Source organism: Primulina eburnea, chromosome 12 (assembly GCF_022965805.1).
Source record: "Primulina eburnea isolate SZY01 chromosome 12, ASM2296580v1, whole genome shotgun sequence".
NCBI lineage: Eukaryota > Viridiplantae > Streptophyta > Magnoliopsida > Lamiales > Gesneriaceae > Primulina > Primulina eburnea.
In genome coordinates, this window is record NC_133112.1 from 2,052,131 (window position 1) to 2,118,851 (window position 66,721).

The window sequence follows — 66,721 nt, forward strand, 5'->3', positions numbered from 1 at the left end:
AAACATCTAGCCGGTCCTAACAACATATGAGATTGAGTACATGCTGATAGTCATAGCCTAAAAAACGAAAGCTAGAGAAATCCATCATTCATTGTTGCAATTGCAATTATTAAATAACAAAAGGACACTTGGTTATTGTATGTTGTTGAATTAGTTAAATATAATTTGACATAACATATTGATAAAATAATGAATTCCTTCAAAATCATTGCTTAAGAATTGATATGTGCATTAATCGATATTTGAACAGTCGTTTATTAATTATTTTAATTTAAATTATTTAAATTGTGTTTGTTTTCTTTTATTTTAATTTCAATTTAGTTTATTAATTTATTCAAGTTTTTGTTCAAGTTAATTAAAGAATTGTTTTTAATGTAGATTTGTAATATATCAAGTTTTTTCGGACGATATCTGTTCTTGTTATTAAAACTTGACATGTACACAGAAATAACAAACAAAATTACATAACGAAAAGTAAATTATTTAAAATAAACATGTGAAAACATGTAAATTTCATATATGTAATTAATATGAATTTATAAAAAATATAATTTTCAATTTTATTTATTATATCAACTAATTTTATCTCAAATAAAATCGTTTCCACGTGCAACGCACGTGCACTGTTCTAGTATATATATATATATATATATATATATATATATATATATATATATATATATATATATATATATATATATAGTTGATCATTTGGTTCAATTCAGAAACACATAATTCGCGCAAATTAATAGATAAAATTATTATTATATGAAATAAGACTAGTTTACATAGTTGATCATCAGAGATAATCCGAAGGAAGACGGTTGACGGTATTGAATCCAACTTCTCCAATCAGAACGAGAAAGTCATTCCCTCTCGAAATCGCATAATCTCTAACGTTCTTGGAACTCAGAGCATTTTGACATTCATCTATGTTATCTGTATACCCAACTTTAATGTCATAGGTTGCTGTGTCGTACTCCCCTTCTTTAACTTCACCCAGAGCACTTACGAATGACCAACCAAAGTTTTCGTATCCACCGTCACACTGTTGCAATACATATTTGTAATCTGGTTTTAATCCGCGCCTTTTGAGCAACTTTTGCACATAAGACCGTGTCTTCGTTGCATTTGAGATCCCGGCCTCGAGTAGAGCGATCGACATACTCACCAGATTTGATGCAGCTACAACACGAGGTTCGGATACAAGAGTTTCGGCGCAGATCTTAGGGTCAAGTGCTTTAATCTCCTTGGCGGTACTACCGCACACATCTTTGATAAGGGGCGACGGAGAAGTGCTAGCAACTTCGGGAATCGAGGAAAGAACAAGGGCCGACGCGAGAAAGGTGATCATAGCTATGGAAACAGCCCCACCAGCCATTCTTTTTCTCTCTTCAAACTGATGATACGAGGGTATTGGTTTTGATGGGGCTCTACAATGTGTGAAAATAAATATATATACTGGAAAATTAAATATTTAAAATGAGTTTATAATAAGTGATAATGGACTTCTATAGCAATTTAGGTTAATCATTTTTGTAAAGTAAAGACGAATACGAAGTAGTTGGTACAAGAGCTCATTGTGCAGTCACGCAGACGCGGACCCGGACTCGGAATTTGACAGAATGGTATCAGAGCCGGTCACCGGCATGGAACACCGGGAAATAAGTGCTATGCGGGGTAAAGTGCTACGTGCATGGGAACCACCTCTTGAACCTGCGGGGCAAAGTGCTACATGACGGGAGCCACCTCTTGAACCTGTAGGAGCCACCTCTAGATTCTCGGCGCTGGTGGATCGAGTGGTCAGGCCGCGACGAGGACGTCGCGCTCTGAAGGAGGGGTTATTGTGATACCCTTGTCCCACATCTGAAATTTTTTTTAAAATGAATTTATAATAGGCTACAATGGACTTCTATAGCAACTTGGGTTTATCATTTTCGTAATGCGAGGACGAATACAAAATAGTTGCTATAGGGGCCTATTGTGCAGTCACTCAGTCGCGGGCCCGGGCTCGGGGCATATATATATATATATATATATATATATATATATATATATATATATATATATATAATCGTGTGGGATTATGTGCGCCAGATAAGATAAAATGGGATTATCTATTTTGGAATACGTTATTAATTGTAATATTCATCAATTAATTAAGTGCAATTTTAAGAAATCCGTGAATCCAGATATTGGATGGTTAAAAAAGAATGCAGATATATGAGATATTATAAGATTTGATATCAAATTTACATCATATTTGGTTAATTATACATGCAAAATAAAATGAGTAACTTCATATTACCATAACCTTGGTTACAGTTTTGAATAACACAAAAATTCTCGTGAAATCGTCTCACAAATCAATTTTATGAGACAAATCTCAGACTCAATCTAACTCATGAAAAAATTTCACTTTTTATATCGAAAACATTTTTTTATAGTACATTTGTATCGAGTCCACTTATAATCTCACATATATAAATCTGCCACCGTCTCAAAAAAAACTTATTCATTGAAATACTTATGTTTCTATGTTTTTTCTTTCATTTTTATTGAGCCACAAATTTCACCCAGAAACGTTTTAACATAGTAGGCAGTAGCTATTGATTGCGATATTTTATTAAAATAAAAATGTGAATTAACTGATGATATTGACCAAATTCTACTGTGTGATTTGTTTAAACTGAAGGGGGAATTAGGAACTCAGTTAAAACAGAGGACTACCAGTAAAATCTTTGGATATGGAAATTAAATATATTTTAGGATTTACTACTTGAGGTTTATATTATTAAGAAAATATGATTACATTGCTTTAAGTAATAAAAAGATACTAAAAATATGATTAACATTGCTTTAAGTAATAAAAAGATACTAAAAATATGAAAAAAAAATGAAAATTAAAAATAGTTAAAATTACTATGGTATATTTGATTAACATTGCTTTAAGTAATAAAAAGATACTTAAAATAGAAAAAAAAATAACGAAAACTATAAATAGTTAAAATTACTATGGTATATTTGATTTGTAATATGTAAAATTGTCATATTTTTTTTAATTTTTAATCGATTATACATAATTTAATCGATATTATTATCACACGATTAAAATTTACTTAAAATGCATTCTCACTTAATAGTAATTTGAAATCAAATTTGTCAAATATAAAATTTTTCTATTTTTAATATGTAAAATTGTCATATTTTTTAAATTTTTAATCGCTTATACAAAATTCAATCGATATTATTATCACACGATTAAACTTTACTTAAAATGCATTATCATTTAATAGTAATTTGAAATCAAATTTGTCAAAATATAAAAAATTTCTATTTTTGCTTAAAAAAATATCAATTCAAATCTAAATAATTACTAAAACTTTTAAAATAATCATGAAACATTGAAATCGTTTTTCGTTTACCTTCCTTTATGTATCCCTAATTCGGAACTACTCCAAAAATAATCATGAAACATTTTGAAGGAAAGACTAATATCTGAATATATATCAAAGTTATTATTAATTGAACTTAAAATTAATTTTTCATTATATTTAACAATAAATCAAAACTGCAACTTGTAACTAGCCTCATCTAGTGAGTCTCATGTGAGACCGTCTCACAGGTCATAATCCGTGAGACGGGTCAACCCTACCCATATTCACAATAAAAAATAATACTCTTAGCATAAAATGTAATACTTTTTCATGGGTGACCCAAATAAGAGATCCATCTCACAAAGACAACCTGTAAGACCGTCTCACACAAGTTTTTGCCTTAGCAATATACTATTCTAAACTTTGCTCTCGGTTTTTATATTAATATTCCAACCGATTTTAGCTTAAAATGTTACGAGTGCTGCAATTTAATTGTATTCACCCTCATTTGTCTTATTAAAATTTAATAAAAATAAACATTATTTTACATCTTCAAATAGTAGGTTTAGTCCTGAAAGTTGGTATATTTTGGTCTAGTCATATATATATTTTCCCAAAATTTGGTTTTCATACAAAAATTTGTAATTTTTTGTCTTTTTTTTCGAAACCATTAAATTCATTGGATATGGTTCAGTTAGCACTGATTATATCTTACGCGACATATGATGAGAGAATAAAGCTCATGTTATTCAAATTAAATTAAAATTAATTTGATTAAAATACATGAAAAAATAAAGCAATACGATCTCAAAATAGAATGAATAAATTTGTTCGTTACCATTTACTTGTGTTTACATAGAGCTGGTGCATTACTCCACCAGAAGTTTTCCCAAATTTTATATGTATATATATATATATATATATATATATATATATATATATATATATATAATCTACGAATGGAATTCAATGATCAGGTTATCAGACGATCAACGGTCTGGAATGCAACATCTGCAAACATGAGCATAAGCTCATTCCCTTTCGAAATCACGGCATCTTTAACTTTCCTGGAACTCTGAGCATTTCGACACTCGTTTATATCATCTTTGTACCCAGCTTTCAGATTATAAGCCGCTGAGAGGTAGTCTTCATATTTTATTGTATCCAAAGCATTTCGAAAATGAACAAGATAAAGTCCATATGCAGCGTCACACTGTTGCAAAACGTAATCATAATCAGGTGTTCTCCCGGGCTGTTTCAGCAACTTTCGCACGTACCACTGTGTTTTCTTTGCTTTGAAATCCCGGCCTCGGTTATAGCAATCGCTATACTCGTCAGATCGGAAGCTGATACGACACGAGGTTCAGAGTTGAGAATTTCGACGCAGAGATTGAAGTCAATGGGCAATTCTCTACCGACACACACATCTTTAATAAGGGACGATGCGGGAGAGATGCTAGCAACTTTTGGCACCGAGGAGGAAATAACAAGTGCCCATGCGAGAAAGGTCATGCCTACTGAACCAACCAAAGAAGCCATTTTTTGTTTCAGTGTTGATATTGACTGAACTGTACGATATGCATGGGATTACATTATATATTGCAAAGAACAAATTATGCACAAAATAAGATGGAGTATATATATAAATTTTGTTAATTTTGAAATGTTTTAATACATCCATGAATGATTCGAAAAAGAAAGTAAATATTGAAATAATTATTAGATTGGATGTCGAATTTACATGACTTCATACTTGGTTATAATTTCATTAATTTGTTATAATAAAACGGGATTATCAATTTTGGTATAGCATCATGTTATATTTAGTACTTAATAATTGACTGTAATATTGAAATGATTTGGGGAATCCACGATTCCAGGATATCGGATGGTTGAAAAAGGGTTCGGTTTCCGAGTCAATTTTTTTTTTTTACAGGGAGATGGGCTCGGATCACTCATGTGAAGTGATCCGGACCGTTCATTGCCCAATGCAGGCACTGCCTGCACGGACATGTGAAACAAACCTTGAAAAAGAATGTAGATATAGGGGATATTGTCAGATTTGTTGTCAAACTTGCATCATATTTGGTTCGACTTTGGCAAAATAAGTAAGGCGGATTATTATTTCCCTGATTAGAAAATTGGATTATGCATGTTTCTAAATTTTTATTTCAACTTTATAATAGTTCCTTTTATGGTAACTAACCTGATATTTTTAAATAAACAATTTAGTTGTTTATGAAAAATTATAATTTTGATCATATATATATGATTTCAGTCTAATATATCGTCAATTTTCAATATTAGACTCGTACGTTTCAATTTTTGATATTCTAGTTATTGTTTTTACTGAATTGTTGACGTGAGATTGAATATGTCAATACTATATCAATATTACATCCACGTCATATTGGTACCGCATCAACTTTACGTTTGAAAAATAAATAGAATTGCAAAAAATAACATAAAGTTTAAAAAAAATCTAGAATTGCAAAAAATAACATAAAGTTTAAAAAAAATCTAGAATTGCAAAAAAATAATAAAGATTAATTAACCCCAAACAATAATTTAAAATATATTATATTTTTTGTGTTCTATAATATGGTCATCTATTTCAAATATCTAATAATAGGTTAGATTCGGTTATGAGTTTCAATATTTGAGTATGTCTATTGTGAGACGGTTTCACGAATTTTTATATGTGAGACGGGTCAACCCTACCGATATTCATAATAAAAAATAATACTCTCAGCATAAAAAGTAATACTTGTTCATGGTTGACCCAATAAGATATATGCCTCACAAATATTACTCGTGAGAGTGTCTCACACAAATCTTTGCCTCAATATTTTTGTCAATTTTGAAGAGAAATTTATATTATTTTCATGTTTTTGCATATTTTTCATTTGTCTAATCTCAAACAATTGCTGCAAGCTTCACCTGAGTTTGATTTTTTTTTTTTTTTTTTTTTAACTTCTAGCTCACATTTTGAAATAATAATATGTATCCATCTAATTATATTGCCTAAAAATATAATTTTTTTTTAATTTAATGTATCTATTTGAAATGAAAAAATTTTAAAACATAGATTTTAATTTTTTATTTTAAATGAAATTTAATTTAAACAAATAAAGTAGATAAATAAATAGTTAATGTGGTGGGACAATTACGATAGACCATGAGGCCACATCTAGCTATCAATCAAGGCAAAAATTTGTGTGAGATGGTCTCATGGGTCGTATTTGTGAGACAGATCTCTTATTTGGGTTATCCATGAAAAAGTTTTATTTTTTATGCTAAGAGTATTAATTTTTATTGTGAATATGGGTAAGATTGACCCGTCTCACAGATTAAGATCCGTGAGACGGTCTCACATGATACTCACTCATCAATCAATATATTAAGAAAAACTGTTACAAACACTAATTATGCTCCTACAATTAGGGACTCCCTCGCGAGAGGCCACAGGTTCCAAACCCATATTATTGAACTCTCTTAGAATTAAAAATCGAGGTACTATTATACGGTATCATCGACCGACGATGTATATTTGATCGTACATAATTCGCGTAATTTAAAGGTCTCCATTAAATTTCTATTCTTCATCAAATTTTTCATTCAATGAAATATTTAAAAGACTTTACATAGTTGATTTGATTCGAAATTGCATATTATTTGAATTAAATTAATATAAGTCCGTGACTGACAAGTTACAATATTGAAAACAAATAAAAACGAATGTTAATGTAGTGTTGGTTTTATTATGAAGGTATCCAAAGAAGAATTTACAGGCCAGCCCAAGTGAAAGTAGTTTCAGGGAGCCCGATAGGTTTCATATTGGGCCTCATTTTCAATTAATGATCCAGTAAAGGCGAAAATTAAATAGAAAATGAGGCCATGAAATATAATCCGAAGCCTGAATTTATCATACGATGATATGAAGACTTTTTGGTGATTGTTCGTTCGTTCATCTTCTCCATTCCTCACATTTTCCCAATCTTCACTACAAACCTCGCAGCCTGCTGTGGTTTTGCTCTCCTCAATTTCTGAAATCCTAATTTCTCAGTCAGTTTGTGCGACCAAATTTCTGGGTTGTATGTAAATGTGCATTTTCTATACCTAATCAGGAGGATGAAGACTTTTTTCAAAAAAATGATTTTTGGCTCTGGAAAAGACGAGGAACAACATCACAGGGCCGTTTCTGACGCAAGCTTTGCATCGGGATCTTCACCGGTGGCTTCTGAATTTCCAGCAGCTCATCATCTTCCCCGTAAAGGCTTCGGTGTACCAGTTCAATTCCCCGTGGAGCGGACTCCACTGCCTCCCCTTCTTGTACCTTGCCCCGAAGGAGACGGTGGACTTCAGGTTTTTTTGTTTGTTTTTTTCCCCTATTTATGAATATGATTTGTGATAATGTGTTTGTGTCAAAGTTCGTCCAAGTTGAATCGGTTGGATTGTATCCTGTATTTTTATCATTGGAGATTTGATAGCAAGTCTGCTCTTAAAGGTCTGATTTTCCTGTGTATGTAATCTTATGTTCTTTAAGACAATGTGCACATCGTGTGATTCGATGTATACGAGATATTCATATGATGATTTTCTGGTTGCGAATTGTTTACGATTCTGAAAATCCATTAGCTTCTGTGAGTTTCATATTGCATAATGTCATGTTCCAGAGATAAATAATCACATGCGGAGTTGGCTGGTTTAAAAAGTATATACCTTGCCGAATAACTTGTGCTTTTTTTTTACTTGGTACGGTTCCAGCAGGGCTTGTCATGTTGGGACATGACTTAAATTTCCTGTTTGATTTCTGAAAACGCTTTGATTTATTTCTCATTTATCCACTAAATAGAGTTGTTTTTTTTTAATCTTCGGCAGTGTTGATGACTTTAAATAATTGGCAGTTGCAGACTGTAGATAATTTTTGGAAGAGGGTGTAGGTGCTTTATAAGATATATATATGAAATATAGGAAATCATTATTCTCCCGAATCTTAAGACAAAGGCCAGAACTACAGTTTGCTTTGCATGTGTAGACCAAAGGAAAAGGGTGCTAATTTAAGGAGAGCCAGAAATTTCGAATAACAAATATGAATAAAATTGAAATTACTAGAAAATAACTTGTATTCTTCTGTCAACCAGCTTTGTCATGTGAAAGTTGTCTTAAGAAAGTTTTTTTGTGGTTCAGAAGCTGAACAGTAATATTCATTTCACTGTTTATATTCTGAGATGTCGACTTTCATTCTATGTTATGTAATGGTCATTTTAGAATAGAGACAATATGTGGATTTGCATTTCTTAAAAAATAGTATGGTTTCTCAACAATTAAGATTAAAGTGTAGGACAGCTTGAAAAGGGTTGATTTAAAGGAATGCTGGCCAAGAGGCCAAGGCTCTTATTATATTCACAGCTAGCCTGCTGTATTATTTTCGCGGTAACACATTTTTGTATGTTAACTTCAATTTCTTGGTAGCAATAGCAAAAATTTAGTTTCTTCAGTCACTCTTGATTGGATTGTATCCTCGAATTAATCTAGAGGTTAATTTTTAATGAGTGCTACACATGACAGGCTGCATGCTAATGTTAACTTTTAGTGTGTGGATGTCATTCTGCTTAATATGTATTTCACACCTGGACTACCTAGGAAATGTATGATATCAAGCCTTTAGACCTTTTTGAGCTAGAAAATCTAGGGTGCCATCAGAATGCGCAGACAGAAATGTGTTAATCTGCATATTGGTCTTCAAATTATGTTGCAAAAGCATTAACCTGGATATGTAGATCACGGAGATTTTATATTTTTTGTTCATTTGTTTTTATTTTTTGCTAAATAAAATCTCCATTAACGTGAAGAGCTACCTATATTGTCCTGTATCCCACAACAAGTCTTTTAATAGAATATACTGCTGGTTAGAGGTGTATGACCAAAGTTCATATCCAAATTTTCTTATTTATATCCAAGGTTCTAAAATTCGTTAGGAGCTAGTCGAGCGCCAGACCAGCACCTAGCGCCCAGGCGGGAACTAAGAGCCGCTAGGCAATTCCATGGTAACTACATAAGAAGATGAAGTTTGGTGTGTTAGGGCAAGCCAACAAATCATATTTTTGTTGGACTTTGGTTTATGGTTACTTTTCATTTTTTTTAAAATTGGGTTTTTAATTTAAATTAAAGGCCCAAAAATCTTTTAAAAAGAAGCCCAAAAAAATTATAATTTTCGTCAGCCTAAGATGTTTTGGCTGGCACTAGCACTTTTTCGGTGCAGTCGGCTAGCACCGCGCCTAGGCTGATTTTTAGAACAGTGTTTATATGGATGCACAAATTGTTTGCCTTATCTAGTTTTCGTCTAATTTATTTATTTTAATTCCTCTGGATTGATTATGCTTATGGTTTGTGACTTGTTTAATACGTGCGTTTTATATTGGTCTGTAATCCTAATTGCTCAGGGCTTGAATTGGTATGCAAAGCACCTGAGAATAGACGAAGATGGAGATGTCGCCGATGAGTTTCTTGATGAGGACTCACCAGATATTTCAACTAGCATGGAAGAGCAAAATAGGCCATTGCCAAGATTTAAAGTGAAGCATAGCACAAAACGTGCAGAGGTTAAGAAACAAGAACTCTTACCAAATGGTAGGATTCGGCATCTCGTTGAACACCATGGCAGGCAGGAGTGGGTGTAAATGACCTTTATGAAGCAATCAAACCAATCTATGGCAGCGGCCCAACTAATTTAAGGGATCTCCAATATAGTAATTTTTCTTGAATATTGTGTTGTCTGATTATGTTCATTTTCAACGCAAAAAAGGATAAAGAACATCGATATTCCTCTATGGATAACGGCCTGTGCATCATCTGAAGTGTTTTTTCACCATCCTGCTATTGAACTCTTTTGTGCGGTGTTTTGTTGAGCAACGGAAGGACGACTACTTCTATTTAAAACAAACAAGGGTAAATTACACCGGTTACTGCTTTAGTTTGATTAGACTTGTGCAGTCCTCCTTTAGTATCCTTGTTATTTACCTATACGATTATGAGTGTGTTATTTTATATGTAATTACTGAATTTTATTGGGAAAATTTGGAAATGGGTGGTTAAAATAAGCGCAATTCGAGAAGGCCGTGGTTGTTTGTAACCAATTCACACACTTCGAACATGAATAAACTCTTCGAACATGTATACTTTAATGATAAAAATAAGAGTGTGTATCTCACTAACTAGATCATAAACATCCGTTTTTCTATGGGATATTAATTACTCTAAACTCGTAAACTTGCCCATGAATTCTCATCATCATGTCTCTTATTCAATTTTCCCCCCTTCAGGGATTATCGGCAATGTCACCCAGGAGTGTAGCATAATTCCTAGCAATCTTATTCATTTCGCCAATCTCTGTATTTTTGCTCTTTGGCATGGCCATAACACAACGATTTATATCTTGTACGATCACTTGACCATCTAATCCTGCAATAGCCGATTCTTGGCTCGCGTCTGCTAACACAAGTTTGATGTATTCTGCTATTTCTTGATAAGCTATCACACATTCTTTAATGGATGGTTTCACAGCCGGATCCGCCTTCTTGTCTTTATAAAGTGTGATGAGGTATTTTAAGGTTTTGATAATATGGCGCGTTGTTGCTTGTATAGCTACTTGTAACAGGGGAGTATAGTCATCCGCAGTTGCATTGGCAGCTTTCGGTTTCTTGAGCACCTTGAGACAGAATATCCGATTCACACTGAGTCGTTTGTAGAGACAGAAATTGTTGACGGTTTGATATGGAAATGCCGATTTCGTAGCTGGTTCGGAGGGTGTTGGCTGAGGGGGTGATTTTGAGCCTTGTTTGGGATTGGGGGCTGGGTCTGTTGTTGGTTTTGGTTCAGGGGCTGGTCCTGTGGTTGAATTCGGATCATTGTCTGATTCAGTAGGTGCAGAACTTGGTTCATGGGCTGGTTTTGGTTTAGAGCTAGGTGCAGAGGATGAGTCTGGTTCAGAGCTTGGTGCAAGGCCATCATCTGGTTCTGTGGGCGGTTCTGCTTTCGAGTTTGGTGCAGGGGATGGTTTTGGTTTAGAGCTTGGTGCAACACCATCGTCTGGTTCTGTGGACTGTTCTGTTTCAGAGTCTGGTTCAGAGCTTGGTGTAGGGGATGGTTTTGGTTTAGAACTTGGTGCAAGACCATCATCTGGTTCTATGGACGGTTCTGATTCAGAGTCTGGTTCAGATGATGGTTTTGGTTTAGAACTTGGTGCAAGTCCATTGTCTGATTCAGAGCTTGGTGATGGTGACATTGATGCTTTTGAATGAGTGGTTGATTGTGGAGCCGAGGCTGATCCAGAACTTGGTGGCATGGACGATTCTGAATCCGATGGTGGAATGGGATCAAAGTCCGATTCTGATTCTGATTCCGACTCTGAGCCCAACTCTGTATCAATGTACATCTCTATAGACGATTTTGGAAGCGTGGGTGGTTTCAATGCAGGGATGGAATCTTTGCTTGGCTTTGTTTTTTGTCCATCGGTTTGTGAAAGCAAAAGGGTGGAGAAAGAAAGAACAACTACAAGGCAAAATAGTACCTTTCTCGAAGAAACCATTTTAGTTCTCCTGGAAGAATTTGGTTTTCGACATTTGAGGTGAAATAGATCGTTATATATAGTGTAATTCAATTAATGCGGCTGTTACATTACATAGTATAGTAAAGTAAATCAATCTTTATTGCATTCATTAAATAACTTGCCCTTAATTTATCTCATTTGAATACGTGACAAGTGTGTGTGTGTGTGTGTTTAAGTCACGATAAATTTAAAAAGAAAAAAAAAGAACTATGATGTCTATTCAGGTGTTGGAATTGGACTTTTGGGCTCACTTGTTTTGGGACAATTCTATCATACTCCGGGAGATTTACTTTCTGTCACTAAATAATATAAATATGTATAGCATTTAAAAATATTTACAAAATTTTATTAGCGTTTATAAATGGTACAACATAGAATTTCTTATAATAATTAAATTTTAAAATATTGATTTTTTACATTTCATATGATTCTACCACAAAAATAAGAATAATAGAAATGAAAATCTCAAACCTCAAACGTAAAATTTTTACTGTAAGAAAAAAATTTCACGTAATTTTTAAATATAAAATATTAAGTTTTAAATTTTGAGAATAATAATAATAATATAATGATATAACACATGTTATATACATTAAACAAAATTAATTTGATGATTAGTTTAGTTAAAGTAGTGTGAAATGTAATAATAATAATAAAAAAAGGACACGCGTAAGAAAAAAAATAAAGGGGAGTACCTCACCTGGTATATGATAGAATTGACCGGGGCTCAGGATACAGACTTTCCTTAAATTGGATATGGGAAAAAGATGGAGAAATATTTTTAAAATTGAAAAATGAAAACTGATACATTGCAAATCATAAAAATAAGGTTTTTAATTTTTTTATGGAGCAAAATAATGACTTCTTTAAAAAAACTTTTCGTCAAAATTTTTTTAGACTAGTAACAAAAGTAGCTTTGGGTTTGTCCGGAAGAGTTGGTTGAGTTGATGAAATATGTGGATGTTTGATCAATTATCAGAAGTTAGATTCTTTATATCAATATTTTTCGAAGAGAAATTAGTCGCACACGTTTTCTCAATGTAATTTGTAAGTCATTACGTTAACTTGAAGATTTATCAAATATGCATAAAAAAGTAAACTTTGAAGTTTCATCATCGTGACTATCATGATTTATTGGCTACTATGATGATCTAAAAATTTATCAAATGTGCATCAAAAAGTAAAATTGAGTTTTCATCGTCGTAAAAAAAAATATAATATTGGACTGCTATCTCGTTAATAAATTTAGATTTAGGTTATATTGGAATATTATGTCGGGAAAAAAATCCCATTAGGCCAAACCGTTGACTCAGCCTGAGTCTACGCTGCAGAACAGAAACTTCCAGTCAATCTTCGTACCCCGTGGCCTTAACGGAGGCGACTCTTTATTCTCCTTTCGAGACATTAATGTACTACTTTTCGTCTCTTTTTACAAATTCACACAGTACAATCCACACCCTTCTATGTTTTGTGCGTGTGGACAGAGATGGATCCAACGCTGCAAGGAGTTCTCGCAGCTATTAGCAGCTTCTTCTTAATAAGCTTGATCATCGGCACCATCTTGGTTATCTGCGGAGAAAAGAAACGTGCGAGATCTGATTCTCTGGCCCGCAGCTGGGACCCTTCGAAGCCCCAAGCCGATACCAATTTCGGGCTTTCTTCGATTTCCGGAGGCGAGAGTGCCAGTTTTGACCCGACAATGAACCAAATATCGATGCAAGCTTTGATTGATGCGACCAGGAATTTCTCCCCGGACCTAATTGTGGGAGATGGAAGTTTCGGGCTTGTTTACAAAGCCCGGCTCAGCTCGGGCCAACTCATTGCTGTGAAAAGGCTCTCCATGGATGCCTTTCAAGGCTTGCGCGAGTTCCGGGCTGAGATGGAGACCCTTGGGAAGATCAGGCATCCCAATATCGTCAAACTACTCGGCTATTGCGTCGCCGGTTCCGATCGGTTATTAATCTACGAGTTTATGGAAAAGGGAAGTCTTGACCAATGGCTTTACGAGTCTTCATACTCGGAAGAGGGACAGAGTGGTGAAGTAGAATTAAGGTCGCGACTATCTTGGCAAACTAGGATCAAGATTGTTAGATCATTAGCTAAGGGCCTCTCTTATATGCATAATTTGAGTACTCCTATAATTCACAGGGATATCAAAGCTAGTAATGTTTTACTTGATTCAAATTTCGAGTCGCACATTGCGGATTTTGGGTTGGCTAGATGTATGGAAGTGTCTCATTCGCATGTGTCCACGCAGGTAGCGGGGACCTTGGGGTACATGCCACCAGAGTACATCAATGGCTCCACCATGGCGATCATGCCGGGGGATGTATATAGCTTTGGGGTACTAATGTTAGAGACTGTGACAGGGAGGAGACCGAGTTTCCCATTCCCCGGGGATGATGGAAAGGAAGTTAGACTAATGGAGTGGATTCGTTCCATGGTGGAACAGAGTCGTTACATGGAAATGGTGGATTCTAGTATTTTGAAGGATGGGATCAAAGAAAGTATGGTTGTGGAGGTTTTCAATATTGGATTGAAATGTGCTAATGAGAAATGGAAACTTAGGCCTACGATGAAGGAAGTTGTGGAGGAGCTGGATAAGGTTGTGGCTTGAAATTGTAATTAGTTACATTGTACAAGATAGGTGTTTACCAAATGTTGTATATGCTGGTCGGATGCTCGACAAGTGAGAGATGTCCTGTCCTGTCGTATTTTAGAGGTGGAAGCTTTGTTCTTAACTAGTTTGTTGATGCATCGTGATTGTATATTCATCGCTCTACGATACATTAATTGTGTCATCCTTTTGGCTGAGGAATTGAAGGGCGCTATGGGGTTTCTTTTGCTATAATAATGGTTGCTTCAGTGGAGATAATGGAAGATGCAATAACTTGCGGGGTGTGTGAAGCTTAAGGTGATTGCAAAGGCAGTGGATTCTTTATCTACATCTCCCCATTTTGAGTTGGCCTGGACTACTGTTGTTCTTGCATTATGTTTGGAGATTTCTTGTTGGGATACGGTTTTTACATGAATTTGCAAATTCATGTACTCAATTGAGCTTAGTTTTCATTGCTGTTGAATAATCCAGAAGAATCTCGTCGAAAATCTGATTTTATTTACGTGGCATCAAAGCCAAGTTCGTTCTCTGTTTCATTTTTATGAACTGATGTATGAAAATTATATTTACATATTTCCAATTGATATAGTAATATATATTTTTTTTAATCATTTTTATGATCTAACATCGAATTAGATTATTCATGCAGCTTCAAAAGTAATATAAAATTACTACGAAACTGCATATAGGAATTGCTATGAGGATTATTCAATTCTATATATACAATTTTCAATGACTCATTAATAAAACAGATATGATATATTTAACACACTTCATCACGCTCAAGAATAAACAATCGAAACGTAAAGTTTAAAAAATATTATCGAGTGGTCAATATCATAGTACAACACATAACGATGGATTTCGACTCCGATACCATATTAAAATTGAGCTCAAAGATTAAAGTTATTCATAAGTACGACTTGCAAAAACTTAATCCAATAAACATGATATATTTATAATAAATGAATAAAACAATAACTTCTGGCCAAAAACAAAACCAACCCGCTCCAAAAGTAAATTCTATATTGTTTGTAATAGATTATGCAAGAAAAAATCATGTACTAAAATAATATGCAATAAAATGGTGGTGAAGTAATATATCTAATATTTTCTGGAGAGTTAATACCCCTTAAATTAATCTTATATGCTTGGATATGCACTATCCAATCTAAAATTAACAAACGTCACTTTTTATCTTCTGAAATCATTTCTTTTCCCCAATACATAAAAAATTGAACCCAAATATTATATAGCCTGTTTCCGGAAAGTTTACATTATTATAACATAATAATTACACACATATACTTGTATATATGTAGAGATATATCTTCTGTTTACATTATACTGAAATACTTCAGAATAATATTGATTACCGATATTTCTTACAAGGACCGCTCAGTTACTGCGGTTTGTGAGATCCTGGATTTGTCCTAGGGAATCCTGGAAAATATATTGATCTCCATATCAGAACTCACACTTCCATATCAACATCAATATGAATTTTACGCTTTCTAATATTGAAATTCTACTGTATCTTCACAACTACACAAAAAAAAAAAAAGAACAAAAAAAATTGTTTCTCGGTCGTCTCTTAAGTCGAAGAAATACCATAGAAATAAATCAAAGCAACTCCATAGAAAGACTGCAAACATTAATACAGCATGGAAAAAAATATACCCTGCGCAACAAAATTGGAACCCAAGCAATAATATGGACACAATAGATTTGCTGGCCGTCCTTGGCTGGTATATTGCCACGCCTCGAAAATTCAGATAATTTAAGCAATGATGAACTGGTCTTTCGTTCATGGGATTTAATGCAACATCTCGCTGGTTGCCTTCTTATTGAAACGAGGTTGATGAAAGGCCCGGGTAAAAATCAATAGCTACATTATCGAACAGGAACAAGTTTTCTCATTCCCGTCATTGTATTCATTATCCAATCCATCTTCACTGAGATAACACGAAACACCTTATTAGTAGAGAGGTCAGTTCTCTCTCCCTAAATGTTACGGGACAACAGACTCTACATGTGTTTTACCAAAATCAATCAATTTACACTTAAATGAAGAACAGATAATAAAGTGTGGTTTTGGCATTCAAATATATGTCACAAACTTATTTATATTTATTATGGTTCACAAAAAACGAATTTGGAACTCCAAGTCTAAACTTTCCTAAGCGACCCCAAAAACTCAAATAAACAAAGTGCCTCGGATGAACACAAAGGCTTAAACAAAACAATTCATCTAAACCAAATTAGAAAGAGCATAAAACAAGAAAATCAAAGTTATATAAAAGAAAGATGCAGAGATACCTCATACAACCCTCTCAACTCAGAATTCGAGTGCCTCAGGCAAACAAAAAGGCTTAAACAAAAGAATCCATCTTCACCAAATTAGAGAAATTTCTTATCTTGACAGACATGTAGATCTTTATCTTTGACACTAGTACGGCCAAGAGATTTCTCATCACGTACATTGTTGTAAAATTCACCTTTTTCAATTAATGACTGACAGTAAATTCCTCAAAAGAGCACTAGAAGTGCAATGAACATCAGATGTTGAGTGAACTTTCACAAGTTTAACTAAATTGCCAAGTCCATGTGTTAAATAGATTACTTGATAGATTAGTAGACGTTTGGCTTAACTGGTAGTTACTGAATAACCACACACTCATCACTCTGCTCATGTATATATATAAGGTCCTTCAGTGTAAAAACATCATTCAATTCATCTTCAATAATACAGCTCTAATTTTCTCCTTGAGCTTAATGTTCTCTGATGGCTGCTTGGATGCAAACTCTAACATGGTATCAGAGCATTGCTTCCGCATCTAACTGAATTCAGATCCTTCGTGCTCATGGCGAATCATACAGCTACTTTTGGATTCAATGATCCACTCTATCTTCATCCTTCGGATGCTCCAGGGATATCTCTGGTTCAAGATCCGCTTATTGGCACGGAAAATTACAATGTTTGGAGTAGAGCAATGTTAATCTCTCTGCAAGCGAAGAACAAACTAGGTTTTATCAATGGATCGTGTGTTCGTCCAGCAATCGCGCACCCAAATTTACATCAATGGGAGCGGTGCAATGCGATTGTTCTGTCCTGGATCATGAACTCTGTTTCGAAGGAAATCTTCAGTGGTATTATCTACTGCACTGATGCTTCCAAAGTTTGGGGAGATCTGAAAGAAAGATTTGACAGAATTTGTGGATCTCGAATTTTCTCTATTCATCGAGACATTTCGCATCATACTCAAGGATCTTCTTCCGTTCCTGTATACTTCTCAACACTCAAGCGACTTTGGGATGAATTTACCTCCTTAGTGACGCTTCCTTCTTGTGAATGTGCGAGTGCTAGGGCATATGTCGACCATGAACAACAAATGCGTCTCCTTCAATTTCTGATGGGATTAAATGACAGTTATGGCCACATTAGAAGTCAAATTCTCATGATGACTCCATTGCCTTCTGTAAATCAAGCTTACTCAATTATTAGCCATGAGGAATCAACACGCCATGTGCTTTCCTCACAGCCTGTCATTGATATCCCTACAGCTGCTTTCTACTCATCATCTACTAAGAAATATGAGTCAATGAAGTGTGAAAACTGCAACATTCCAGGTCACAACAAAGAGAATTGTTTTCGCCTCATTGGATATCCTCCGGGACACAAACTACATAAAAAGTTTCCTCAAATAAAAGGATTAAAAAACCATCATGCCTCTCATAAAGTTGCTGCTCATTCTGCCTATGACAAGCATATTTTACAACATTCTCCTTCTTCACATGAAGAATTACGAGCAGATAATGCCTTACCTCGACACTTTACTGATGTTCAATATCAACAGATACTGAAGCTTTTGGACCACAACTCATTAAATACATCACGAGGGGACAACGAAGCCTCAGCAAATCTTGCAGGTAATTTTACAAGTTTGATGACTATCAATGGCACTAATGAATGGATTTTAGACAGTGGAGCAAATGCTCACATTGCAGGTTCTTCTAGTAGCATAAAAAACTCGCAACCATGTGACTCCGCTACTGGATCAGTTAAGCTGCCAAATGGTAACACTACTCAAATTTTATCCATTGGGTCCATAAATATTTCCCCTTCTTATACATTACACCGTGTATTACATGTTCCTGATTTCGACTTCAATCTTTTATCTATTTCCCAATTCACTAGAGACCATCGTTTTTCCATTAGCTTCTACCCACAAATTTGCCTTTTTCAGGACCTTGTGACTGGGAGGATCATGGGGATTGGTAGACAAAAGCATGGACTATATTACCTTCATCAGTTTCTTTCCACCAAAGTGTCACCTCCATCTCACCAAGACAATAATCAAGCCGATGACAGACACACGTCTGATCCAACTATTCATTCTTCAAATGCTTGTAACTTTTCTCATTGTAATAACATTGACATTGATATATGGCATAAAAGATTTGGTCACCTATCGGTGTCTCGTTTACAATTCCTGCCCTTTATTAAACAAAAGTCTCTCACGCATCATTGCACCGTTTGTCCCTTATCTAAGCAAACCAGACAAGTATTCCCCACTACAGCTAACTCATTGTCCCCCAATGCTTTCTATCTTTTGCATATTGATATATGGGGTCCCTACAAGCATCAAACACATGATGGGTTCAAGTATTTCCTTACGATAGTTGATGACTTTTCAAGAAGCACTTGGGTTTTTCTTATGCACTTTAAATCAGACATTCTAAAAATCCTTAAACAATTCTTTGCCTTTGCTTCAAATCATTTTGATAAACCCATCAAACATATTCGAACCGACAATGCTCATGAATTTTTCAGCACTGAATGTCGAACTTACTTCTCTTCAATGGGCATCATTCATCAAAGCTCCTGTCCATACTCTCCACAGCAAAATGGTCTAGTCGAGCGTAAGCACAGACACATCCTCAATATAGCTCGAGCCATAAAATTTCAAGGCTCCATTCCTGATTCATATTGGGGTGAATGTGTCCTTCATGCAGCTTATTTGATTAATCGAACACCAACGCCTCTACTAGCCAACAAAACACCTTTTGCATACCTATTCAACAAAACACCAAACTACTCGCATCTCAAAGTTTTTGGTTGCCTATGTTATGCATCCAATCTCAAACCTAGTCACAAATTTGATGCTCGTGCTAAACCATATGTTTTTATGGGTTATCCTGCAAATCAGAAAGGCTTTAAACTCCTTGACCTTTCCACTCAAGAATTTATTGTCTCTCGGGATGTTGTTTTTCATGAGGACATCTTTCCATTTTCCTCACACCATCGTGATTATGCCCCTTTTCCATCATCCTTTAGGTCAGATACTGACGATATTTCTCCCCTTGACTCACCTATTCTGAATTCTGTACCTACATATACTCCATCCTCTACCTCTACCACTTCCACAAGACCTACCAGATCACATCGTCCTCCCCAATGGACCAAGGACTATATATGCTCTAAAACCTGTTCTACTCAATACAACCTTTTTGAACATATATCTTATGATAACATATCATCATCACACCGATCCTTCTTGGCTTGTATTTCCCAAACCACCACACCCACCAGTTACTTTACTGCAGCAGCTGATCCTAAATGGCGTGCAGCCATGGAAGCTGAGATTTCTGCTCTGGAAGCTAACCGCACTTGGGACATTGTTCCTCTGCCCCCGGGAAAGAAGACTATCGGTTGCAAATGGGTATACAAAATCAAACATAAAGCTGATGGAAGCATCGATAGATTCAAAGCCCGCCTTGTTGCCAAAGGCTACACCCAACAATATGGCATTGACTATGTAGCTACATTCTCACCGGTTGCTAAGATAGTGACAGTCCGATGTGTTTTAGCCATGGCTGCAGCAAGAAATTGGGCATTGCATCAAATGGATGTCACCAACGCCTTTCTCCAGAGTGATTTATATGAGGAGATCTATATGTCTATTCCTCAAGGGTTTGAAAGAGAACGTCCAAACCATGCTTGCAAACTCCTTAAATCATTATATGGCTTGAAACAGGCCTCTCGCCAATGGAATTTAAAATTTTGTGAGATCATGCAACATGCTGGATACTCGCAGTCACTCCATGATCATTCTCTGTTTTACAAAAGACAAGATGGGTCTATCACCCTACTTCTTCTTTATGTTGATGATATTGTCATCACGGGCAGTGATTCCCTTGCAATTGCTGCTTTAAAAGAATGTTTGCATAAGCATCTCGCCATTAAGGATCTTGGACCTCTGAAATATTTCTTGGGAATTGAGGTTGCTAGATCAAAGGCTGGTATTTGTTTGAACCAGCGTAAATATGCGTTGGAGCTGCTATCGGACACAGGAATGACTGGTTGCCGACCATATGATACTCCAATGGAACAGCACTTAAAACTCACCACACTTGAATATGATAAGCTCGCCAAGTCTACTGATTCTGATCCTGCATTGGCTGATTCAGCTTCTTATCAACGTTTAGTTGGACGTCTGATTTATCTTACAATCACTCGCCCAGACATATGCTTTGCGGTTCAGTCTCTTAGTCAGTTCATGCAAAATCCAAAGCAATCACATATGAAGGCAGCACTTCGAGTTCTTGGATATCTCAAGGGTAGTCCATCTTTGGGCATTTTCTTGTCTGCCAACAGTACCTTACATCTCTCTGCATATTGTGATTCAGATTGGGGTTCTTGTCCAATGAGTCGGAAATCTCTGACTGGATATGTTATCAAACTTGGATCTTCAGTGATTTCTTGGAAAACAAAAAAGCAAAACACAGTTTCTCGTTCATCTGCTGAGGCTGAATATAGATCCATGGCTACAACTGCTTGTGAAATCACTTGGCTTCGAAGTCTTCTAGCAGACATGGGCATGACTATTACTCTACCCACTCCTCTGTTTTGTGACAACCAAGCGGCCATCCACATTGCTGCAAATCCGCTATATCATGAGCGCACGAAGCACATTGAAATAGATTGTCACTTCATCCGTGAAAAAATCCGTTCTCACATCATTGCCACCTCTCACATCCATACTCGACAGCAGCCAGCCGACATATTCACCAAGGCCTTGAGTTCCGAACAACATCACTTTCTCTTATCCAAGCTTGATATGTTGAACATACTACAAGCTTGAGGGGGTGTGTTAAATAGATTACTTGATAGATTAGTAGACAGTTAGCTTAACTGGTAGTTACTGAATAACCACACACTCATCACTCTGCTCATGTATATATATAAGGTCCTTCAGTGTAAAACATCATTCAATTCATCTTCAATAATACAGCTCTAATTTTCTCCTTGAGCTTAATGTTCTCTGATGGCTGCTTGGATGCAAACTCTAACACCATGGTGCCATGGTACATGCACTACCTACCACATGCTGTTAGTTTACTTTATTTGTTTTTTTAAAAAAAACCTAAAACATCAGCATGATCGAACATCCACATTCCTCAGACAACTAATACTGCAACTTAAATCTCTAAATTTTGCATCCTCACCGACCTTCCGTCTGATTCTGAAAACTTTGGGCTTCAGAAACTTGATGATCAGAAAGTCCAAGTTATTATTTAAAGAAGTCTCAGTTGCCAAGAATCCAAGATGGGGTTTAAACCTTGACATAATGTTTAAAAGAGGAAATTTTTATCACATGCAATAGGAAGCAGGGCCAATCAAATTATAGATACCCACATTTTGACAATTAAGAAAGCAATTTAGAAGTTTTTAATCTGTATTTAAATTGATGTCATGTAGTCACTTCTCATCTCTCCCAATGGTGTAAGTTCCAATCTTTAGCAAAGCCAAAAGCCAAGGAAATAAAGTTTATGACACCAAATATACTAGCAAAAAACCATTAAAGTTTATGAACAGGTTCGATAAACGTAGTAATATTTTCATTGGAAAATTTAGCATATGAAGCTCTCGTACCTCATCTCAAATTCCCGAACCTCAACAAGCTCTCCCCCAGTTGCATCTGTCCACTGCACTGTCCTCCTCCCCGTTTGACTAGCATCAGCATCATTCATTTCAGATAATGCTTCATGTTCATTTCTATTGGTGCAACCAACACCAGAGGACGCCACTAGAGACAGAGAACTATCTGTCGATTTCTTCAAACTGCTCTTTAAACTAATTTTTTTCCTAGCACTAGGATTATCATCAATCGGATCAGCTAAGTTCCTTTCATTTTTACTCTCAACAAAAACTGCTGGTCCCGACAAGACTTCTTGGTTTTGTTTAGGTCCAACTTTCAGAGGAGATGAGTTCTCAACTCCAGTTGCAGCACGGCTAAAACATCCAAACGAGGCGCACCCACGTGCAATTCTATCCTTACCAGAAGCCAGCTGGAGATCAGGAACCGTCTCTTGGTCCACCAACTGGTATTGATTCCACGGAATTACTCTCATGGGTTTTGCCTCGGTTTTTTGACCCAATAACAAAAGAGCCAAGCCCTTACTGTATCCAGAAGCTGAAGAAGAGAAAAATCCTCCTCCTTCTACTGCAAATAACATTAGTTCTTCTCATCCAGGTACCACCCAACCTAATTCCTTTTTTTAAAGCTTTATTTGAATATGAGCACAATCATTCACCTGCCATATACAACAGACTCACATATTTGGCAATGTATGACTGAAAATATGAAGATAGATGAAACATCACCAGCTTCAGACCTAATCCTATAAAGCATCAACTTCCTGATTAAAATGGAATAACTAATGGTTGCTCCGTGAGGCAAAAATAATGGAAGACACAACTTGGACAAATACTTATAAAACCTTTTTATAGAAGAGTTATTTACAAAAAATTTATAAAAAAATTTTAAAAGTTGTTTTAGAAATAAATATACGTTTGGACAACTATTCTATAAAAATGTTTTTTACCGTCAAAAATGTTTTAAAAATTCTAAAAACATAACAAAAAACCATCTCAACTGTCATTTACAAAGTATACTTGAAGAGCATATTTTTAAAAAACATTTTTATAAAAATCTTATCCAGACATTCTTTAAGTTTTTTACACTTGTAAAACGTTTGTAAAGTCCTTGTGCAAACAAAACCAGGACAAGATTTCCATTTTTAAGTATTCTGGACACGGTGCTTATCCAAGTAAAGAAAGACCTGAATCTTACTCGGCAATCCACATCACCTCAAATTACATAAAGATCACTGATGCCACAACACTAATTTATTAGAAGTTTATTTTTAAAAAAATTTTAACAAGTTAAGATCAACACAAACGTAAAACTGATAAAAAAAGAACTGAAAAGGTAAAATTCAACAAGATAATTTCGCCTACAAAGCGCCGAAGAAATCATATTCACTAGAAATTCGCAAATAAATAAAATTCCTCCAAACGAATTGCACAATCCCTGGGGAGAACAAAATGAAAACAAAACGCAGAAACTAAATTCCGCAATATTTTCTCGACAACAGTCAACAATATGGTGAAAGATCTCGCAAAAAGAGCAGTAACAATTAAATCAAGAAATACAAACAGCCGCAGATACTATTTATAGCACGAGTAGACAGATTTGAGCAGAAGCGAGGCACATACAGATCTGAGAGCTATCTCCAATGACAATTCTGCAGGTAGAAGACTGCATCTCCGATCGCAGACAAGATATCTTAATCTTAAAGATTAAGCTCAAAGCTATTTTGTATGAATATTATAGTCGGAATTAAGATTTAAAAAACACAAGATTTCTTATTTAATGGTCTTTTTTACAGTGAGAGAGATGTGAGTGAAACTGTGGTGCCAATGGAATGAAACGAATGGAATAATAAATATATATATATATATATTATATTATTAATATTAAGTTCGAGATCTTTAAAATAATTATCTTAAAATATCAAAATATTTAATTTCATAATTATCATTTTTAATATACAAAAAATCTCATCAAGTTATTTCATGTAAAGAAAAAATCTAAACAAAACATTCATTTTAAATCAAACAACTCTTTTAAATTGAAAATAATTTTATGTTAATTGTTTAGTATTATTTGATCAAATTAAAAATAAAAATAATATATGTAATACGTGTGCATCTTTTACTAATAACAATAATAACGGAATGGATAGAACTATAAAAAATTCTTTGTTCAATCATATATTATAAATTTTTTCACTTACAAAATACTATGAGTAGGTATCTTGTGAGACGGTCTCACAAATCTTTATTTGTGAGACGGGTCAACCCTACCGATATTCACTATAAAAAATAATACTCTTAGTATAAAATGTAATATTATTTCATAGATGACCCAAATAAGATATTCGTCTCACGACTCGTGAGACCGTCTCAAACAAGTTTTTGTCGAATCCTATAATATTTTTAAAGTATTTTTCTCATATATAATCTAATTAATTAATAATAAAATCGTTTTCTGTAAAAATGGCAGACATAAAGTGAGCTGCTTCAAGTTTTTTTTTTAGTTATGATTTTCACACATTAAAACCCTACATAAAACTTTTTTTCTTTTTCTTTTAATTTGTTAATTACTATATATTTTTTGTTGTCAAGTGCGTAAACGGCTATCATCCGTTCTGTATTCTTTTGGTTCTCTGGGAATAGTTATTGGATCGAAGTGTGCGCCTCTGAGTTTGAACTGGTGAGCTCTGCATTTCATTCTTGACGGAATTTTATTTTATCGGTTGCTGTTGTTGCATTCTGAAGCAAGGTTTTAATTTAGTGGTCATATCTTGCTTAGTATCTTTTGCTTGAGTTTTATTTGTTCATTGCCTTAATGTATCTTTTGTTCTTTAATTTTGTAGTTTCTTGAGGTGGAAAAGTTCATGTTATGAACTGGGTTTTCTGTTCCATGCCTCTTCCAGCAAAAAAAGAGAGATATTTTTGTCTGAGGCTTTCACTTGGGCAACCATTTCACAAGCTCAGTTGCTGAAAATATTATTTTCAAAGCTGTTTGTGTGAATGTAAAGCGGAATAAATGGAATTTTGTGAACCAGCTGTCTTCAACACTCGCAAATTCCTTTATTTGCGGTGTTTTTCGAGAGTTTCAGATATCTCCAAATCTAGTTCAGAGTTCTACCAGAGAATAAGAGTACATGAATGCCTTTTGGATTCGTTAGAGTCTTGTTTTATATTCTGATTCATGCGATGGTGGATTCTTTGACCATGCATTATGTTTGATGAAAAAAATGATGATATCAAAAGGTTATCTACCTTTGGAGATTTCAGAACCACTGGTCAATAGTTATGATGCGAGTTTTTCAAGCAGTGCAGTTTTTGATTCATTGATTAGGATTTGTACAGAACTCGGGGCGAAAGTGAATGCATATGTTGTGATCGAGAAACTGAGATCAAGAGGTATTGGATTTCAATCCATGCATGGAACAATTTTTTTAACCTTCTCTTGAAGCTAGACGAAGTTGGATGATTTGGATAGCGTAATATGAAATGATATAATATCGATATTGTGAAAATTTGAATTCGCTGAATCTTATGATTTATAATCATTGTATAGAAGGTGAACTTTCAAATGCATTCGTAGTGTCATGGACTCATGTAGGATGCTGAAAAGTAAGGTTTTGCCAAATGTCATCAGTTTTAATATGTTAACTGATGAAGCGTGTAGGGCTTCACTTCAGCTCACGAACTTGTAAAGAAAATGGATGATATGTCCAGAGGTTGTGTATGCCTAATGTAGTTGGTTACAATTGTCTCATCAATGGTTATTGCAAGATGGGTTAAGATGGATTGCGCCAAAGAAATTCTAGTTGAAATGGTCAAGATGGAAGTGGTGCCTAATGTTAGGACCTATGCTAGCATGGTTGATGGGTATGCAAGGCATGGGTATTTGGAGGCGGCTTTCAGACTTTGTGATATTATGGTCGAAAAAGTTCTGATGCTTGATTCAGTGACGTCATTCATTGGATACATGTGCTAAGGTTTTATACCAGTGTAGTTTCTCTTTGTTATCCGATATAATGGAAAATTACGTATCTCCTGATCAATTCACCCATTCTATCGTTGGAAAAGAACTGTGCGGGAATGGTTATGTTACTGAAGCTCTAAAGTTTCATGGCTGGGCTCTGAATCTCAAAGATAGCTTTCCCTTAAAATATATTAATCAATTATCTTTGCAGAAACAACAATATATCAGGAGCCAAACAGCTTCTGTGTTCCATGTTTGTCAGGGGATTCATCCCCAACCTTGTGACATATTACCATGATTGATGGATACTGTAAGGCAGGTTAAATGGGAATCGCTGTTAACAAGTATAGAAATGGAGAAGGATTCAGATTAATTATGTAAAGAAGGATTGTAGATGTTGCAACAAAACACAACAAATACGTTAAGTTGAAACATTGTATAAATCGATACCCTGAGAAACAAAACACAGCAAATAAGAGAATAAAACAACAAAAGAATACTTTTAATATAGAATAGAACTTATTAACCAAACTTTATGTTCATTCGGGATTACAGAAGACAACTGTCCAAAGAATTAAACAAAAACAACGTAAAAAAGAGTGGTCCGTAGCTTCTTTTTTTTATCTACAACAGGTCACCCCAGAGCATCTTCAAACTCCCTTATGCAACCAATATGCATGCTTACATACAGGGACATCAAAGTCTTTTAACCTCCGTTCTTTCTACTTATAAACTTGAATCCAACTAATAAAATTTCTGCTTTTTATCTAATCACAATTCAACCCACAAACCTCTAAAATGATCCCGTCTTTAGACAAAAATGGGTTGATACGAACCCACAACAGCGTCAAAATAGAAGCAAGAAGAATCGACCAAACCACGATTATAGTGGGTACTCTATCTTGTTTCCCCATGAAACCTTTGAGGAAGGGGTATAAATGGACGATCACCCACAATGCAAAGAAAAGTCTGCCAAATAGAGGTCCCCACGTTTCATAGCCATTGTTAATGGCGTCTGAGATACCAACTATGACCCCAATAATGTTTATGATCATCAGAGTCATTGGAGGGATTAGCAAAGATGTCCACTTGAAGAGGTAAAGCTCCGAATATTCTCCATCATCGGCTGCTTTGGATGTAACAGTGAAGTTCGTGCTTACACCAGCCAAAACCTTAAGCAGACCTTGTATTAGAGCGAAAAAGTGAGATGAGACACCACCAATCACCCAAAACTGCTCGTTTCTCCACCAGTCGTCGATTCCAACACCACCCCACTGCATCTCTAAGATACTCGTTGCAGCAATTGATATAAAAAGGCCCATGAAAATTATACTCGCATAGTTACTGATCTGTATATTATAACACAAGATAAGAGTCAGCAAAACGATTATCAAACTAACTAAAAGTTTGTCTTTTCTATCAGAGATTCACCTCTGGGACAATGAACTTTCCGGTAAGGAGGCAAACAGCTGGCAGGGTGCAATAAACGATCAAGGGAAGTGATGTCAATGGATATACCACCGAGTTTATGTAAGAAAATCTTTCCAACGGTTTCAGACCACACCCATATCCATACCAAAGAGGGCAATGCCTGCTAAAGAAAATTTCAACAGATCCCAGAGCCCACCGAAGAACCTGGTGTAAACGATCCGATAGATTGATAGGGGCCGACCCTTTGAAAGCAGGCCGATGTGGTATGCAGTAAACGGATCTCCAGCCATGGCAATGCATCTTAAAACCAGTCAAGATGTCCTCAGTAACCGAACCATAAATCCATCCGACCTGATAGTGAAGAACACGAGTGTCAATGCAAAAAATCACTATAAGATCATTGGGAAAAAGACTCTACATGGAAACAGAATACCTCTTTCCCCCAGTCTGTTTTATCCTCGTAACCGCAACTAATGACATGAATAGCTTCTTTCAAGAGGGAAGCTGATGATGCTCCAGGTGGAACACCGCCTTCTTCCAGAAGTGTTGAAGCAATGAAAACCGGTGATTGACCAAATTTTTTCTCAAATTTAATCTGGGGCATGAGGGTTGATTTTTCACTTTCAATTCCTGCCACGTGGGTGAAATTTACAATATAAATACCAAGAAATCAATACAAAAAACCAGGGAAATTTGATTAATTCTTCTTTAAATGTAACGTCATTAGTAGTGTTTAAGTACTCTTATAAAATAACGCCGCTTTGAAATTTACTCTCTCACCTTCTATTCCTTGCTCAATATTTTCAAGAGCATGGACCTGTGTTGAAGCTTCCCTGCTCTTAGTCTTTTTCTTATTATTCTTTGATTTTGCTTTCTTACTTTTCTTTCTAGATCCGCAGCAGAAGCAACACCATTTGGGCCAACAATTGCAAGTTTTACCCGGCGGTTTTGCCTTCTTGGGAGCATCATATCCATAAAGCGCTTGCCTCCTGAAGACACATCCAGTTCCGACATAAATTGGACCTTGGATCCCATCAAGTCCTTTCATATTTATCTAGCAGTAGAGATAAAATTAGCCTTTTACAAAAAAACGTCATAGAATTATGCACGTATAACACTCATAGTTTGTAGTAGAACGCTGAATACCCTTAAAAATCACACGTACATCAAAAAAGACAACGTTGCGATTTGAATATCTATCATGCCGATCAATTCCATCAAATCTTTGAGGAAATTGCACATAACATATCTTCTTTCCAGCTTGAGGATCCATCATGAAACACATAGCTTCCCTTAGAGCTTTGCTGTTATTTATGTAGTGGTCACAATCAACATTCAGCAGGTATGGAGCATTTGAGATGACAGCTGATACCCGTATCTGGAATTAAAAAAACATTAATTATAAATAAGATAGCTGAAGATGCAACAAATTACTCTGGAAAGCGTAAACATATTCGGAATGGAAGGAAGAGAAAAGAAGATAGTAACCAAAGCATTCATAGCACCGGCTTTTTTGTGATGCTCAAAACCAGGCCTCTTCTCACGCGAAACATATATGAGACAAGGCAATTCATTCCCTTCAATATCCTGGACACCATTTTGACCCAAGAACACCTGTTGCAAAAATCGAAATACAATGAGAAATTCTTCTAGTCGATAACATTTCCGTCAAAAGTAAGCATAAAATCAGAGCAAGTTCACTATACCTGGATCATTCCAGGGTGGTCCCTGACATTATTTCCCGGCCACGGTGTTCCGTCCTGCATGGTCCAACCATCCTCAGGAACCTTCTGTGCGGTGGCAACCAATCCATTTATTCGAATTTTGAACTCTTCGTACTCTCTCTAAATGACGAGCATTGCAGAAAGAAAGTTTCAGCCATCAAAATTCAAACCCAAAATGTGAAAAAAATATCTACTTTTGGGCGCTTTATAAACAGTGTGTGGTCATCTTAAATGAAAACACGAGTTATTGACCTATTTTTCTTTTCCATAAACCCAAAGGTAGTGTAAAATCCGAATCTAGCGAAAAAATACACATTAAGTCAATGACGAGATTATTTCCGAAACAGAAAAAAAGGAAAAGGTATAACACCTTCATTGCCCGGCGTTCCCTCACAAATGTTGGCTCTACCTTGTCTTTCAAATAGTCAACCTTTTGGGCAAAATACCATTCAGGAGCCCGAGGTTCTATGCTAAACTTTTTGCAGAATGGGACCCATTTCCTGGCAAACTCACATGTCTCGGATAGAGCTTCAAAAGTAAGCATTGCAGCACCATCATCTGAGACATAGCAAGCAACCTTGTCCACAGGATAATCGACGGCAAGAATAGAAAGAACCGTGTTCGCAGTAATGAGTGGCGGTTCTTTCATGGGGTCAACTGTACTCACAAATATGTCCACAGGCATTAGCTCAGAGGGCTTTCCTTCTTTCTCATATCTGGAACATTGAAGTCGGATGTTATCAGCAAGACGGATAAACAAAAATGGGCAGAAAAATTAGATGAAATATTTACCTTAGTGAAAGCCTATCAAGGTACGTTTCTCGCAAAATTGGAGACCACTTTGGAAACTGATCGAACAACCATGAGACAGCGAACCATATCTCACATATAATTGACGTTAGCCACAAGCCATATGCGTCATTGACAGGATGAAGAACTCTATAGTGAAAAAACAACCCAAGAATTGCCATTCGAAGTAAAATGATCATTCTGTAAGGGTTTATCTTGCTTGAAGGTATTGGTAGCTTCCTCGAAAGAGGTTGTCTGCCTTCGTCCATCCTGTAAGTTACGATAGAAAACATCAAGTTATGAGGTAAATAAACTGGAAGCAAAAGAAGTACAGTTGAAAGAAATCGAATTAACTATATATTTTGATCACTTTAATACTGCCATATGATTAAGTTATCGGGTCATATATAAATTGACATTATCTATAAATTTTGTTATGAATCAATGGCTGTCAGATTTTGCTTAACAATAATACAGCCGCTTGGCTTCTACAGTTACTCCTACACCTTAAGAGTTGCAGAAAATAGTGACAATAAGCAAACTACTACATTTGCATGCCTCAAACATAACTGAGATAAAAATAAGAGCAAAGGTTGAACAAAAGAGAAGCACATGCAAGTCCTTTTATAGAAGAAAATAGAAATGAGGATAAAATATATCCAAGATTTATAGCCTAGAATGCTCAATATGTTAAAAAAAATTCTTGCATTCCATTAGGTGCCTAATTTTGGCGTAACAAAGAAAAAAGATTCTCTTTCAAACTCATGGTATCTGCAAATTCTTGTCAAGAGTAATGGCACATGCAAGTCAAGATAAGATTAATTTCACTAGCAACAAATAGCGCAAAGTTACAGTTGCAATACCGAAACTCACACGCAAACAGATAATATAGAAATATAAAAAGGAACGTGAAAAAGGAAACCGAAACAATGAACCTACTTAGGTAAATCAGGATCATCCAGCTCATCCCCGCCTTTGTCTCCTTGATGTTTAACCACCTGAAGCCTATCGTTTTGTTTTTTCTTCCATTCATCCATTCTTTCCTTCCAAGCAACAGTACCATATCCATATACAGCTAAGTCTTTCTTCGGATCCATTGGACGCGGTGGCACTGCAACATTGTTGAAAAATTGAAGTTCGACATCTAGGAAACTAATTGAACATCTAGGACTAACATTGAAAGATTACCGGTCATGGAGGAATCGGAAAATGCCATAGGATGGACTCGCTTCCCACGACCCATGAACGGAGGGATGATGAGAGCATGCTTGTCCGCAGAAATTGTATCATCCTTCATTAGGAACCATTATCATAAAACATTCTTATCAGAACGACAGTACTGAAAAACCTATTTAATCCATTCTCACGATTCACATTTTCTTTCAAATTCCCTATGCGAGAACCACATCAGTTAAACGAGGAGAAACCCACCTCTTGACCATAAGTAAGGAGAGGAATATCTGAGTTAACGGCCGAGGGATCCAATTCTGATGAAGAAGTGCAGATACCAGAAGAACCACGACTAACATTAAGCCGAGCAGCAAGCGCTGCCTCAGCAATCTGATGAAGATCTCTTCTTTCATTGCTGTTATAATCAAATTCATTCTCCAAATCATCAAATTCTTCTTCTTCATCATCTCCATCGACTCTCGGACTCCCTAAAGATCAAAATGCTGATTAATGACATCATTACTAAAACAAGAAAAGATGATGCAGCAACATCCGAGATAATGAGAAGAAGAAAAATTACCTTTTATTCGCTTGTATCGGGTTTTGCACTGAGGACAAGCTTGATTACCCTCTCGTCTTTCATATTCATAACAAGGTCTGCAAACAGGGAATGCGCATTCATTACAGGCGACAAATGGCTCACCATCTACACCAAACTCAATCTCATCTCCACAAATCTGACAAATCTGTCCAGTCAACTCTTTGACAGAAGTAACCTGCCATTTCCAACATTAATGTAAGAATTGGCACCAGATCGAGATTCTGTGTTGAGAAACAAAGATCGACGCAAGACAATGCGACTGTATTAAGACTCCAACAAATTCAAAAGTGAATTCAGGATAAACTGCAATAAAGCATGTGAGAACAATTTGGACCGACCGTGAAATCTGGAAAAGTTAAAAAGAACAAATCAAGAAAGTCAATTGCTTATCACACACTGCATCAAGAATGACACAGAAATATGAACAATACGAAAAAATGCTGCAGAGCAGTTGAAATTCCTTTGCTTTAGCAAACTGCGAAAATTCCAAATTGCATACAGAAAATCAAAACAAAAATTATTTCCAACAGACCAGTAAATTTGAAGATCTCATACCAAAATGGCACGCAAACTTAAAACTGGAAATTAGCCAACGCGGAGTGACTGAGCAGTGTGAACACAAAGTCACGCAAAAAAGCTTCGCATAACGCAACCAAATTGAGAAAAATTGAATAAACAAGAGAATATGAATTCTATAAGACGCTGACCCTTCCAATCTCATCGGCATTGATGAGTACAAACTCATTCCTGTTGTGTGAACCCGCCACAAGTCTCCCTTTCGTATCCATTCCAGAAAAATAAACCTTAAAAAAAACTCTTCCTATTCCACACGCGAACCTTCACAATCTTTACAGAAAAGGAGTAACAAAATCGATTCTTTATCCTTCACTCAAGAACCATCTGCATACACACAGGGAAATGACGAAACCCAGGTCCTCAGTCCTCTGATTTATTCTCCTCTCTCACTACCCACAAAGCCCTTCGCATTAAACAATCAACTAACGGTGATGCATGAACGGACAACACAAGAAGACAAAAACTACAATCACATTTGGTGAATGGGAATGTGGGATTCTATTAAAGAGGGATTTCGGTGGATTTCTTCCAGTTCTTTTCTTCAGAGAAACCCCCTGTTTTCGATGAAAGGGTTTCTCCCCCTCTCTCCTCTTTTATTTATTTCAATCTTTTGGTGATGTATGAGCTGTGAAGGGGCTGTACTGTGTGGATCAAAATACTAAAAGACACCCGGGTAGAAGAAGAAGGAAGAAATCAACACCAACAAAAGAAAAATATATATACTGCGTAAGATCTATGTTTTCTTTATACCCAAGAGAGAGAAAATATATTTAAGGAAAATGAAAAAATAAACTATGGAAGAGTTACAGGGATTTGGTAATAAAATAGACAGAAGAGAAAAAGAACCGAAACATGAAGATTAAACGCGTACTCCATTAGAACAGTGATTATGATTTATCCGTTTGTATTATTATCAGAATAGGTTTCACAATTTTACGATTTCACAATTTTACGATTCACAATTTTACGAATCTTTATCTGTAAGACAGGTCAATCTTACTGATATTAACATTTTTTGCATAAAAAATAATATTTTTTCATGGATGACCCAAATAAGAAACTTGTTTCATAAAATACGACCCATGAGATCGTCTAACACAAATTTTTGCTTTTAATTTAATATTTTCAGGAATCTCCATTAAATTTATGCCATATATATTGATTTATATATAACAATTATTATCATTATTATTACAATCAAAGTAAAATACACTCTATATAATATAGATCTAAACATTTATCACTTATGGACGAAAAAACTGCATGGAAGATGAGTCTATGTTATATCGAGAGATATTTTTTATATATATAAAATGATAAGCTGATCATCTCATTTGAAAACAAAAAATGTGAGGTTCATCGATAATTTTTAATTTACAGTAAGATGATCGATCGATCGATCGATCATCTTATACAAACATATCGAGAGTAAGACTTCCGGTGTAACATAGGCTCACTCAAACATGGATATGTGGAAAAAATGAATTAAAATAATTTTTCAAATTCAAAACTTTGATAGATTGAAATTAATATATGTTAAGTAAGTTTTTGTATATTTTAAAAATTATTGAACATAAAAACAAATCTATGTTCATTCAATAGATATAGATTTTATTGACGTAACAAGTTCTTTTAAAGTATTGCTATCAAATTATACAAACCACTTACCTTTTAACTAGAATTATAATTTTTGTTATAAATGGTGTTATTATTATTATTATTATATTTTGAGAAAATTTGCAAAATAACGTTGGTCAATTATTTATTTAAGAAAATGACATCTTCAATGTCTAAAAAATTTAAATCATGTTAAAAAAAATTATCACTCTTTGTTAAAAAATATTATGAATATTATTAAATGTGTTGTTTTTATATATTTTGAAATAAAAAATGTTTTCATTGTTTTGTCATGCGTGATGTGTGTGTGTATATATATAAGGTAACAAAAATTAAAATGAAAACTATCCAAAATCCAAAGGGGATAGGATGTTTGTTTGCTTCTACTTTCCTTGTGGGATTGTGTTTCACGGTTTTAGCGTGGATAGATGGATGGATGGATGCTCAGTAATTGTCAACTAAATTATACACTAATCTATAGAATGCCATATACAATCCGATCACCCATTTTGACTTGACTAAAAAAAATATTAATAAAATATTTGTTGAGCTGGCAATGAGATATATTTATTTTTTATTTTAAAATAAGAGTGTAACTGTGAAAAAAATATAATAATTCGAACAAATCGTGTTTTAAAAATTGAGTTAGTCTAATCAGAGTGTATCATGTTTTGTCCCTTTGTTTGTAAATGTATAATTGAGAAAATTCTGGAAAATGTTATGTGCGTGTAAAAAAAAATCATACAAAACGTAAACACTTGTATGTGGGGCAGTGGTGGAGCCAGAAATATGGTTCCGTCCGGACTAAAATTTTAAACTCTATAATTTTTTAATATATTAAATTGATTTACCCGAGCTAATATTATATTATTTCAAAATTATATAAAATTTACATGTAATTTTTTTTAAAAAAAAATTGAGTCACCCGGACTAAAGCCCTGATATAGGAGCCTTTGGCTCCACCCCTGATGTGGGGATGACAACGGAATATGTTTGGTCAAACCTGAGACTTGCCCCGCTAAAGAAAATTAGGACACTAGACCCAAACTTGTCTCGTTCTTTTTTAAACATATCCCGCCGCCATCTCATTCCATTCCGTTCAACCCGATTTGGACCCACACGTTTAATTAAAAAAACTAAGAGATCGGGCTTTAATTCAAGTGGTCTCACCTTCTTGCTTCTGTATAGTGGCTCGGGTTCGAGCCCTCCCCACCCATATTTAGGAAATTATAAAAAAAATAAAAAAGTATAATTTATATTATAATATATATACATTTATAGGCTGAGACTTATAAAATGCAAGAATACCATATTACCTAATATGTACAGTATAGTCACTTTTGTTTTTTATATTCGTTTTATATTATAGTATTTATATATCATAATATCATAGTCCTATATCATATTAATCATCGTATGATATAAAAAGATTGTACACCTACTATTCATAATAGTATATAATATATTTATACATACGGCATAGGTCCATTCAAACTTAAGACTCGCTTCGGACCGGTCATTGGACCCGTTGTCTCGGACTCGTCCCTCTCTACAACCTGTTTAACAGGGTTTTAACTCAACCTCAGAAGATATTAAGTTTTAACTTGTTCAATTGTGGAACTCAGAAAAAACTAAGTACTAAATAAATATTTATGATAAAGCAAAACTTTGCTTAAATGCAAATTACAGCCTATGTGAAAAGTGTAGAGCAATGATACCTGATATGATTTTCTATTACCCCACTTTAAAAAGTAAACAACCACCACTTAGGGTATGGAGATAATTGATAACCCCTCGACTCAATTTTCAAGTTTCTCCTTATTTTTGGTACATATTTAGCCACATTTAGATTGGTAATCATTAGTTTTTGCAGCCACTTCTATTAACAACACACAAGTCTATATCCCACTAAGTAGGTTGGCTATATATATATGTATACATTTAATAAATTGATCTACACATGAGATTTTGTAATTTTATCTACTTTTTGCAATTGCTCATAGACATTTTAAATAATTGTGAATTTTGAGGTAAAGGTTAATGGTTCATGTCATGTACTATATTGTCTAGGAGACAGTTGACAACCAGATTTTTACATCTAAATTATACAATCTCAATTGATTTAATGTTACACTCAAAAAGGTGTAAATAAATCAACATTAGGTAATATTAATAACTAAATAAATAGTAAGGTCTGCACATAAAATAAAAATATTCGAAGATGAAGCATGTGTACCCGCATTGGAGTTTTTCTAGTAAAAAAAATTCAAGGAAGTGGTCCACCATTCTTCAATGCTTCTTTACGCGACACCTCCAAATATAATTTTTTTCAAATTTATATTCGTTCCACATAAGTTGATCAATGGAATAAAATAAGTAGAAAACAAAAATTCTACTTCCCCAACCATAAATACATTTACGTCCATAAATGATGTGACACTCATCTATTAGATGTGATGAAATATATTAAAATTGTATATCCAATATATAAATATCACGTCATTATTGAGCACAGAGATGGACATTGTCGATGGAAAATATATTGAATGATTGGATTAATTTCTTGGTACCTAGCTCTAACCTTGTATTCTTCATTTGTTGTCTGTTATGTATCCTTGATTGTGAGGTAATGATGTCGTACGAGCATCCCTACATATAGTTGTTGAAGTTAATTATTTCTATCTTCGTTTGATTGCTAACAGAGCGGTATTATTCACTTTTTTAAAGTTATCTTTGTAAAGGTTAATTTATATTGCCACGATATAATATATATCATTTTTCTTATTTGTTGTTATTAAAACAATTGTTGAGAATCCATTTAAATTAATCATTTCTATTTTCGTATTCAGTTTGGTGAATAACCGCTGGGAAAAAAATTATTCTTATATTTATAAAATTTCCTCGTTCCATACTTCTTGATATAGTTGGAAGTCATTGTGATCTAAAACTTGAAGAGTAGGTCTCTTATAAAACGATCTTACGATTTTTATATATTAGACGGGTCAACCCTACCGATATTCACAATAAAAAGAAATACTCTGAGCGTAAAAAGTAATATTTTTTTATGGATGACCCAAATAAGAGATCTGTCTCTGAAACTATGACCCGTAAGACCGTCTCACACAAGTTTTTGCCAAACTTGAATATATTATAATTGGCATTCGACATTTTTTATATATAAAATTTTCTATTTAGTCTTAAATATTACATGCTCATATAAGTGGATTTGAAATCAAGACAAAACTTCAATAAAAATCTTCATTTATTCTACAAAAGTATAATAATATATAGGTAGCCTCTCTTAAATTAGATATGGTACAAATATATTTGGTAGACGATTTAGCTGTCAATTAAATGGATCGGGTGGCTCTATGTCATTCCATAGTAGTCGGTAACTCGAATTTGTTTTAGTGGTTTAGTTATTCAAAAGGACTCATTAGGTCGAGCACGACAAGGAAAGCATGCTTGTTCTAACCACCTTGCACTAAATTGTATTTTCACAAATTTTGTCCATATTTTGATCCACTGTTTTCATGATTCTGTCATATATACTGGCGGTGCCATTGCATCACTTCTCTTCCTAAATCATATATATATATATATATATATATATATATATATATATATATATATATATATATATATATAATTTCTGACATACTGCCTAATTATAAGCGACTAAATGAAGATTAAAAGTTTATAACTAAGACAAAAATTTGTGTCAAACGGTCTCACGAGTCGTATTTGTGAGACAGATCTTTTATATGAGTTATCCATTAAAAAATATTATTTTTAAAGCTAAAAGTATTACTTTTTATTGTGAATATGATACTCGTCTCACAGATTATAATTCGTGAGATGGTCTCACATGAGACCCGCTCTTATACTAGTTAATGTGCTATCTCGAACCACATAAGTTATTATTAATAGAATCATGTTATTTAGATCGGAGTCCCTCTTTTTTTATATATATATATTCAATGGCATCTTCTTACGTGCGTTGCTTTTATTAATGTTGATGTTTAACTTGGTCAAATGAACTTAATTTAATTATATCCCTTGTCTTGTTATCTTAACGAATTGTATTCCATCTAGTACCAAAATCCCAAATATGGGATGATGTTTCGGTTTCGAAAATTAATTGTAACAATCCCCTCTCAACAAAAAAAAAACGAAACTTTGTATATGTTAATATTAAAACTTAGATCTAAATTAACCACAAAAACTAGTTCAAAAAGGAGGATTGTTCAATTTCATACATCCAACTCTCAGAAATTTTATTCAATCGATGTAAGACAAATAACAAACCACTCATGCCCAGTAATAAACATCTGGACATCTGGAGCGTAAAGTTTATAAGTGATCCAACTATATATGGGATAGTCTAACCACATGACAGTAGCCTTGGTCAAGATCGAAAATATGTATCCAACACAATGTTAAGATTAAGACATGGATCTAACCCAACCCAGAAAACATTAAAAAAAGAGTATTGTCCAAATTCATATATACAACTTCAATCGACGTAAGATAACTAACATTATATTAACTTTGATTGCATAGTTGTTTAAATCAATAGTTAGCATTTCATGTTTTAGGGATCGTTATTCTTTGAAAGAACAATTAAATTACCGAAAAAAAAAAACAAGTTTGATGAACCAATATATGTACACTGTACAGTCAAATAATCACAAATATGATGATCGTGAACAAACATAAATAAACAACCTTCTAAACCTACGAGGTTACAAATTTAAAAATACAGCTGTCTTCGGGTGAAATATAATATAATAATTATGTAGATAACATGAAAGTGGTGTGGAAAATGTTTCAATGAGAAATTATAAAATAATTATATGAAATTTTGCGAGAAAGTATTGATTATTTAATGTGACATAATTTTAAAAAAATTAATTGCAGCTTTCCAACAGTCAATCGTAAAAAGTCAAACAGACCCATGATTGTGATCGTGATTTTTGTGAAGTTTTTATTAAAATAAATAAAATAAAATCCCTTTGCCAATCCAACAAAGGTGATGTACAGCATCTAAGGACCAACGTACATCCACGTATGCAGTGGACTGTCGGTGATCACTGTAACTCACGCGCTTCATCACCGTTTGCGTGAATGAAACATTAAAATATGGTAGATTTGATGGTAAACCTATGAATTCAAACATAAGTAATGTGACGAAAAACTTTTCTTCACTTTTATGATTCACACAAAAAATATCGGTGCATTCCCAAGTCTATGTCCGGATTAAATTTAGTACGAAAAATTAAACATTTGATATTGATATATTATATTTGAGTACTAACTATTTCAAATTTAGTACAAAAGATAATTCTTTTAATATAAAATTTGAATAACTATATTATATCAAAATTTGATACATTTGTTTGAGTACTCAGATATCATATATTAATATCATATTTTTAATATTTACCGATTTTCATCTGTAACACGTGTCATTAATATGAATACTTGTTTTATATGTTTGGATATTCAAAAATAATATATGAATATCAGATCTAAAACATTTAACACTTGAATATGAATATTATATATTAGTATCATATTTTTATTTTTTATATCTCTTTTTATTATTTATATCAATACAAGAGTATTCAAAAATCATATATTATTATCACATCTGAAACATGTACACTAATATCATATATTTCAAATTTTTAATTTTTTGTACCAAATTTCATACGAAAAAACATATGTGATTGTCGTGAGTACAGAAACATTTTTTGTTAGACAAAGATTGAATACAAGTAAAAATATGAGATTAGAGATTTATTCATCATTTACTCTTAAAATATTATCTTTATATTATTGTTGTGTGTGTTATAATTTTTAAATGATACATTTAGATCAAATATTTTATATAATTCTTGATATATAATTATTTTTTAAAATAAATTTTGTACTAAGGAAACCATAAATTAACTAAAAATGACATAAAAGGACAAATTTAAAATATAAAAACGACTTCACCAAAAGTTAGTTATTATATATATATATATATATATATATATATATATATATAGTAATTATCGTATAGATAATATTGATTTGACAGTTTTATGTAATAATTATATATATATATATAGTAATTATCGTATAGATAATATTGATTTGACAGTTTTATGTAATAATTATCTTTAATTTTCAATGTCTTCAATGTCTTTCAAAGCACATGGATGTTTACCATAATATTATTGCTTTTGAGAGAAACTAGATTATATATCATGCTTTTGAGAGAAATTAGATTATAATAAAAACCTTAAATATAGAATTTTAGTGACAAAAAGCTACTCAAATATAATTATATCATACCAAGAATTTCCTAGACATAAAATTATATAATTTTATGTTAAGTGTATAAAAATATAGAGTATATCTTTTCTGAGACGGTCTCACGAATCTTTATCTGTGAGACGGGTCAACCCTACAGATATTCACAATAAAAAGTAATATTTTTCATTGATAACTCAAATAAAAGATCTATCTCATAAAATACGACATGTGAAACCTTCTCATATAAATTTTTGTCAAAAATATATTTTTGTATGGATGCTAGTGTGGCCAAAGATAAACTAGGTACGTAAGGTCTGATTTTAATTTCTTTAATGGAGTTTGGATGAACCAGTTAACTAGAAATTGTCCTTTACAATGTATTGCTTTAAAAGGACCATTTTTACGAAAGGTAAAAAATGTGGTAAGGATTATCCTTCCAGCTTTTATTAGAACTAAAAGAAAAGCTCATTCTTAACAATTACTTTTAATGTGCATTACAATTATTTTTGGTTTTTATAATTTTTTTTTAAAATTGAAATATTTTTGTTTTAAGTTATAAAATTTGTTTCGATCAGCACGACCGAAAAAACCGAAATATAATTAAATTAATAATTTTATTTTTATTTATATTATTTATTGAGATGATATTAGTGAATAAAGAATTATTTTGAATAATACTTAGTTGATTGTTGTTTATGTAATTCATTTGTACTTTATATTTAAAATATTTTACTAAGAAATCATTTTAAAAAATAACATATTATATTTTATAGTATATTTATATTATTAATTTAAATAATTGTATCAAAACCGAAATAACCGACCGAAATAACCGAACCATTTCGGTAGAAAACCGAACCGAACCGAAGAAAAATGGTTCGGATATCGGATTATATATTTGTAAAACCGAAAACCGAAAAAACCGAAATAAAAACCGAAAACCGAACCGAACCGACCGATGAACACCCCTCTGCATCACATAGTTTTGTTATAATTTTTTTTAAAAAAAAAATATATAACTCCAAGCTCAAATAAAAGTACAAGAACATAAAATGTTATTTTGGGGAAGTTTTTATTACAAGAAATTTATGATTAAAATTAATGCATTAATAAGAAAAAAATAACATGTTATATATAACTCCAACAAAATGTTAATTTTAGTCATTTAAATATTGGTTTGTGATATTTTTAGTCTTGTGTATTTCGTTAAATCAATTATAATTTAATAAATATATATTTATTTATCAATCTTAGTTATTCTGTCCAAATCATATAAATAAATTATTAATATCATTATTATAAATATGTTTTAGAAAACACATACATTAAAAAAAACACACTCACTGACAAAAATTTCACACCCATGGAGCTCGATATTAGCCCGTAGATTAAATTGGTGCTGGAATGTTTCGCCGCATCCACCGAAAGAGATCGACGGTCTTAAACAAGCCACGCTGACATATGGGCCCCACCATTACGCCATCCCAGTTGGCCAGTCACTTTCATGAGCTGTGAACCAAATATTAATTTAGAAGCCTCCAGGTTTAATATTCTCATTGAATAATACTCGGTAACGTTTTAATTTTTAAAATTTTCTGGTAAGAACATAATATAAATATGGAATACCATGATAGAACATAGTGAAGCATTTCTACTCACACAAATTTGGAAGGATATATCGACTTATTAAAAATGAAAAGAAATATCCTTTTCATTCGGAAATATATATAATATAAAAAAATGTGTGTTATAAAAAATAATTGTTTAATCAAACTTAAACATACAAGAGTTTGAGCTAGATTAAGTGTCACTTAAGCAGACACGACCTTATACATCTAAAATGTTAAGTTGTTAGCCCTCGAGGAATTAAATTCCGATGTGAGCTTTAGATACATCGCCCAAACATTATATTTTTTAGTTCGTGTTCGTGTGCGTGTGCGTGTGCGTGTGTATTATAAAATTATGTGTGAGTAAGTTCTACACAAAATCTACTAGGGCCGGTATATATGTATGTTATTTATACAATTAAGTCGATATTGCTTTGCACCGAACCATTGGTCCACCGATGAATGAAATCATATATATTTCGAATTAATTGTCAATCAATTTCAGTTCCCAAACTTTTGGTTGCTCGTATTTATATTGAATTGAAAAATGTATTTAATACTCAAAAAAATGTGACAAATCCTCGGGGGCAAGCCCAATGGAAAGTCGCACTATATCTTTGGGCTTAACCTATCTCAACACGTAACACCAATTTGCTCCCACTCAAACTCATTCCACAACAGACATAACATTTCACTTTCCCAAGAATTAAATTCCCGAAAAAATGCAAAATGGTAACTCCCAAGATTCCACTCCTACTGACACTCCCATGGCTTGTCCTAACCGTGACCGCAATGTCAAGAACGCCACAAATCAAGCCAGCCAACGATGCTGGAAATACTGCGAAACACGAAGGGGGCAAGATGGAATGTTTGGGCACGTTTCTGGAGCTAAAGTCGTGGTCGAATGAAATGTTATTGCTTTTCTGAATGGAAGGTCTCATTTGGTGATTGATTGTTGTCGAGCCATTCGGATAATCACTCACGAGTGCTGGCTTTTCATGCTTACTTCACTCGGCTGGCCTTATTAAGCCATCACCGTAGCCTCTCGTCCATGCACATTTTTCGTACTAGTGATCATGTGTAGATTTTAGAAATGACGAATTCATGAATGCTGCTTATATATATTCTCTGCCATGTTTTCAGTTTGATATTTATTAATAGACAAAAACATTTATATAAGAGCTTTATTGACACCATATGTGAATGATGCATGGCATAATACCACATGAACACTCAATAACATATTTCTTTTATATAACAACATGCATGTATATATAACAAGAGAGACCCACAAGCACAATCTTTTATTTAGAGTAGGATGGATTGTGGTGGTGGTGCTTTCCCCCGGCCTTTTCTTGCTCATGCATGTTTAGATTCCTTCTTCTCATGATTCTCCAGGAATGCGTAGCCACCGCCTCCCATCGTCACCGCCGTCGCAATCTGCTCGTCTAATTTGTTCCTCTGCGTGTGCACTTCGTCCTTCTTGGCCTGATGCTTCTGATACTGACCATTTTCATGTAAAACGTCAAAATTAATATATGTGAGATAAGATGACGGATCAAGGTGATTATTGAATCTTTCAACGTAATACAATGATCGAGCAAAAATTAATTAAATTGATTATCATTATTATTATTATTTTTGCAAAAGGTTGCGTTGATTGGTTCGAGTATAGTCATTAATTGTAATTAGGGTTTGGCTACTAGCTAGTACATTTATTTAATTATAGAGAGTTTGATTTGGCTACAAGCTAGTACATTTACATATTTCAGATTGATCAATTGTATGAATTTTCTATTACACAAAGAATATCTGGAACAAGTCTGGTCTGTAAACACGTTACATAGACATTAATAATGAAGAAAATAACAGTACATTAATTTACACGGTTATTTTTAATTTGTGTTACTAATTAATTTTCTAGATATCAAATCTGACTGATATTAAAATCTTGTATTATTCCATGATCCAATGTCGTGCGTGGTAGGTCATGAGAATAACATGAAATTTGGGCAATACTTAATCAAGGAATTTACCAAGGCAATAGGACCAGTAGTCGCATTTCCCAGCTCACCGTGGTGTTCCTTGCGCTGATGAGGCTTTCGCCCTTTCTCAAAATCTGGTTGAGTTGTAGCGTAGCCGACGGTTTCTGTAGTCTCGTAGCGTTGGCCCGCACCATCAACCCCGTAGGCGGTTTCAGAGTACACCACCGCCTCGACCGGCTTCTTCTCTTCCTCCTTGTTGTGGTGGAAGAGGTGGTGGTGTTGCTTCTCTTCTTGCATGCTGAGTATATATAAAAATTTCAACTGGTCAAGATTTTATTGAGTATATGAGATGGTATAAACATAGCTGGAGTGTGCTATTTATAAGGGTGAAATTAGTTGTTCCGTTGGCGTTGGAAATTTAATTTCTAGATCATAACTGTTTACATATTCTTTTGGATTATTATATGAATTTGCTGTTTTTTATTCAATAAATAAAGAATTATTCTTAGCGACGAAGCCAAAGTGATCATACACGTAGCTAAACTGCATGGTACTCAATTCAATAATGTTTTTAGATAAAAATAAATAAACTCCATTGATCCAATTTTATCTTATTTTGTTTAGTTTTTTATGATTATTGTCAACCCCGAAACCGATACGCGTTATCAACGTTGTTTAACAATTAAAATCGTAAAACAACAAGCCACGTAGTATATAAAATAGTCAAAAGCCAATCTATTATACAATCATAATTGTTTTTACAGTGCATATCACAATTGCGTAAGCAATAACATAAGAAAAATACAACTAAAAACGATGCTTGAAACTTTATGTTTCGAACTTGATCATTAACCCCAAAAATGTGTTGTTCACCTTCTTCCACTTGATCTTCGCCCTTATCTGGGGAGGGAAGTAAGGGGGTGAGTGTTTGGAAAAATAATCAATATGTGGGAAGACAAGCGTACACAAAAATACGAAATATACATATAATTCGAGTTCAAAGGTAACATGTCACAACATGAATCAACACATGAGAAATAGAATTCGAAACAATGTATCAAAACATATAGTAATTGGAGCATCAACTTATACAAAGCATTGTTATTCATCTCATTATCCATGATATAACGATCAGTCTATAGTTGTTACTCTTATAAGGAAGTGGGGCCATATATCGATTATTATAACCCACCGCATCGGGACCTTACCTTATCTTGTCAGGTTTCGGAAATTTTATTGCCACAATTAATTCGAATCATAACAGTGCATTTTCAATATTTCATAGCATAGCATAGAGATCATGCGAAACGAAATATATACAAAATCAAAGATCGTGAAACGTGTAGTGTATGCTCGAGTTTTCAAAAATAACAGGAACATCATTATTTTAAAACATATTTATAAGGCCATCTATTTGTTCTTTTATCGAAATAAGTATGAATGACTTGCTGCTCGAAATAATATTCTTTGACATTTGAACTTGGCTCAAACAAGGGTCGAGTGTTGTTCAGAATTCGGTGCTGCTTGGCTTGCTTCTTGGACGAAACTTTTGCTTGAAAATGAGTAGAGTGTTGTTCGAGTGTTTTGTTGTTGAATTGTTTTGGAAGCTTGTGAAATATGATTCATGTATGACAATTGATACTCTTTTATAGAGAATTGATAAGACACCAAACTACATGCCATGATCTTATGTCTCAAGCCACTCTCCATGATTATTCAGCCCCTAAGCCCTATTTTTATGCCACTAAATCACTTTTTTATGCCACTAAGTATTTTGGATTTTCAGGGTTTTTACAACTATCCCAACTAAGAAATAATAAAACTAAAAGCAAAATATGAACACAAGCAATTTAACATGGTTCGATCCAATCGAGCTATATCGACGAGGTAATGCTCAGCTATAAAGCAAATTTACTAAATATAAACAATTACAATCATACAAGGACTTATTCAAATAAAAGACTATCTTTTTTTTTTCTAATCACACCTCTGACGAACATATTTAGTAAACGTCGTTTGGTGAGCACAACTCGTCTTCAATATCCGTCAACTCGAACTCCTTTCAAAATTGCGGATTATTCTCTCTCGATAACGTCACATTTCTCTCCCAAGAAATGAATCCCAAGTCTTTGAGTATATGTATACAACCAACAAGTTGAAATCTCAAAACAGAGTGAATAAGGTGTAACTAAATGAATCTTGTCTCATAGCTTGTCAGGACAAATAATGCAACACTAAATATGAAGATATGTTTTTCTCCTCAAAAAATATGCGTGCTCAAACTTTTTAAATATTTGACACTAAAATCATTGATATCCCTCGATCACACGTAGTCGTTCTCGGCAATGTTCAAATTAATGAACACTCGTTTACCTAGAAAACTTCGTCATATTCATGATAAACATTATCTTTTCAATGTATCGTGAGTATCGTGGAGGGCATGTCATGGATTAATTGGGCAGATTGGAATTTTATATTCTTCACGGGTCTTTAATGTATTCCATCTTTAATGTATTCCTTTTATATATTATCTTTAATGTATTCTCATTTTGACAAATATGCACAAACGAATCAATCCATCAATCAAAATCCAATAATGCAAATTCCTTTGTATCGAAGGAAAAAAAAACACATTACTCGATCGATCTCTTAATTTTATTTGTTTTATAATTTTTCACAAAAATGACAATCTTACAAATTTTTTAAGACAAATTTAATATAATGCTGTAAATTTTTACACCTCGACTTAAAGTGACTCGTTATATATCATCACAATTCAAAAGAGTTAATTATTAAATCTTAGTTCTGTCTGGATTAGTAAATGATAATAGTGACTCCACCAAAATATTATTGTTTGGTCTGCTAACATAAATTGTTATGTGTATTATGATCAAGTCTAGTCTTCCAATTACGTGGAAAATTATATTTTCGATATCGTAATTATGCATTTTTTATTATTGTTTTGTTATCGATTAATTTACGATTTGAGTTATGCAATTGAATATTTTTTCAATTTTAATAACATTTTACTGAAATGTTGTCGTAACACCAAAAAATACTGACTAATGACAAAATATATACAATATAACAAGTGTAAATATTCATTGTAATATTTGTCATTTGAGTGGAATCTCATATTTAGGATATTTTTAGTATCATATATTTTTTTATCGAGAGAGTTCTTATGTATTCGTCATTTCATCCTATTTAATGTTTGGTAATAGATACATATGAATATTTGATTTTGGTGATCAATATTATATACATTCGTCAAGATCATAAAATAATTGGATCGCCAGTACTTATGTTCAGTTTTTGACATATTACAGTGGATGCTTTTGAAAATAAGAAAATTGAATTTTTATATTAAAAAATCATATATTGCTATGCTTCTACATAATGGAAACAAGGAAAAAAAATACCGTAAATTTGTACTTCATTTTTAAATATTTAAAGTAAATTACTTGTTAGCCACACTGATGTAAATATGGAGGGTTTATTTTTATTTTTTCAAAAAATAATAAATTTTTAAAAAGGTTAAAATCATCTTTGATTTCATTGGTTAATGTCAGAGAATCATAAGAAATAATTCATTAAAGTTTCTGCATTTAATGAAATCGTTATCGCTTTGTATATATGGGTTAACTCGACCCTACTTCTGCAGGCAGTGCCCGCAAAGGTCGATCTAACGGCTCGGATTTTTTCGAGTCAATTTTTTATTTTTTTTTACAGAGAGATAGGCCCGGATCACTCATGTGGAGTGATCCAGACCGTTCATTGCCCGTGCAGGCAGTGTGAAACAATCCGTATATATGTATGTTATACAAAGAAGTCAAAAAATGAGATTATACCATTAAGACACTACATCAAGATTGCATCTAAATAATGTACATCTCTGCACCAAATATTTCACATTAATTGTCGATCAAATTTCAGTTACCAAACATTTGGCTCATATTTATATTTGAAAAATGAATTTATTATTCAGCTGAAACACATTCCACATGAACAGATATAACCTTTGGATTAATCTCTTCTATATGTAACACCAACTTTCTTCAAGCTTATTCCACGTGAACAGACATAACATTCAATCTCCCACAAATTAAATACCCGAAAAAAGGCCAAATGGTGACTCCCAGGATTCCACTCCTAGTAAAACTCTTTTGGCTAGTCCTAACCATGACCGCAACATCAAGAACACCGTAAATCAAGCGAGCCGACGAGGCTGGAGGCACTGCGAAACACAAAGGGGCACGATGAAATTTTGGGCGCGCTCGAATGAAATGTTATTGTTTCTTATGAATGGAGGGTCGTCTCATTTGGGGCTGAATTGTTTTTGGGCCATTCAGATTCACTCTTGAGTGCTGGCCTTTCATGCTTACTTACTGGGCTGTAACCCATGCTTGAAAATGGGCTTTGACCCGGCCCAATAATGGTTGATGCACATTTTTCACTAATCATGTATATGTTTTAGAAATGATGACTTTATAAAGGCTGTTTATATATATTTTCTGCTATATTTCCAGCTTGATATGATATCCATTAATGTACAGGATACCAAGGAAATTAAATGATGAGGTTGTGCTGACATGTATGTGTCAAATCAATACTCGTGATGGAAAAATATTTAGAATTGTCAAAAATTTAAAAAGTATAACATTAAAATTAAAATTTGATAACATAGAATGCCAAAATCACACAGTGAAAAAATTAGGTGACCAAAAAACCATTTTTCTTTATAAATACACATACATATAACAACAGAGACCCACACAGCACAATTTTTATTTAGAGTAGGATGAAATAGAATGTGACAATATGTAAGAACCAAATTATAATGGCATATAAAATTTGTGGGAGGGCAAAAATAACTAATGGTGGTGGTGGTGCTTTCCCTCAGCCTTTTCTTGTTCATGTTTAGCTTCCTTTTTCTGGTGATGCTCGTGGAATGTGTAGCCACCGGCTCCCACTGCCACGGCGGTCGCAATCTCCTCCTGTATTTTGTGCCTGTGCTTGTGCTCCGGGTCCTTCTTGGCCTGATGCTTCTCATACTGATCATTTTCATGTAAATATGCCAAAATTATATACTGGTAATTGAGTTTTTCAACATAATATAATTTGGTAAATGATTATTATTTGATTACCTATATATAATTGTATTTAGGGTGATGAAGCTGATGGGGGTTCCCAGACACTGGATTTCACCGATTTGATCACAAAATGAACGATCCATTATTATTTTTATTAAATTTTATTTAAAGAGAGAGCCTAATGTCATATATATCCCGACTGAATAATAAGTTGTATAATCATACAATGTAGTCTCCTTAGAATTAGAGGTAATTATTTTGTAAGATTATATATATGAGAATTAGTTAGATGTATCATTGATGCATACAAGAAGAATTCATTTGTGTGAACCTCAATCTTGCGATGTCATGTCAAAATAATACGTTTGCGATTGGATTGATGAATTTAATTTAGAGAGAGATTTGATCTGGGAAATGTTTGATTGATGAATTTCAAATAACGCTCATCCTAGTTGTAAATCAGTCATAATTTTCAATGAAATTGCATAACTTGATATAAAGTGAATTTAAATTCTCCTTGAATTTTATTCATTCAAACAAGCTAATTCATCCAACTTATATCAAATCTACTAATGTTAAAATCTTGTATTATTCCATGATCTAATATCATGCATGGTAAGTTGAGAATAACATGAAATTTTAGGCAATAATTAAGGAATTTACCAAGGCATAAGCACCAGCAGCCACAGTTCCCAGCTCACCGAGGTGTTCCTTGCCCTGATGAGCCTTTCGTTCTTTCTCATAATCTAGTTGAGTTGAAACGTGACCAACGGTTTCTGTAGTCTCGTAGCGTTGGCCCTCAGCATCAACCCCGTAGGCGGTTTCCGAGTACACCACCGCCTCAACTGGCTGCTCTTCCTCCTTCTTGTGGTGGAAGAGGCGGTGGTGGTGGTGGTGCTTTTCTTCCGCCATGCTAATTGACAGTGGTTATAGGTGGAGACTTATTGATTGGATATGAGATGGTGTAGGGCATGGCTGAAGTTTGCTATTTATAAGTGTGAATTTATCCGTTCCGTCGACCTTGGAAATATATATATATATATATATATATTATTATTTATATTTATATTTTATATTTTATATTTTAGGTATGGATTGGCCCCTGAACAGATTCCGCCACTAATAAATATTTTCCAGTGTCGTGGAAGGCATGGCATCCATAATGGATGGATTAATGGGGAGATTGATTTTCTATTCTTCACGAACTTATTGATCAATCAAAAAAAAAAAAAATCCAATAATACAAATTCTTTTGACAAATTATTATCATCCAAAATAACATATTACTCGATCTCCTAAACTTATATATCCTTTTCATTTCTTCATAAATTTTCACAAAAAAATGACAATTTTGCAAAAAAATTTATATAAAAAAATTAAAATAATACACCAACTATGTCTGGATTAGTAATTGGTAATAAACTTCACCAAATAAGTATTGTCTGATTAGCAACTTGCTCACATAAATATCAACGCGTATTATCAAGTCTAGGAGTTTTCTCACTAGCTACGTGCTGCGACTGGTGTTTTTAAAATTATATAAAAATAATTTATTATTTTAAAAAAATAAGAACAAAAGTTGTGTAGAAAAATTTGTAAATTACACCTCAATAAAATCGATTTTTTTTAAGTTGAAAATAATTGGATTGCGGGCAGTTATATTCAGTTTTTGACATATTACAGGTGGATGCTTTTAATGATAAAAAAAATTATATATTGGGACTATTGCTATGTTTTCTACACAACTGAAATAATAAAAATATTACTCTGAAATAATTCATTAAAATTAAATAACGTGACTTAGTTGTTAAGCATGCAACTTGTTTCAAAGACTCGTTTTCACACCTCTCTTTCTCAAATTTCTTCTCATAAATGAAGGAAGTTGAATGAAGTTCTTTAGTAAAATAAATAATTAATTAAAATCAAACGTTTGACATGCGAGGCATAAACGCTTTAATTTTGAACGTAGGTGACGATCGCTTGTGTAACGTCTCAGATTTGATGAACGTTTCTATTGTATCAAGACGAGTTTCTTCAATGTATTTATGTCATCACTTACACGCACTTCAGGAAACTTTTCATGGGTGATCCTTATACGCACCCTAAAAAACTTTACAAATGATCACTATCACGCTTAACTTTGTAGTTTTTATATAATGAGTTTCCAAAAAAAAATATCATCTTTCTTGATATTAATACTACATATCAAATCTTATAAGTCCATCTAAACTGCACAGTCTCATACCTGAACAGTATTGGAATCCCTCTTGTTCCGGTGTGTAATCGGTTCATTGATGTTCCATTCGCCCAAAAGTTTCTGACAGGAGACGCTCATTGTCCGTGTAATTTAATGACATCTACGTGGATGTACAAATTTTCTATGTTTCATCACATCATCTGTGCTCATATAAGTGTGCACTGTGTGTGTGCAACATATCAAAACTAAAACACACACAAATTTTAACGTTTCATCACCAATTGGTTAACGTCACCTCATCAATGCTAACGTTAGTGTGTACAGTGAGTGTGCAACATTTCAAAACAACTCAATTTTATTGCAGTCGATCTACCTTTATCCATATCCGATGGAATGGCGAGATATGGAAAAGAGATGTCATAGTTTAATTTGGATGGAAAATTTAATAAGAATTAGAGGAAGATTTGATTAAATTTGTAATATATATTTAAAAAAAAAAAAAAAAAACTGAGGGTTACTTACGGAATTTGAAATTATAATTTGTAAAGTACTAGATGGATAAGGAAGCGTCTACGTCCAAAACGCGGAAAAAAATGTAATTGGAGCTAGGCTTACCTTATTGGACTCAAAAGCATCTTATTTTATTCAATTTGCCATGCTTTTTCGTCAATATTTAGCTCATGTTAACTTATTTGCCTTTTATTCTCCCAAGAATCTTTTTTGGTCCATAACATTGATAAATTGTAACTTGAAAGCAAGCTATAATAATCATACAATCGAGTTGAATAAACTCTCAAGAAAAAGTTTAGTTCAAACTTTTAATCATTATTTGTATAATGTATTATGTCGGCAAAATAAAATTCAACTCAAATAGAGATTTGATATGTTGTTCATCAACCTTATCAAGTTCAGTGTTCATCATCCAATAGATGAATGTCACCTCTTTAATATATATATATATATATATATATATATATATATATATATATATATATATATATATATATATATTAATGAATGTGACCTCTTTGTTCACTTCTTTAGTATTATAGATCTGAACGAAAAGTATGATAACAAATACACTTTACTTACAACTATGAATTTTAACAGATATGGAAGAATGGGGTTTGCTTGCAGTTGGAGTTCAAGAATATTAAAACGGTTATGGAGATGAATGAGGTTATCTGTAGCCAATTTGTACACCATACGATCATGATATGTAAGAATTTGTGTGTGGCAACTACTCAGTAACCATAGAAGAATGGCTAGCTAGCTATATATACGCATATACTTGTATTTTCTCTCCTACAACACCACATACAGAAAGGTATTTTCAGAATTTCTCGGGCCAAATTAAAGGAAGCGCAAACACGATCAAACAGGGTAATCATTTATTATTTGTATTATATTTATCAGATATAACTAAATTTTTGAGTCTGACTCGATAAGCCCCTGCTTATTCAAGTGCCTCAGTCGTCTTTTGATGTAGCCCCCAATATTTTTAGAAAAATTTATGGCTTTTTTCCCTTCAAAAGAACAGTACTAGAATGCAATTTTCCATCGTCTGAGAATCTTTTTACCATGCATGCAACAAATGGAATTTAGAGAATTTATGGGTGCTAACTATATTGGTAGTTTCTTCATCCATTCATCACATCGTCATCCACTCAGCACATAACATATGTGCTATGTGATTAATCATTATTACTCATTCATATATCAGGGTTGAATGAGTTACCATGAATTATCTACTCAGTATACGTATCATGTGTTGCGTGGATAAACAAAACCTTACATGGATGTATTTGTTCATTAATCAAAGTCGTTTCTTGATCTTATTTACATTTTGCTGCGATTTTGTTTTTTTTTAACAGGAATATCTCCGTTTTCGAAGACACCCTAAACGGGAATATGACTCTCAAAGGTTAGCATTTCAATCTAAAATTGTTAAATAAATGTAGAGTACTAAAATCTTACTCGGAAGATATCTAAAAAAAGAAAAACTGTAGCTACCAGTCTTATTAAATTAATTTATCCATTAAATGTGCGTAAGAGATTAGCTACCAGTCTATTAAATTAATTTATCTAACGATTTCAGGATGGCAACTAAAAGTTTAATGAGAATAGACGATTTTGTATTTTAAAGGTGAAAATTATTTATATATATAAAAATATATATATATTGTTCGTTAACAGACGAGACTTAAATAATTTAAAAAAAATACATGTGAATTTTAGATTGTTTCATATTATATTAATAGATAATTTCCCCACAAACGCATATCACCGCCTTTTTCTGAGTTCTATAAATTCATGAGAAACCATGAAACAAACAATGCATTAAAAAGAATAATAATAATAATACTTGAATTTTTTGGTGCAATGTGGCGAAGACACGGTGGTCAATTTCTGCAAGAGGAAGCAGAGGAGAGAAGTCAGCAGCACAGAAGTGAAAAGCGACATTGCCAAAAGATGGAGTCTTCTAAGTGGTAAAAACCACTGGCAAGGTCTGTTAGATCCTCTCGACAGGGACCTACGTCGATATATTATCAACTACGGTGAAATGGCCCAAGTAACATATGACACTTTCAACCACGAAAAGGCATCAAAATATGCAGGAAGCAGTAGATATGCAGAATATGATCTCTTTTCTAAAGTAGGAATAGATAAAGGCAGGGAGTTTAAGTATCAGGTTACAAAATATTTTTATGCGACTTCAGTCTATTGAAGTTTCCGAGGCCATTATTGTGAAATCATGGTCTAGGGAGGCTTGGAGCAAGGAATCAAATTGGATGGGGTATGTTGCTGTGGCTACAGATGAAGGGAAAAATGCATTGGGGCGAAGGGATATTTTGATAGCTTGGAGAGGGACAATTCAGACTCTTGAATGGGCGAATGATTTGGAGTTTGTTTTAGTTCCTGCTCCAAATATCTTTGGAACTAATGCTGAGGTCAAGGTGCATCTAGGCTGGTATTCTATATACAATTCTGAAGATCCAAGATCACTATTTAACAAGACCAGCGCAAGAAACCAGGTAAGTAAATGGATAAAGTGGCAACCAAAAATATCTTCATATCCAGTATCCAATAAAATAGAAAAATCAGTGAGGCGGGAACAAAATTTATAGCTAAAACATAATTTACGCGGAAGGGGGTTACTATCTTGGATCAGCTCGGTGTCTGTACATGCAGACATAATTGATTAATTTGAACAATTGTAATGTCCTTAGGTTCTCACCGAGGTAAGAAGATTGGTGGACGAGTACAAGAATGAAGAAATCAGCATAACTATAACAGGACATAGCTTAGGAGCAGCGGTCGCCACACTAAATGCAGTAGACATAGTTGCTAATGGATACAATAGGCCTCGGGAAATGCCTAACAAGGCCTGTCCTGTCACAGCCTTTGCATTTGCCAGTCCTCGTGTGGGGAACGACGATTTTAGTAGACTATATGCAAACCTAAAGAATCTTCATGTTCTGCGCACAAAGAATGCACTAGATGTTGTTACATTATACCCCTTGATAAACTACACAGATGTTGGTGAAGAGTTGGTCATTAACACTGAGGAATCGGACTACTTGAAGAATCCAGGCAACGAAAACAGTTGGCATAGCTTGGAAGTTTATTTGCATGGAGTTGCAGGCACCCAGGGGAGTAAAGGAGGATTCAAGCTTGAAGTTAATCGTGATATCGGGCTTGTTAACAAGTACATGGATGTGCTGAAGGACGAACATTGTGTACCAGCTTCGTGGTGGTGTGAGAAGAATAAAGGTATGGTGCAGCAGGAAGATGGATCTTGGGCATTGATGGATCATCAGGATGATGGCTTTTGATTTAACGAGGTCTTACTGTATAGCATATTCAAGTATCTCCAAGGAAGAAAGATTCGCACGGAGCAGTCAGCTCCTGACATTTTCCACAATTCTATTCAAAGCTGTATCGAGATACAAAATAGTTTATTACATTAAAGAATGTCTAAGCCATCTCCATCGAAGCTCGTGAGCCTCCACTTTGGCTAATGAAACATTTATATATAAAAACCCCTCACATTGTGAATATAAAAATAAATGGTATATGCAACATATTTATGTTCTTATAAAGTCACCAACAAGAATACAATGTAAACAATAAGAACTTGAAAAAAAAAACCATTCGCTTCAACTCAACCTGACTTTGTACTCCAATTGCCGTATGAAACAATATCCAAGGCAATCAAGGTTGTTAAATCTGAACAAGTAAAATAACTATCAAATTCATTCTCCGTCTTAAAATAAGTACATTAGAAGTTCAAAACACATTATGCTCAAACTAAAGCAGTCAAAAGTTTGAACCAATGTAAGCAATGATTAATACTCCAAAGGCAAGAATCAAACCTTACCACGTTCAAAGTAAACATTATCCACAAATTTAGGTGGCCTGCACCTTCTACATTGATCTCTCAAATTTTAAAATACTCAATCCTGCCCGAAGAGTGATATATAATCAGGAGTAGTAATTCCTTTCTTTTGTGTGTGTGAGAGGATGGGAATCAAATTATCTCACCTCTTCCGCTCTGCTTAACTTTTAGTGAAGTTTCAATGCGTTCAATGAGCTTGTCGGCAGTCATCGCACCCTCCTGAAAATTGATTTCTATGTGTTATAGGATATTAATACATTTAACCATAAACAGTCCTCAAAAATTGACAGTTGGCACCACATAGTAAATCATGATGAGCTTTTATGAATGAATAATACAGGTGTTAATCCACATACACATATCAAACCAGTTATTTCTAATTGTGACACTTGGATCCAAGACACTCTGAAAGCTATGGGATAAAAGAAATTTTTCTTGTCATTTCCCACAATCTTTCACTTGTCTTCTCTGGCTTAGTCAATAATATAATAAGACAGAGCTGAATCTTGCAAGCATCAAGCAAATATTTGAAGAATACCAAGGTAACTAAAATGCTCTTACAAAGCGATCAACTGGTTTTCCATTCACAAACAAAATGAAAGTTGGGAACGCCTTTATACTGTACTCATTTGCAAGGCTGGAATATTTCTCTGTGTCAATTTTCACCACTAGGATCTTACCCTCCATTTTAGAGCTGACTTGTTCTAGAACAGGAACCATAAACTGGCAAGGACCACACCTAAAAATTTCAAACACAGAATCAGGACAATACTTATCACATATAACATCTGAAGTTGAAAGTAACAAAGAGACATACCAAGTAGCATAAAAGTCTACAAGTACTGGTTTATCAGATTTTTCCAACAACTCATCAAAAGAAGAAAATGTCTGCTGCTTTGATGCTACCTAATGCAATGACATTCATTCTATTAGCTCCAACATATGACAAAATCTAAAAGCCTTGATACTGTCAGAATCAACTATTTTGAAAGAGCTTTTACTTCTTGGTTATTATTATTATTATTATCTTGAAAAGTCTGCCATCAAAATGCTTACAGGTAGAAAATTCTGACCTTATAATACAAGCTTTCTTGTTGTGGAACAGGGGAAACACAAGGTGCAGTGTTTTTGTTCGTTGTTTCTTTATGACAAGGTGCAGTGTTTTTGTTCATTGTTTCTTTATGACCTTGTAGCTCGAGTTCCAGTTCCATACATTTCAGTTTCACAAACTCCGAGAAGAATTTTACCAAGATAATCTCATTAATTCTTGAAAATAAATATGGAGAAAGCTCAATATTTCGCATTTCGAAATCTCTTTCTTTCACTAATATTACAAGGGAAAAATGGAATATACCTCCGCAAAAACCAAACACCACCATTTCAACTGTGGATAAAAAAATAACTACAAAATAAAAACTGAAATTAGAACAAGTCCAACCAACGTCACCATGTAAAATTACCAATTCATAATCGTACAAAAAAAAACAGAACTTTTCCCTGCCCAGAATAAAAAAACAAATCACAACGAACCTGCAAATAAATTTCAAAACCACAACACAAATTGTTCAAAAAAGGTCATAGTTGCTAATTTTCATTAACAAAATCACATTTACCAGAGTTCGGCGGCTTGGCATAGATTTGAGGGACTGGCTCCGGAGTTGAAAGGTGCGAAGCTCCGTTGGGAACTGAAGAGAGGTCAAGTGCGGAAGCTTTGAAATCGTCGATGTTGAAGAAAACGATGTTTTAACGACGGTTCTGGGGACTGCGGGCGCCGCAAAAATTGCCATTTTACGCTGTTTTGCAGAGGGAAACGGGATACACAGAGGAATCGATTTCTTAGGAGATAATTTGATACTGTGATATTAGTGGCAAAGAAAACTTCGAAAAAAAAACGTGTGAAATGGAAAACTTCGAAAAAAAAAACGTGTGAAATTGAAAACATCGACATATGATATATCATTAACACTACGAAAATTTAAATTTCATTCACTGTTTTGCTAAAGTAAAATTTCAACTATAAGTTATTCTAATAAATTGAAATCAATTTATTTTCATGATATAATAATAGATGTAATCTGATATGGAAGAAAATGATATGAAAATTATTATTTTGATCAAAGGAAGAGTTTTGTTATAAATTCGAGAGGTCGTCCCAGAAGATTTATCTCGAATAATTCGCTATAAACCAGTGCCAAGACATTGTGTTTAGTGGTAGTGCTAATCTCAAGTAAAATGTAAAAATGTGACTGCTACAAAAATAAAATTCAAGTATGTCATTAAATCTAACGTTTAACTGAGTAATATATAAATATAAAACCCACAAATTCCGATTCAACAGAAAGATAACAAATCGAGTTGGAAAACTTGGCTCTGAAATTACTTCGAAGAGAGGAGCTAGCAGATTTATAACATAGAAAACATCGACAGAGGAGCCAGTTCTTGTAAAAAAATGGAACTACAATACTATATAGATGGCAGTTGCACGCATGCTGAAGGTAATCCATACCGACTTTTAAACGCATGAATGTCGATTACATAAAATCGTGAAATGTGATTAAAAAATATCATGGGAGCTTGAAGGTGAAACTTCTTGAGCAAATCCGTCAAAATAATTAACAAAGAAGCAAAACAAACAAGAAAAATGAAATGAATTGCTAGCAAGAGGTGACTATTTACAGCGTAATGGAGTATATGACTACTGCAAGAAATTCAAGAACCACCACATGGTAGGCAACACAGTCTTCCAATCTGAACGAAAATCCGCTGCAGCGGACTTGGAGTTTCATCCTTATCTGAATGTGGTGGTGATGGCATTGGAAGCTCAGGTGGTAAATGACGATGAAATGCATCGACTGCGGCTCCAACACCATCTTCGTTCTGGATATGTAGTGCTAATTCCATCACTCGTGATTTTACCTGGAGATGATTTTTCAGCATTAAAAGAGATTGCTTTGACAATATGTAATACAGCAACCCTCACGTCCTACTAGCTCATGGCCAATGGTATTAAACAGGTCTATTTGATCAGATGTGTTTTGGAAACAATGGTTGCCGTTTAAACGGTTCTACACTGTGACAATGTTGTACTGAGCGCTTGCTGCTACATTCCAAAAGTTACTGGTATTAATTATGAGTAGCCTACTCAACCGTGTATCAATTTAAATGTGACATCGCCACAAAATTAGTCGCAGAGGACAATGACCATAGGAAGTAAATTCTAATAATCCCTCTTATGTCGAACATAGAATGTTCGGGTAATTTCCAAGCCTTGGCAGAGAAACTAACGTGCACAATGAGATTCAATATTTTATGCTCCACTTATGCCATAACATTTTAGGTATTGATTAAGTTAATACGTACCTCTGGTTGGAGCATGAATTGTATAGCTTCTGAAAGAGATTCAACACAAAGCTGTGAAATAGGAATTGGTGCAGGTCCCAATCCTTTCTGATAGACTCTTTCTCCCCAGAAAAACTGGTCTCCAAAAAACGGAACTATGGTTGTAGGACACTGCATATCAATAAACTCGTTCCATGTTTATGCTGTCTAATGGCTCAGTAAAATTCAAACCTTTATATCGATAAGTCGTATGCACATCTGTATTCATGGTAATGGAGTACAGAAATGTGGGTATTTTACTTGAGGGCATATGCAGAATCATTAATTAATCAAAACACATATGGTCATTTTAATCTCTGGCTTACCCCTGCTTGTAGTCCAGTGGCTGTGGTTCCAGCTCCGCCATGATGAACCTAAAAAATGCAATGTTATTCTTCATGAGTGCAACAGGATATAATGAATAGAGTTCTTTCTATGAAAAATCTATACTCGAACATTTTTCTAAATTTACAACAGCGATAATCAATTGATGTTAAAGCGACTATTTCAAACTACCCTTCCAAAAAACAAAAAAAGATATAAACACAAATGCAGCTTCGAATCTGGACTAACCACAGCTGAACACTGAGGAAACAACCAATCATGAGGGCAGTCCACAAGAAGGAAAACATTGTCCGGGATATTTTCATCTGCACTAGAAAGAAAGTGTAAATAATGTTACTGAGAAGAACAGTGTGCTCGAGCACGAGTATGTTACATTTTAAAGGTTATATTATATAATTGTGCAGATTTATATTCTCAAATTATGCTCAAATACAAGGTAGGATGATCACAAGCCAACTATTCGTGATAAAATTTCAACCCATTTATCAGATGTACACAGTACACTGACTCCGTGAACATATGACATCACTAGAGTACCAATAAAATGCAAAATGATAAAGTCATATAACAGATGAAAGAAACATACGAGTACCAAGGTTGCCCCACCCTCGATCGATTATTCCTCTCTGCCCTGTATTCTTCAATGCCTCCAAGATAATAACCGTCGTTTTCTTTGAATCCTCAAGAGGCTAATCAAACAATCAAAGTTGACGCATAAAGGATCCCATAACAGAATATGAAACATTCTCATTTAACCATCATACCATGCTTCCAAAGCCAATATAAATTGGTTCATCGCCTTTTTTTATCCACTGAAGAAATTCTTGAGTTGGTTCATATTTTGATCCAAGATTTATAAAACAGTAGCCAACAACATCAACCAGGGGACCCCAGTCTGCATTTTAGAAAAAGAAATATCAGTTGTAATGGATCACCATTGAAATATAAATATATCTAGAACCCATAGTTTATACCACGAAACCTAACTATGAAAAGTAGAACAGCGATATTTTACCAAATGAAAAAGGCAAAATACTTGGATGATTTGAAAATCTCAAAGATATCAATTATACTAATCAACATATAATGTAAAGATCAATGACTGATTAAATAATACCAGCAGAGGAAAATGCTTACCATTTGGCTTGGGGACGACATTGGGACTCCACATGTAGCCTGTTGGAAGATGAGAAATCGAACCATGGTACGTGCTGAAGTATGCAATAGGGGCGAGCTTAAGCTTATTTTTCCTAAAGTCATTAATATAGCTTCTTATGCCCCACCATATCAGTAAATCCACAAGAATATATGATAGCTGGATCAATCAAGAAATACGAGGTCTACATTTATCATGAAATTCAGTAAATTTATCCAAATTAAAGAAGAGCATCTCATGAAATTGAAACATACCCAGTATGCTGCACTCTGAGGTACTCTTGCCAATGGATGAGGGAATGCATATGTTGGCCTGAGAATAAATTACACGTGTAAATATTTTTTCCCTTTTATTTTTTCTTATAAGTAAGATTCAATTTGTTAGAAAGATAAGACAGGAATAGAGATCAGGCAAAAATATATAAACTTACGTCCAAGGCATCGTGAAGAAGATGTGCAGGGGAACGCCAAGAGCCTCAGCCACATGTGCATGTCCTGATAACCAAAAAACCTCATATGTTTAAGATGAACTAAAAAGAAACAGTTTGGCTTTTGAATGTATATTTATCAAATAAGTTTTTAAAGGATAGAGAAAGCTCCCAAATGCTTTTAGTTTAAAACTAACCATATGCAGGTGGGTTTGCTATAATTGCCTGAGCCCTGAATGGCTCACCCGTCACTGGATCAGGTTCTGTGCACGCTGGAAGGAGAGATTCAATGATGGCCTTTATTTGTTTCCGTTGCATGGTAATTTCTCCTGGACCAGATGGAATAAGACCTTTATTTCTTGCCATATCTGTGATTGTATTCAAAAACTTAGTCAAGATAAGTTCAGACTGAACCGATTACTATCAGGTAATTAACTAATGAAAAAATAAAGAATTTGCAAAGTGCATTACAAGGGCTACAAGTTTATAGTAAAAAGTTTAGAAACAAGAAACATAGTTTTAATCGTAAACTATAGTTATGGACCAAGTACAAAAAACACAAATATCAACAGCTACTAGTGCGAAAATATAATCAGCAACAAGGATATCTTAGATTAAATTCCAAGAATATTCACAGGAATACAAGCATGTCGAGAACCTCTTAAATCCAGCCAAAACATGAGATTAAATTCCAAGAATATTCACAGGAATACAAGCATGTCGAGAACCTCTTACATCCAGCCAAAACATGAGGATCACCACCCAACGGGTAAAAACCGACCCCAGCTAACTTGACAAATCCACTGAAGTTGGAATGAGTTGCCAACCTAACATGATGGCCATATTCCTGTTGTTACATACGAATTCAGTTAAACATTTGAAACAAAATCTTCACAAAGTTCTTCATGAAAAAGTAAACTATATTCTATTGTGAAAACATTAATTAAATATCACAAATTCGAGCAATTCCAAAATTTGAAGGCTTACCTGAAGTCTCCTAGCTATAGCTAGAAAAGGCTGAACATCTCCTCTTGTCCCAACAATAAGCAGGGCGATGTTTAATTTTGGAATAGGTTTGTCGTAACCAGTCATGATATAATCAGTAGTACAAGGAAATGCCTCGTCTGGCTGGAGGTCTAGCAACTCAGAAGCTTCGTGAGCACCCTTAGTGAGGTCAACCTCCACAGTCCCATCACTTTGTATCTTCACTAAGTTCACTATTAGCTTTTTCTGGGTATGAAAAGTAAAAAAACAGTAGTTATGAGAAATCGACATCAGCCTAGTATATCCTTTTAATCTATACAAGAAAAAAAAAACAGTTGAAGAATAAGGTGCACATCGCATTTAGCAGAAATCATCACATGGGCTACAAATAAGTCAAGCCTACTATATAACTAAGAAAAAATGTAGGCACAGATCTTTTCCACGGGCTAAAGGAATGGCTAAGAGACATTAAACTATAATGAATGAAAGCATATATTACAGGAATACACAATCATCATCTTGGAAAACCAGGCAGATAATACACTTGCAGATGAGGTCACAAGCACAGAGCTATTAATCGCATAGTACAAGATATCCTTTTTGAGAGTGTCCTTTTAGTTATGAGTGGTTCTTCAACACTACAGAGATATAATACATAATGGCACAAAGGAAAGACAGGCTAGCAGGCACAATTGCAATCACAAAGAAATCTGTCCTAAGAGTTTTCGTGTGCAAAAATATTGATTTCATGGGACATGTGTCAATGAATATGAAATATTCCTAGGGCGAAACATTGAGTACCAAATGCAAGTGCCCTTGTAGTGATCTTGTAGCTTCTACATGGAACTCATGCCAGGTAACAGAGGGAGTGCAAACACACAGATACACAAAAAATACAAATAACATTAATAAAGCCACAAATTCAACAAAGAAATAGAATCCCATTGAAGTTCATGTCACCTTCTCATGTTCAGATAGTCTATCCAATTTTAGATCAGGCCTTGGACTACCCCTTCTCTCAATCATAGATTTTGAAATTGTGGCCTCCTGGCTGTCGAGAAAAAGAGTTCTCTGCACTGGTGCTGTGATGCAGTAATCCAAATCTTGAGATGACAAGGAAAATGCACAATCAGACACATTCAAATCTAAAACAGAAAGTCTCCCTTTACTTAACATTGACTTTATGATGGACAGAAAGAGAGAAAGAACCATGTAAATACTGGAAATATACCAGAAATAAAACCGATGAAACAGCAAAACAAGCCATCAACAGCATTAATACCAGTTCTGAGCTTATATTAAAATTTTCACATGATGCCATGCCTAGGCAACTAAATCAGATATCTATAAATCAACTGGATAAGTTACCAACAATTGTAAATGCTAACCTCTTCGCGCCCGAGGTAGTGAACCGCTACTAAAATCTTTTGACGGTGAAACCTCGTCAACAGGTGATGACTCCAACAAACTTGTCCTCCCCTGGTTCTGTTTGAGTGCTGTACACAAATCAAATTGTTCAGTTAAAGACTCGTCATCGGATGCAAATACTGTTTTTTTCTTCTGATATGCTAAATCTGGATCAACACTAGATAATTCATTTGGAGATATCCTTGTTACTTCCATTGGACTATCCTCTGTCATTGTCACTGTCCCTGTCCCTGTCCCTGTCCCTGTCAATACACCACGATTGAGCTCTTTTTCTGGAAACTTGTTTTTATGAATCGGAGTATCATAACCATAAACTCGGCCCACACCCATCAAAATCTTCAGGTTGTTTTCAGCCTTATTTTCTAACACTGATGGCATTTTATCAATGCCATTACCATTCATGTCATCTGATTCACTCCAAATCAAATTCAATTGCTACAGAAACTGCTCCACGCCCTCTAGTACCACTCTTGACATCCATCCAACAAACAAACAGTGATGCAAGAAATCTTTCTTCAACGAAGTACTCAGCTTCACGCTCTGTATAAAACTCCATAGGATAAAATACCATAAAAAGACTAGCAATCCCGTGAGTCCATGACACTTCAAATAGCAGTTAAAATTTTATCCTCGAACTTCCAAAATCTTAAAGCTGAAAACGAAAAATAGCACGAGAAAGCTCACGATCTAGCACACCGAAAAAAGCGATTGAAGATTTTAAAACCCTCGAAACTTTTAAAACTTTATCACACATTAAGAAGACTAACTAAAACCAACAAGACCACCACCTAACGGTCAACACCACGCGCTGAATGCGCGGTGAACAGTTGTACTCAGAAATTCGACAAGGTTTTACACCATACCTACCATCAATAACAAGACCGGATATATTCAGCAGATGTAGCGAACAGATCACAATATGGAAGCTCGAGTATTACGTGGTAGAAGTTTACAAATAAACTTTGCGTTAAAATCCAAGAAAATGGGCAGCACTTGAAAATACATAAAAGTGCGAAATATTTTTTACCAACTCGGAAAGATCCATTTTTTACTAATAAACAAATTCAAAATTCTTTCATTTTTTACTAATACACAAATTCTTTCATTTTTTTACAGAAAGATGAAAACTTTTGGATTGGGGTTGAGTGGCGAGTAAACCTTTACGAAATGGGACAGAAGAAGATTCTTCCAGACGCCTTGGGTTTCTAGGGAATCAAGTGATCATTTACGTTGTGGCTAAGGAATCAAGGCAAGTTCATATTTTTCTCCCTTCAGCCTTAAAGAAATCAAAAGCCGTAAAAATTGCTTCACTGGGAACAGATAATAACATAGAGTATAGTGTTTAGTAAAGATCCTGACCTTCGACGGTGGATGATATGGGTAGTTGATTGGGGTCAAATACAGATACTCTCTCGTATTTATTTATTTATTTTTGTCAGATAAATATTTAAAAATAATATTAAACATAGAAAACTAAATTATATATATTTGAAATATACAGTTAAGTAATCTTTAAATTATAAATTTTTAATCTCCGAACATTATTGTTTGTGCTTTCCCTTTTAGCATTGAACTTTGGTCGTTCATTTAAAATCGTGGGTGCCGCTTGCAAAAGAGATTTTCAAAGACAAAAATTTGTGTGAGACAGTCTCACGAATCGTATTTTATAAGACAAATTTTTTATCTGAGTTATCCATAAAAAATTATTACTTTTTATGCTAAGAGTATTACTTTTTATTGTGAATATCGGTAGGATTGACCTGTCTCGTAGATAAAGATTAATGAGACCGTCGCACAATAGACATACTCTTCCCAAAAACTAGTTATTGGTGTTCAGGTAAATTGGAAATAATATAGAAAAAAAATTATAATGATAAGATTTTTTTACATGATTTATAATAATAAGATTGTAACAATAATCTAAATCATACTTGGAGAAATTAGAAATTCAAGCAAAATAACATGACAGAAATATTATTGTAAAAACCATATGAAAATCGAAGTAGGAAAAAATAAATATATCATTCAATCATTTGATTCAATCGATCTTACTATTATTCCATGGCAAAAACTTGTGTAAGACGGTCTCACGGGTCGTATTTGTGAGACGGATCTCTTATTTGGATCATCCATGAAAAAGTATTACTTTTTATGCCAAGAGTATTATTTTTTATTGTGAATATGGGTAGGGTTGATCCGTCTCACGGATTATGACCCGTGAGACGGTCTCACATGAGACTCACTCATTAAGTCAAAAACTTGTGTGAGACGGTCTCACGGATCGTATTTGTGAGACGAATATCTTATTTGGGTCATCCATGAAAAAGTATTATTTTTATGCTAAGAGTATTATTTTTTATTTTGAATATCGGTAGGGTTGACCCGTTTCACATATTAAAATACGTAAGACGGTCTCACATGAGACTCACTCAACAATTAAAGTGAACCTATAATTTTGTGAGCAAGTATTTTTTGAGACGGTCTATCGGATTTATATTTGCGAATAGAATCGATTTCGTCTTTATCTAGAGTGGAAAATATATATTTCATGAATTAAATATGTAAAAAAATATTTCTCCCAAAATTAATATATGAAAAAATCTAGTATAAGTTTTTGCGTAATTTGGTCGGGTCAACTTAAAACATTCAATAGTTAAATAAAATGAGATCCCTCTCACATTCGAGTATGGTCCATGGGCTTTGATCTCCTGAATGGACCTTGAAAGTATAACATCATTGTCTATGTTGGCCAATTTTGGGCCTCCCACACAACCCGTTAAACCCAACCATGTTGCTTGACATATGAATTTATATTAATTTCATGATATATATATACCAATTTTAGTCGTCTGTATTAATAGATAATATTTTATTTATGCATTTTTTAAACTAATATTTGTGGACGACCAATTTTAGTCTTTCTCATGTAAACTATTTAGTAAAGTGACTAATATCATGTTAACTTTTTCAATTGTGTGATTTAAAAAAGATAAAAAC

At 34.0% G+C, this 66,721-nt stretch overlaps 11 protein-coding genes across 20 annotated transcripts; 3 read left to right on the forward strand and 8 right to left on the reverse strand.

The window, feature by feature from the left end:
- Positions 1–799: 799 nt before the first annotated feature.
- LOC140807854 (uncharacterized) lies at positions 800–1,381 on the reverse strand. Its single transcript, XM_073164814.1, has one exon. The coding sequence runs from the start codon at positions 1,379–1,381 to the stop codon at positions 800–802; it is 582 nt and encodes a 193-aa protein (XP_073020915.1).
- Positions 1,382–7,298: 5,917 nt separating this feature from the next.
- LOC140807130 (uncharacterized) lies at positions 7,299–10,358 on the forward strand. The gene is made up of 2 exons (XM_073163838.1): positions 7,299–7,742; positions 9,824–10,358. Exons 1-2 carry the CDS (start codon positions 7,509–7,511, stop codon positions 10,058–10,060), a joined length of 471 nt encoding a protein of 156 aa, XP_073019939.1. The 5' UTR covers positions 7,299–7,508; the 3' UTR covers positions 10,061–10,358.
- Positions 9,845–12,024, reverse strand: LOC140807128 (uncharacterized). The gene has a single exon (XM_073163836.1). The coding sequence runs from the start codon at positions 11,965–11,967 to the stop codon at positions 10,699–10,701; it is 1,269 nt and encodes a 422-aa protein (XP_073019937.1). The 5' UTR covers positions 11,968–12,024; the 3' UTR covers positions 9,845–10,698.
- Positions 12,025–13,268: 1,244 nt separating this feature from the next.
- LOC140807590 (phytosulfokine receptor 2) lies at positions 13,269–15,103 on the forward strand. The gene has a single exon (XM_073164515.1). It carries the CDS (start codon positions 13,475–13,477, stop codon positions 14,603–14,605), a length of 1,131 nt encoding a protein of 376 aa, XP_073020616.1. The 5' UTR covers positions 13,269–13,474; the 3' UTR covers positions 14,606–15,103.
- A 733-nt stretch (positions 15,104–15,836) lies between these two features.
- On the reverse strand, positions 15,837–24,381 carry LOC140807586 (uncharacterized). 4 transcript variants are annotated; one of them, XR_012112720.1, is made up of 4 exons: positions 24,168–24,379; positions 22,542–23,203; positions 16,286–16,560; positions 15,837–16,048 (listed from the first exon to the last, which is right to left on the reverse strand). XR_012112720.1 is itself a non-coding variant. In XM_073164510.1 (3 exons), exons 2-3 carry the CDS (start codon positions 23,123–23,125, stop codon positions 16,039–16,041), a joined length of 594 nt encoding a protein of 197 aa, XP_073020611.1. In that variant the 5' UTR covers positions 23,126–23,203; positions 24,168–24,381; the 3' UTR covers positions 15,837–16,038. The 4 variants fall into 4 exon arrangements, 2 of the variants coding, with proteins under 2 accessions (XP_073020611.1, XP_073020610.1); XR_012112721.1 differs by having other exon boundaries at positions 15,837–16,150; XM_073164510.1 differs by lacking the exon at positions 16,286–16,560 and having other exon boundaries at positions 24,168–24,381.
- Positions 24,382–26,992: 2,611 nt separating this feature from the next.
- On the reverse strand, positions 26,993–33,492 carry LOC140808355 (cellulose synthase A catalytic subunit 2 [UDP-forming]-like). The gene is made up of 14 exons (XM_073165456.1): positions 32,934–33,492; positions 32,206–32,401; positions 31,887–32,113; positions 31,644–31,746; positions 31,395–31,566; positions 30,459–30,725; positions 30,037–30,382; positions 29,649–29,786; positions 29,431–29,556; positions 29,108–29,320; positions 28,723–28,996; positions 28,376–28,572; positions 27,943–28,293; positions 26,993–27,860 (listed from the first exon to the last, which is right to left on the reverse strand). Exons 1-14 carry the CDS (start codon positions 33,012–33,014, stop codon positions 27,279–27,281), a joined length of 3,273 nt encoding a protein of 1,090 aa, XP_073021557.1. The 5' UTR covers positions 33,015–33,492; the 3' UTR covers positions 26,993–27,278.
- A 10,010-nt stretch (positions 33,493–43,502) lies between these two features.
- LOC140808311 (abscisic stress-ripening protein 2-like) lies at positions 43,503–44,673 on the reverse strand. Its single transcript, XM_073165401.1, has 2 exons — positions 44,369–44,673; positions 43,503–43,835 (listed from the first exon to the last, which is right to left on the reverse strand). Exons 1-2 carry the CDS (start codon positions 44,612–44,614, stop codon positions 43,692–43,694), a joined length of 390 nt encoding a protein of 129 aa, XP_073021502.1. The 5' UTR covers positions 44,615–44,673; the 3' UTR covers positions 43,503–43,691.
- A 4,362-nt stretch (positions 44,674–49,035) lies between these two features.
- LOC140807204 (uncharacterized) lies at positions 49,036–50,371 on the reverse strand. The gene is made up of 2 exons (XM_073163949.1): positions 50,074–50,371; positions 49,036–49,371 (listed from the first exon to the last, which is right to left on the reverse strand). Exons 1-2 carry the CDS (start codon positions 50,320–50,322, stop codon positions 49,192–49,194), a joined length of 429 nt encoding a protein of 142 aa, XP_073020050.1. The 5' UTR covers positions 50,323–50,371; the 3' UTR covers positions 49,036–49,191.
- Positions 50,372–52,797: 2,426 nt separating this feature from the next.
- Positions 52,798–55,650, forward strand: LOC140807202 (phospholipase A1-IIgamma-like). Its single transcript, XM_073163945.1, is given in 5 exon segments — positions 52,798–52,990; positions 53,482–53,531; positions 54,001–54,326; positions 54,328–54,642; positions 54,838–55,650. Coding segments are annotated over 4 exon segments (1,260 nt in total). The 5' UTR covers positions 52,798–52,990; positions 53,482–53,518; the 3' UTR covers positions 55,444–55,650.
- LOC140807203 (uncharacterized) lies at positions 55,537–57,891 on the reverse strand. 3 transcript variants are annotated; one of them, XM_073163947.1, is made up of 6 exons: positions 57,620–57,891; positions 57,361–57,408; positions 56,824–56,912; positions 56,568–56,745; positions 55,989–56,225; positions 55,594–55,837 (listed from the first exon to the last, which is right to left on the reverse strand). In XM_073163947.1, the coding sequence occupies exons 1-5, from the start codon at positions 57,791–57,793 to the stop codon at positions 56,139–56,141; spliced, it is 576 nt and encodes a 191-aa protein (XP_073020048.1). In that variant the 5' UTR covers positions 57,794–57,891; the 3' UTR covers positions 55,594–55,837; positions 55,989–56,138. The 3 variants fall into 3 exon arrangements, with proteins under 3 accessions (XP_073020047.1, XP_073020048.1, XP_073020049.1); XM_073163946.1 differs by lacking the exons at positions 57,361–57,408; positions 57,620–57,891 and adding an exon at positions 57,080–57,354 and having other exon boundaries at positions 55,537–55,837; XM_073163948.1 differs by lacking the exon at positions 57,361–57,408.
- Positions 57,892–58,474: 583 nt separating this feature from the next.
- LOC140807201 (sterol 3-beta-glucosyltransferase UGT80B1-like) lies at positions 58,475–65,057 on the reverse strand. Of its 5 annotated transcripts, none has more exons than XM_073163944.1 (15): positions 64,883–65,057; positions 63,685–63,792; positions 63,257–63,399; positions 62,300–62,542; positions 62,048–62,159; positions 61,510–61,680; positions 61,316–61,379; positions 61,140–61,197; positions 60,867–61,044; positions 60,494–60,624; positions 60,316–60,418; positions 59,958–60,034; positions 59,711–59,758; positions 59,367–59,516; positions 58,475–58,922 (listed from the first exon to the last, which is right to left on the reverse strand). In XM_073163944.1, exons 3-15 carry the CDS (start codon positions 63,320–63,322, stop codon positions 58,716–58,718), a joined length of 1,608 nt encoding a protein of 535 aa, XP_073020045.1. In that variant the 5' UTR covers positions 63,323–63,399; positions 63,685–63,792; positions 64,883–65,057; the 3' UTR covers positions 58,475–58,715. The 5 variants fall into 5 exon arrangements, with proteins under 5 accessions (XP_073020045.1, XP_073020043.1, XP_073020042.1 ...); XM_073163942.1 differs by having other exon boundaries at positions 63,685–64,264; XM_073163941.1 differs by lacking the exon at positions 64,883–65,057 and adding an exon at positions 64,592–64,845 and having other exon boundaries at positions 63,685–64,264.
- Positions 65,058–66,721: the final 1,664 nt, after the last annotated feature.

Excerpts from the sequence above, each read along its gene's own strand:
- LOC140807203 (XM_073163946.1), bottom strand. The coding sequence starts at position 57,310 with ATGCGAAATATTGAGCTTTCTCCATATTTATTTTCAAGAATTAATGAG. Across the intron at positions 56,746-56,823 it reads GTAGACTTTTATGCTACTTG|GTGTGGTCCTTGCCAGTTTA; the intron begins GTATGTCTCTTT and ends TGAAATTTTTAG. Across the intron at positions 56,226-56,567 it reads GAAAACCAGTTGATCGCTTT|GAGGGTGCGATGACTGCCGA; the intron begins GTAAGAGCATTT and ends ATCAATTTTCAG.
- LOC140807201 (XM_073163942.1), bottom strand. The coding sequence starts at position 64,126 with ATGAATGGTAATGGCATTGATAAAATGCCATCAGTGTTAGAAAATAAG. Across the intron at positions 61,045-61,139 it reads CTCAGAGTGCAGCATACTGG|CTATCATATATTCTTGTGGA; the intron begins GTATGTTTCAAT and ends TGATTGATCCAG. Across the intron at positions 60,625-60,866 it reads TGTCGTCCCCAAGCCAAATG|ACTGGGGTCCCCTGGTTGAT; the intron begins GTAAGCATTTTC and ends TCTAAAATGCAG.
- LOC140807854 (XM_073164814.1), bottom strand. The coding sequence starts at position 1,381 with ATGGCTGGTGGGGCTGTTTCCATAGCTATGATCACCTTTCTCGCGTCG.
- LOC140807204 (XM_073163949.1), bottom strand. The coding sequence starts at position 50,322 with ATGGCGGAAGAAAAGCACCACCACCACCACCGCCTCTTCCACCACAAG. Across the intron at positions 49,372-50,073 it reads CTGCTGGTGCTTATGCCTTG|TATGAGAAGCATCAGGCCAA; the intron begins GTAAATTCCTTA and ends GAAAATGATCAG.
- LOC140807586 (XM_073164509.1), bottom strand. The coding sequence starts at position 23,125 with ATGTTATTTGCAGTAGAAGGAGGAGGATTTTTCTCTTCTTCAGCTTCT. Across the intron at positions 16,561-22,541 it reads GTTCGGGAATTTGAGATGAG|TGAAGATGGATTGGATAATG; the intron begins GTACGAGAGCTT and ends GTGTTATCTCAG.
- LOC140808311 (XM_073165401.1), bottom strand. The coding sequence starts at position 44,614 with ATGCAAGAAGAGAAGCAACACCACCACCTCTTCCACCACAACAAGGAG. Across the intron at positions 43,836-44,368 it reads CTACTGGTCCTATTGCCTTG|TATCAGAAGCATCAGGCCAA; the intron begins GTAAATTCCTTG and ends GAAAATGGTCAG.
- LOC140807590 (XM_073164515.1), top strand. The coding sequence starts at position 13,475 with ATGGATCCAACGCTGCAAGGAGTTCTCGCAGCTATTAGCAGCTTCTTC.
- LOC140807130 (XM_073163838.1), top strand. The coding sequence starts at position 7,509 with ATGAAGACTTTTTTCAAAAAAATGATTTTTGGCTCTGGAAAAGACGAG. Across the intron at positions 7,743-9,823 it reads AAGGAGACGGTGGACTTCAG|GGCTTGAATTGGTATGCAAA; the intron begins GTTTTTTTGTTT and ends CTAATTGCTCAG.
- LOC140807128 (XM_073163836.1), bottom strand. The coding sequence starts at position 11,967 with ATGGTTTCTTCGAGAAAGGTACTATTTTGCCTTGTAGTTGTTCTTTCT.
- LOC140808355 (XM_073165456.1), bottom strand. The coding sequence starts at position 33,014 with ATGGATACGAAAGGGAGACTTGTGGCGGGTTCACACAACAGGAATGAG. Across the intron at positions 31,567-31,643 it reads TTCCGATTCCTCCATGACCG|TGCCACCGCGTCCAATGGAT; the intron begins GTAATCTTTCAA and ends ACAATGTTGCAG. Across the intron at positions 28,573-28,722 it reads TATTGAGCAAGGAATAGAAG|GAATTGAAAGTGAAAAATCA; the intron begins GTGAGAGAGTAA and ends CCCACGTGGCAG.